Source organism: Helicoverpa zea, chromosome 19, assembly GCF_022581195.2.
Source record: "Helicoverpa zea isolate HzStark_Cry1AcR chromosome 19, ilHelZeax1.1, whole genome shotgun sequence".
NCBI classification, from domain to species: domain Eukaryota; kingdom Metazoa; phylum Arthropoda; class Insecta; order Lepidoptera; family Noctuidae; genus Helicoverpa; species Helicoverpa zea.
Window position 1 is genome coordinate 579,731 of NC_061470.1, and position 60,349 is coordinate 640,079.

Consider the following 60,349-nt stretch of genomic DNA (forward strand, 5'->3'; position numbering starts at 1 on the left):
AGAGAAAAGTCAGGCAAAGTCTGGGGTAGTGGATAGACTTTTTAAACGGGAGCATTCGGGCAAGAGAAAGTGTATGTTACGTAAAGGCTGCGGTGTCCTGCAAGTGAGCCTAGTTTGCAATGCGCTGGTGGAGCCTAGGCAGTAAATACTAGCCTACTGCTGTTATGTCACATAGTACTAGCATGTAGTTTCCATTAATTAATCAGCTCCATACTGTAACGGCTGTTCATTTCTAGATAATCATTAGATTGTCAACACCAGAAATACCCTCTAACTGTGTGACAAAGTATTCTCCAGTCTAATAAGTTTGAAATGTAGCTGTAAAGTGATCTTGCCTCTTCCTTACTAAGCCATCCCCTATCAACTCAAACTTGAATTCATGACTTCACATTTTTGTGATGCATGAGGGTGTGTGAGTAGAAGTGTACATTTAATACAAACTCTCTCAACAAAAACAGAAAACCAGAACAGGAGTCACTGAATAAACTCAATGAGAGTTTATTTTAAATTTACGTGTTGACGGTGACTTTATTCTCAACCAGGACAAGTTCCCCTAAACTGTCCTACTATTAGAACATAGCTGAACTTGTATAATCCTCTGTCGATAGTAAAAGTGCACAAACCGCGGAGCGATGACCGGTTGTGGTAATATTCGCGAGCCGTATAATATTGGCACACATTCACTCGGAGGTGCGGTCACACTGCACGCGAAAAGCGAGAGCGTTCAGCGAACTTGTGAAAATAAATATATCTTATGCCTCATATTAAATGACCGTAACATTTGGTATCACTACAAAGTATAAAACAAAGTTCCTTTTTCTGTTCCTATATCCCTATGTTCCTGTGTCCCTTTGTACGCTTAAATCTTAAAAACAACGCAATCGATTTTCATGAATGTTTTAAGAGGAAGGTTTATGTGTATGCATGCATAATATAGTAGAGAAACACTAATAATTTTAGAGGTTACGGAAGCGAAGCGAGCGCGGGTCATCGGTACTTATAATAAAATTATTGTTACTAAAAGTCCTACATAAAGGAGCATGAGCGATTCACCAGTCCGCTTTCACTGGCGCCTCTAGACGGTCTGTGTCGATGCTCGGCGTTACGTGATGCGCTGACACACTGCCCCCGACTACCCACTGCCCACTGCCCAGTGCCCAGTGCCCAGCTACCGAGTAGCGTGATATAATAGTTTGTGACACTAACTCTACTATTTGTTGATAAACATAACGTTACAGCTCATTGTTTTATTCAGTTAAGCGATATTTTGTGCTGAGTCATTCAAATTTTAAGCATGCTTTAATGAAACACAAGTATAATAATTGAGTAGCGCAGCTAAATAGGTATATATGTTGTTTTTAGTGAAAGGGAATGTGCTCGCTCCAGTTTCTTGTAGAATCGTCATATGATGAAGGCAGATGACATTCGAAAGGCAATGATAGGAAAGGCAAATTGTCCGAATTAAAACCAACCAAAACGTGGAGACTTTATACGGAGCTGCGGAGTTGAGATTATTTTAGTTACGTAATTACACCAATAGAGAGACTTCTTCAGGTTAATTTAATGACTAGCCTAAAACAATAATGAAGTAATTGTGAATGCTAAGTATTTATACATATTCTTATGATATAACAGTATGTATGCACACACTTCTATGTATTAAGCAATTCGGATGACCTGGTCAAAAAGTATGTAAATAATTTCGTATTTTTAATACGAATGTTTTGAGGGTTAATGCTTTTGGAAAACGAGAACAAAGTAAAGCAATTTCAGCAGGTTGACAGAAATCAGTATCGAAATAAGATCTGTATAGTTAGCACAAAACCTGGGATTGTTCTTGGCTATATTTCCATGTGTTACTAAAGTTGTCTCAAAAGGGCTTCAGCATGTTGACTTCGGCCTCACGTCGCCTTCCAAAACTCCGGAATTCAATAGTCCCGTAGTTCAATAGCTCAGTAGTCTGGTATAGACATATGTAGATGTATAGATTTGCCTGATAATATTCTCATAGCACTTGCTGGCGATTGCATGAAAGTTGCAGTCAGGCGTTTTTTTTTTATCTTCTTGATCTTCGGGGTTGGTGCTATAAAAGTTTTAATAATCAACTCTAGGTATTAATTACGTTATCTAGTAATGGTTTATATTCCCGGCAGAGTTGAAGAACGTGCCGTATAAGTACTGAGTATAATGTGACCGGTGGAATGTAAGCGATTCTGCGCCTACTTGACGTTACGAGCTATGAGTTTCATATGCAGTTGTTGTTTTTCTTTCTCAGTAGGAGTTAATACAACAGGAAACAACAAACTAGATAACTTCAGATATAAAGTTAATTGACAGGATTCCTTAATCTTATTTAAACAACCATTTCATGAAAACATAACAAGCCAACGAATATATCATCATTTCTACAAGTTGTCACCTAATATTCAGTAGTTATGAATGCACCCTTCTGACCAAACTCAAAATCATTCTATTCATTACACTTTTTGAACAAAAATTATTCAAAAGTCTTTCAGACCTCTGAAAACACGTTGGATTAAACCAGTTTTTTAGTCCGTAGACTGCGTATACTTGCAAGGAAATATACTATCTACTTAACTATATGTATAATATTTTATTTACTTATCGCGAGCTGTCATTTAGTAGATAAGAATTTAAGGAACAAGTAATGTAACCTTCGATTCATTACAATTTATTAACTTTACTGTTTCGGACACCATTTTGTATGTTAAAGGACAACACACGATATCTCATAAGTTTACATAAATTTTACATTAACAAATGATAACCAGTTTTTCGAAATACAAAAGTCTGAAACCGGTGAGGTGCCTTGAAAAATAAAACGGGTATAATGCATACTAAACGTAATGTGTAGCCCTGGGGTCAATGAACTCTAACTTACTCATCCCTAGTCGCGTAGTCGCTACGCCGTAGTTAGCGCGTAGCTAGTACTGATGAGTGAATCGCATTTGATCAAATAGTGTTCAATTAAGTGAAATTCGTAACTAAAACTTAAATCTCAAATCTAGCGAAGGATACGTCACCTTATTTGAAAGGTTATCTTAAAAAAAATATCCATAAATATTTAAGTACATAATAAAGTCTAATGTCAAGTTTATTAACGAATATGGATAGAATGATGTCCTCCTAGCCGATTATCGGCTACGGCGGCTGTTCTCATGTAAGGAGATTAGCCAACTGCGCAGGACATATTATAGTGCACAAGCATTTGCGCAGACACAGGTGCACTCCCTATTCCTTCACTCTCATAACCCGATGGGACGGTAATCCGACACCACCGGAGGGAGATCAGGCGCAGGACCGACATTTACGTGCTCTCCGATGCACGGGTGTATCAATCACCAGCTTCCAGGCTCCGGGCTGCTTTGTGAAAGTCTTCAAAACCCACAAAGCGATTTCGGCCCGACTCGGGAATCGAACTCGAGACCTCGTGCTCAGCAGCCGCACTTGCGACAGCTAGACCAACGAGGCAGTTATGGATAGAAACGATCTTGAAAAATGTTATTAACTCACTTTAATTTTTCTGTTTAAAATGTTCGACTGACAGTTTCAACTCTCAGTCCTACAAATAAAGTAGATACTAAGAACTGGTTAATTACATATGCACGTACAGATACCGGCACGGATATTGAGCTCTCGGCGGAAGAGTGGGGATCGCTTTGCGCACCCGTACGCATAAGGCAATAAGGCAGTAAATCGCTTCTGCGCAGGTGAAGGTCATGGCCCTATATCCGTGCCGATAACTGTATGTGCTGTGGAAATATAGAAGCTTAATATCATGATTGAAAATAAGTTGGGTGACTGCAAACTGATCTGCCGTAGGTAAGATAGAGCGAGTATAAACTGCTCTACTACTAATGACAACTCACACAAATCGGTAGGTAAGTCAAAGTCAAAGTCAAAATCATTTATTAATAATAATAAAATAATATAATAAAAACATTTATTTCAGATAACTTAGATCCTGTTTTTTTTTTATTATTTTCTTTTTTATTTTTTTTATTAAAGTAGGCTAATACGATTAGCACTTTTTAACGTCAACATTTTACAAGAATGACAGCACCCCCAAAACGCCCCCCTTTCACCACTTCCTAGTGTTATGGCTGGAAAGTGGTGAAAGGGGGGCGTTTTGGGGGTGCTGTCATTCTTGTAGTAAGCACTTCACACTCGGCTAATAAGGAAGAAATTATCTACCTACATAGTAGTTGACACCCTCACGTATGTGTGCGTTATGTATATAATCAGTATAATGTAAAGTTGCACACAATTAATATCTCTCATAATATTTTGTTCTTAATATACCTATATGAAAATAATACTCAATACTCAATTCTTTATTAGCATTCCATATGGTATAACAGGTGGTACAATTAGATTAGTGACAATATGGACCCTATAAGGCACAGCTTAAAGAAGTAGGAGAGTTTTAATAATTGTTGTATAAAATAGATTGTAGGTAAAAAAGTGAATCAGTCACTACATAGGTTCAGAAACCCATTACTGCTCAAGGCTCATATAACACAACAAGTGTGCCTAAAACACTACAATAGGCTACTGCAGCTCTGTAAGATTGAACATGTTAATACACAGTGATGCACCTTGATCTATATCTTCTTATCTTATATATATATGTATTTAAATGAAACCCGTTTTCCATTGTCACGACATAACATGAAAACGGCTTGACCGGTTTGGCTGAAAATTAGAGGGGAGGTAACTTAGACCCTGGAGAAGGTTTTAGGATAGTTTTTGTCACCATCCGGCTACGGGACGCGGGTGAAACCGTGGGCAAAAGCTAGTTATAAATATTTATTTAGATCATGACCAAATGGTGAACCTTCGGTATATACCTCGACCTCATACATAAAAGGCATTTACGACTTAATTTGTCTAACACCAATATAAAATCTATGAAGTGACTCATGTACCTAAACAATATCCTTTTATATCAATAATTTGGAGAACAGTCGTAATATGAAGATTAGCGTAGGTAAATCCCCGCATTGAGACAAGGTCAGGGTTAGCCAGCTGCGGGAGAAGCTGTCGCTACGGTCAGGGAGTAGAAAGTATGATCGAGGGTATATTGTGCAATATCTGTAAATTCTCGACAACTTGTTTATTTTTAGGTTCGAGGTTCGATATTATGAGTTTTGTTGTCATTGTAGTTATTTTTGACACTTGACAATGATAACGTCTTAGACGATTTTTCTACTTTTCAACACCAGTTAACTTGTTGCTACTTACATGTCTCATGTGATGAATTTGTAGTGTCTGCAAAATTCAGCTGCATTCTTCTTCCTCCAATGATGTTAATGCTGCTTCACAGTTTAAATTCTAGAACTTTGTTATTTTTATAGAACTACTGCTCGTACCTGGATAAAATATAGCCGAAGTTCAGCGCAGATAGTGTAGATAACAGTAAAATAATTTTACAAAGGGTAATTATAAAACGAACGATTAAAAAACCGCGTTGCGACTGATGATGACATACTGTACTAATAACTTGAGCGGTATGAATTTGAGTAAGCGAAAAATTAACTAAACTAACAACGAATATTGATTACTAATAAAATCCAGAACGAGCTTACAAAAAGTGAATTGTGATAAATCCATTTTCATATATTAAAATTTTATCCGAGCGACTACATTACTAAGTGAGCGACTGCAAATACAGAGAGGGCAACTTCCATATTAATATAGAATCGATTTTTCTAAGGTTATACATAACGTACTACTAAATAGTTCACTTTGAGCAAAGTTTTGTAAGCTGCTTTATTAATGATTATTGGTTCCTGATATTCTATTTTAAGATGGCAGAATTTTGAAAACGAATCGCTGCAAAACCAACTCCACGTAGTCTTGTCTGCCCTACCCCTAGAGCGCAATTCAAAACCGTGTAGGCGCAGAGGAGCGAGGCGGCCTGCGAGCCCAGGAGCAGGTAGTTTTAACTGTCGCCGCCGCGGATGAGGCTGGCCGGCCAAGCCGGCCAGCAAGCCGAAGCTGCGGTGGTGAGCGTGAAAACCATCTGCGACGATAAGCTCGCATGGGACCGCCAGAGCCCCGCAGCACCGGAGCCGTGACAGAAGCCATGCTTGCTGCATGTTGCATGTTTTCCATGCTGCATGCCTGCTTACATGCTTCGCTTCAATCTCCTTCCCTCGCTCCGCTATCCCCCGCTTACCTCTTGATATCTTTATTATACATTTCCGATTACTATTTACGAAATGTATAGATTTCCTAGGAAATGTGTCTAATGTAATTTATTTCACAACTTTTTGTATTCGAAACACTTCATTTAAGATAAAATGCCGCTCAGTAAAAAAAATACATTTGCCAAATATTGAAAAAAATGCAGGACGTAACGTTGACACTCAAACAAATATTAAGTCGCTCAAATATTATGAAGCTGCTCATTTTGTATTTTAAGTAACTCAAATTAATGTTTGTAAGATACTATTCTGTTGATTTTTCGTCACTTGCAGTCAGTCGCTCACTTAGTAATTATATAACCCAAATTAATTAATTTTCTCACTTAAAATTGTAATTTACAGTCACTCGTTTAATTGCTACCCTTTTACAAATAGGTTCAGTAGTTCCGGAACCAGTGCGATTCAAACAAACAAAGAATCAAATCTTTCCTCTTTATATATTAGTATAGAATAATATAATTATACAAACATGTATAATAGTTTCTACTCTCCCTGGCTGTCAAGGCGAAACCAGCAATACATCCTAGATCTTAGTGAACACACACTTCGAGTGCAACGCGAACCTTTGGCTAATTTCCTTATAACTGCTGTAATGTGTTTGTTATTGACAAACTTGCACAAGTATGACTGACGTGTGTCACCTTCCGTGTGTTAATTGCTTGTAAAATTATAATTTTCTTTATGGCTACGCTTTTCAAGCCACAGCTACACAATCAAGTAAAATATTTTTTCCGGATAATTTAAGCGATATATTTCATTGCAAACACAATCCCACATCTGTGGCATATTCAAGCCTTTTCATTTGCAGTTAGAATTTTGTACGGTAAGTATGCATTTGCATATATAACTTTCAACAAATCTAATCTACAATGGCATCGGGAATTCTAATAGAAACTCTTCAAAACCCAATTATATCCATTATAATTATATCCGTCCTCCGTGGTGCCGTGTAATCGACCCTGATAAAACCAACATTGCTTTTGATCATACGATTGATTTCTTCAACATCTTTTGAATTTTCAAAACCCTTTTACCTGTCACAAATTAACACATTACCATGTAGCTGCGAACACTTGCATTAAGTAAATAATGCTTGACCAGCCACAGTGACGTGCGTTACCCCAAACCCATGCGCGCGCGACACTGACATTGAACCGAGACGATCTGCGCACGCGCAACAATCCGCTACAAACACACAAGGAGTCGCACAAGAGAGTCGTGCATTGGGTCTAACTAAATTTATAATTACTGGAATTTGTCGAAATATTAGTATCGGAAAATCGCAGTGCAGTGACTTAATGCAAGTGCATTCTTTCGAAATATATCAGAATTTGATAAGAACTGCATAAAGCACTCATAGATAAGAGTTTAACTAGTGTTAGTGTGGTAAAGGCTGCCGAAGTCGGTGGGTAATCACGGAACATAATCGAACCTAGTTAAATAAGCAGGAGTGCGAAGTATCAGACCCTTTGCAGTGGAGGGTAGGGAGTTGACGCTGTTGGTCCCTCGCACACACATACACACGACATGAAGCTGTGGTGGTGCTTGCTGCTGCTGGCGGCGCAGGCGCAGGCCAGAGATGTCACCGGTATGTAAAACATATAAGTTTTATTGTGACTAATAGACAGTTGCTATTGTGATTCAAGTTTTTCAGGTTCAAATTCGAATTTTCTGCAGCTTATCTAATCTATGGGCAAAGAGACTTTTTAAAGTGTCAACTAGAAACTGAATGCTTACTTAATACATAGTCGTACAGTGAACTCATAAACTTGCAGCGTAGCTTTTGTTATAGACATATGTTTAACTCTTATAAGCAATTGTGGGATGAACACTAGTAAGAGGTGACAAGATAATATTGATGTACCTATAGACCTATACATATACAGAAGGTCTCTCTCTATCTTCTGTATATTCATGTATATGTGTGTATGTAAATCCCAGTCTACTTCTACAAATCAATGTTAATCTTTCACAGCTGATATAAACTTCTCCCTAATTAAAAAAAAATTAAAGCTCCATCGTCACATATTAACTACTTACGCTACAAAACCTGTAGCCGGCGACATTCAGCCACAATGAAATAACCCTACATATAAAGTGAATAATCGCGACATTGCCGAGATAATACGGCGGAACTTATTTATTCTTTTATATTGAATTACGTCAAGTAGCGTAATGTCCCTTATATAAATAACTTTTTTTGGAGTTCCGTAGTCTTGTTACGAAAGCTCCACATTCCCCTAAGACGACCCACTGACCTAAAGTAGGCAGTGATAGTTAGTGATTAGATCCGGTTAAACCGACTTCATCATAGTTGGGAAAAAAGGCTCGGAGGATGGATGGATGGAGTGATTAGCTGCAGTAGGTAAGGGTTTTCCAGCTAACAATGGTACCTACAGGGAGAACGAATGATGAGACAGAGTGAATGGTACCTAAAGATAGAAATAAAGCAACATATTTAAGTTCATCACCAACCTTGTCCGCTGATCCTAATTATATAGTCATCGGAGCAACATGCTTTTCTCTCTGACTGACAATCTCATAAGTAACATTATTTCTTGAACAATCACATATGTAAAGCTACGGAACTCCCTGGTCCCATGGAACTCGTATTCGCTCTACTAGGGCCAAGTGCATGTCCTTAACATTCTGGGTGAAGCGTGCATTTTCAATACTTTACTTAAATTACATAAACTGTATTACCTTTTGGGGAACAAGGTCGTGAACTTCTTAATGGTAATTCTGTCGGATTAGCTCGACCCTCAGGTATTTATAACTTGCCTTGTGTTTCTATTTTCAATTTATATCCTTGCCAGATTTTTACGTGTCAGCTTTTGGATAAAGAATTTTTAGTTTAGTCATCAAAGGCGACTACACGAAGCTGTACTGGATGGTCTAGATGAGGGAGAGTTAGTTGTTGGTTTGTTTTGTTCTTTGTAATTACTAGAGCGATTTGCATAATTATTTTACTGTTAGAGATATCCTATTTACCGACAAAGGTTAGATACTTTTTTATCTGGAAGGCGCAATGCTGTTACCGTAGCAAGGGTGAGACCGCTGTCGGAAATTAGTTCATCTAGATATCGCCAGTATTAGAGCGTAGACTACGTAAATAGAGTATTAGATGAGGTACCTAAAAAAGTCTCTGTCTCTAAAAAGTCTGTTCTCCGTGTGAGAGGAGGCCTGTGCCCAGCAGTGGGACGATAAAAAAAAAGGCTGTAACAGACCTAAAAAAGGAGTTCCTATCCAAAAACAATGAATTATCTTAGCCTTAACTTCCCATAAGGATCAATGCAATAAAGTTACATATTCTCCGTTGAAACGTTTCCAAAATGACAAATATGTTAATTTGGCGAGCAGGGTCAAGAGCGCACTCCAGTAAAGGCGATGTCCTTATAATTGATAAATAGCCTGACACCCACGCCATAATGTCTATTCTTCACGTCTTCAATTTAGGAAGCTCTGAAGAGTTGAAAGACAAGTAGGTATAGTAAATAGAAGTTTCCGTTAACAAGCGAGCAATCAATGTTGTTATTACTGCATATGCATCTAGTAATTGGTAATAAGCTCAGTAACGAGCTGTGCGGAGTTCCGACACCCTCTCTTATCACCTAAGCATTCCTCTAATTGTTTCATTTTCAGTATAGTTTTTGAACGTCATTTGAAACACTACACTCGAATGAACGGCGGAGCGAATTGGCTGGTATTATTGGGATTTTGAATCCGTGGCACCATGGGTTACATATTATAATATATAATATTTTTGATCTACGCATCAGCATTGACCTGGTTCAACTCTAACTGCTTGGGCAACCATCATGTGCAATAGTTACGATAAGATATATTAACTAACACTAAACTGTTAATTAATGAAAGATTTGTTTAACCAGCATTGACAAGGGTTCAAGAAATGATAGCGAAGCATAGTATATTTTTTACAAAGGATAATTTTTGACCAATCTACGACGTGCCCGATAATTGTCTTTAGTTAGACCATATACTTAAATTACCTACCAATTAGGTACTTATGTACTTAAAGGTATGTATTTTCGGTACTTTCAATATTGCATACCCGGAAAACCGCGGAAAAGTTCTAGGTAAAGCCTGAATGCCGGAGCTTTTTAAAGACTTTAAAACCACTGAAAAAATACCTGTAACTTCAGTCACATAATACCTATTAGCAGGTAACACCTAAAATGTTACTAAAAAAAAAACATTAATAGCCCGGGGACCCGCGACCGTGACATGCACTACATATATGTATCTGTTGCCCAGCTCACCAGTAAAAGTGCACGCCTTCTAGAGTGTTCCCGGCAACGAGTTCACAATACATACAAATATTTTCTGATACCTGAGATCATTAAAAAAAAAACATAATAGTTTCGGCATTGCAGAAGTTTATTGCAGGTAGGTACAGTTTTATAAAAGTCATTTTCATATTATGCTGTTACATTTTCGCGTACCTAAATGGTTTTGAAAAATATTCCATGTCGTTAATAATGTATGCGACTGAGTTTCATTATAACAACAGTTCAGGTCCTACATATCATACAAATGGATCATAAGTAAACAGCACGTGCAATTATTTTTTCAGTTCAATTGTGCATTACACACATACCCGCACACACACGCCCACCGTCATACTATTTATCTACCTACCTGTTATCTAGAACCTAAAAGGATATTTGGTTGCTTTTTTTTGGGTACCTTCGATCTACTATCTCCAAGATAACAAATTGATGAACTAACAAATAAACATCATGAGAATGAGTCACGCTTACTCGCGGAAGTGTTAATGCTGTGCATGTCAAAATATCAGCGTCATCAGAATAAGTACAATTTGACATTATTTACATTCTTCATTTCGAAGCAGCCCTTTATTTCATTAATCTCACCCAAGTGAGTTGCTCTTGTATGTCTATCAGAAGGGTGCCTATTACTACTATTAATGTATTTCTTGAAATCGTGTCGTTGCGTGACTTGTCGTAGATATTTCCATATATTTTGTGAAATGCTAACAAATGGAAGTAGACCCCAGCAAAGTTTAGAAAAGGCTCGGAAGATAATGATGATTTGTGAAATGCCTGACTTTTTTTCCCCGCAGACGAGGAGTACGCGCAGTTCCCGCGGCTGTTCCACCTGGACGAGTGGGAGTCATGCCTGGCGCGACCTGGTGGGATGTACTGCCTCGGCACCTTCAGCGTGGAGCCGCTCCGGCACCCCAGTCCGCTCTACAATATGCTCCAGGTACGGAAAGCTGGGGTTCACTGCAGTCGCCATCGGTAGTCGGCCTTGGAGTCTGTTAATCTATATGACGTGGGGTCTGGTCCTCAACGGCAGCTGGGAGTTGTTTCACAATTTTGGAGACTGGGGCATAGAATTTACCCTGCTAAAACGCCTAGTTTTAGTAGGAAACAACCAAATGCGGAAAAAAGCATTTTGGAAATAACAGAAAGGGTCTAGCGTATTATTATGCACGTGCAAGGTTAATTGAATTACTGAGTAATATTCTTGCGGTGACTTTAATTTCTAATTAAGTGGAGTAAAGCAGTGATTTCCGTGTCTTATCACAATTGAAATCAATTGACATTTTGTTTCATGTGGTTTCAACATGGTTTCAAGCATTATTATCTTTGACCTATAAATGTCGAGTGACTATTAAGGGCCGTGGAAAATCCTGAGTCTGAGGGAATGAAGTTGTTGGTTTATCTGAGTTACAATTGTAATTTTTGGGTTAATTAAAACACTAAGTTATAACAAGATCAGTACTTGAACACGCTGCTGTAAACATGACTTTCTATTTTAAATAGACGATCTTATAACATGACTGTTTGATAGCCTGTGGCGCTAGGGCCTGACATTCAGCTTAATATTTTTTCTGTTGCATTCAAACATGTACTGAACTTCTTTAACTTAGGTATTGGCTACTACCTGTTATTACATTAGGACATGGCTCTGATTCGATTTATTTTTCCTTTGACCTATGTTCTCCCAGGAGTACTCGCTGGACCCTCACCACTTTAACCGCACGGAGTTACACCGCGGCTACTGCGTGAGCTCGCGCTGCCCCGCGCTGGCCGGCGAGCGCAACGCTTCCCTGCGCTTCGAGCAGTGCGCGGCGCAGTGGGCGCGGCGCGTGTCACTGCGCACGCGGCTCGCGCGACTGCGCTACTGCCGCTCGCACGCGCAGCACGTGGCGCGCGCGCACTCGCACGAGCCGCCGCAGAGGGCGCAGAGAATGTTCCTGTTGGCAGTCACTGCTATACTTGTTTGCAATGTTCTGGGGACTGCGTATGATGTGTTCACAGGAGACAATGTGAAGAGTAAGTTCACTCAATATTTCGCGCATGAAATCAAGGTAATTTATTGAAACTTGGCTGCAAAACTGCACATTTCGAAAGTCAAAAAAACAAAAGACAGCCCCCAAAACACCCTTCACCACTTCTTATGTGTTTTTGCTGGGAAGAAGAAGTGGCGGAACAAAGTCCTCAGCAGCAGATTATTCCTATATTTTCATTACTATTCGTATATTTTCACAGAGAATCCCCTTCTAGCGTCGTGGTCGATCCGCAGCAACTGGCGGCGCTTGACCGCGTCCTACGAAGACGGAGACCCACGCCTCGCCGCTCTCTCGCCCGTGCAGGGGGTCAGGTATGTACTGTACCATATTCTGTACAATAATGATCTAATTACACTTGGGACATCAAAGATACAGTAACATTTACATACGTCTAATAATTATGAGAGGGGTTGAATTTCAAATCGATAACACAAAACTCAAGTTTTGCGCACATTGTGTAAAAATCATTGTTATGTATTCTAGGGTGTTTCTGATGCTGCTCATCATGGCGACGCACAGCGGCTGCATCCACGATATGCTGTACCTGTATAACCCACGGTGGATCGAACAGGTGAGCTACCCATAAACTACACAAAATACCTATTGCCGAAAGGAATATCAACATAAGGGGGACAATACAGTTGTCACAGATCCCCTCTTATTTTTAAAAGCTCGCAAGTTCAAAGGACTTTCTTGCATCCGCAACACAACAAAAAATTATATGTCAACATAACTACACATATTTAATGATTTCTTATGAGAAAGAAACAGTAACTACCTAATAATCAATAAACTAATTACCCTGCTGTTTTCCAGATCTCCCGTCACCCGGTGCTGATGATCTTCCTGAACGGCACGTCGGTGGTGCAGGTATTCGTGCTGCTGTCCAACTTCCTTCTCGCGTACAACCTGCTGCTGCACTCCAAGGAGCACAGCGTCTCCTTCAAGCTGCTGCCATACATCACTGTTAAGAGGATAGCCAGGTATGTGCCCGTTATAGAACAGTCTTTTTATTGACAGTGGTGCTGACAAAATAGTTGTACTATTTAGCACCGAATATGTATGTGGTGCGTTAGTCTAAACATATAGTGGAAAGTCTTTCAAGTCATTTCGTGTCGTGCCTATGTGAAGTACCTATTTCATCGAATTCTACTTTTCTATTTGAAATCCTAATGGAGTTTGCTTCAAAATTTTGAGAGATATCAAAAACACTTTTACGAGTATACCGGCCGTCAACAAACCCGTGCTTGACTTAAAACAGAAATTGTCGAGGTGATAAAAATGAATGAATGATATAATTCTTCCAGGATCTCCCCAGTGTACTTGCTGGTAGTGGGCTTCGCAGCCACCTGGTGGCCGAGCCTCGGCTCCGGGCCGCAGTGGACAGCAGCCGTGGCCGCCGAGAGTGACGCCTGCAAGCGCAAGTTCTGGACGCATGCTGTCTATCTCAACAACCTGATCGATCCTGAGGACCTCTGTCTGGTGCAGACCTGGTGAGGACATAATTGGCACAGGGTTCGCCGTTAGAACGTATGTTCTTTTCTGAAATTCCTTAAAATCGCTTCGATATTTAGGTACTCTCAACCTACCCTCATGCTCAAACTGAGGCAGTTGTCCATAACTGTCTCTAATCTGGAGTACTGTTGGATCAAAGACCACATACTAAAAGTCCTTACAACAAGTAAAGCAAATGACTGAGTTCTCTTGTGGTCTCCAGGTTCCTGGCAGTGGACATGCAGCTATACGTGCTGGCGTCGGTGCTTACAGTGCTGCTGGTGCGGCAGCGAGCGCGCGCGCTGCACGTGCTGGGCGCGCTGGCGTGCCTCTCCTGCGCGCTCAACGGCGTGCTCGCCTATGTCTTCAACTGGAAGTCTATCGTCTACTTCGCTTATCCGAGGTGCGTATTATTTGTGGTCAGGAAAGCCAGAAAACTTCCCAGTACTCTGGTTGATTTCAATGAAAGTTAATGTGGTATCTCTGCATCTCAGCATTAAGTCCGCCTTCGTAAGGTTTATTGCATACTGTTACAGCCTTTTTTTTGTCCCACTGCTGGGCACAAGCCTCCTCTCACATAGAGAAGGATTGAGCATTAATCACCACGCTTGCTTAATGCTCAATGCGGGTTGGTGATTTCAGACTATATAGTCCAGGTTTCCTCAAGATGATTTCCTTTACCTTTTTCTTTGACAGCCATTGGTGTCCAAGATATATTTAGAAAGTACATACAAACTTAGAAAAGTTGCATTGAAGGCAAGTAGCCTGACTTGGAATCGAACCCACACCCTCATACTCGAGAGGTTAGTCCTTTACCCACTAGGCCACCACGACTTATTGCATAAAATTGAATAAATAAATAAAGTTGGAAATAGTGCTCAACTTTATTGGGGTCGGCTTTATGTTATAGCCTGATGTTTAATGAATCCATATGTTTATCGTTTGCAGTAACCTGCGCACGATGTACGCGGGTATCTCGTCGTTCAGCTGGCTGTACCAGGCGCCGTGGGGCAGCCTGCCCGCCTGCCTCGTCGGGCTGTTCCTCGCCTTCCTGCACTTCGAGCTGCAAGAGGCGGGAGTCAAGCTTAGTGATTATAAAGTGAGTTGGTTCCTACCTTGCTGTGTGTTCTTTGTGTTTTATATAGATGACTTAATGATTGTTCAGGTACTACCTACGGCTTCACATATTCACAATCACATACATAGTCATTCTGAATTTTAATGACAAATTCTTAATTTGTTGTATGTAACGCAAGATACGATAAGTTAGCAAGGTTTCGTATTGTTCTTAATTGCCAAAAAGAAAATGAAAAAATCGATAAATTGTGAGATCCTAAAAGCTAGTATTCCGTTGATCCTGGAATTCTCAGAACTAAGTAAATCTACGAGCGTATTTAACTGTTCCAGTGGGTGCGCCTCCCCTACCACATGTCCCCTGCCCTGATCATGTGGTGGGTGCTATCAGGCGACACGGTGCGCACTCACTCCGCGCCCTGGTTCACTGCGACGTACACCGCGCTGGAGAGACCTGTCCTCAGCCTGCTGGCGGGAGGGATCGTCTTCGGGATGGTTAATGGACTTGAAGGTTTGACGTAGAAGACTTGGAGGTGGTGGGTTAAAGAAAAAGCTTTTGGCTCATGTGAAAATTACGCAACAATTATGCGTCTTTTTCGTATAATCATTTGTTTGAGTATAAAAGATAAGCTGCAGTGTGTATATACCTAAATCTACCACAATTTCCATGAAGAAACGGTAACTGTTTATAACGGTTTTTTCTTTAATCAAAAAGTATCTTTATCCTTTTCTTCCCTTCGCCCCTTGATTAAAACATCTGAAGAAATCCGCTCTTGACTCAATTCGCTAGAACCCTGTATAAGGTATTAATGAATTCCCTCAGGTTGGCTGAAGCAGGTATTCTCGTGGCGCGGCTGGTCGGCGCTGGGGCGGCTATCGCTGTCGGTGCTGCTGCTGCACTGGTGCATCAACCTCAGCATCGCGGCCTCCAGGCCGCAGCCCGTCTATAGCTCGCTACTCAGTGTGGTCAGTTACTCAGTAATAACGCTACCTTGTATCTCTACCAAATGAAGTATGTATTATATCCAAATGTTGATGGAATCCACACGACAAAAGACAGAACATTGACCACCTCTGAGAATTCTATCTGGTAATGTCATTACCAGTCCGGGTTTTCGAGAGTTTTCGTTAATAAAGATAGAGAATACACGTCTTATCAGTCTGGTGGACGTGAAAGCTCTCCAATTCCCCAATTCTCAAATCATGTAACTTATTAGTCAAACTAATAGAGGAGCATTTTTAATGAAATCCGTAATACCCAGCTTCATACCTTCAACTATCTGTCATCGCAGGTGGTGGACTGGCTGGCGACGAGCTGCCTCTCGTACGCGGCAGCAGTGCCTCTGACGCTGCTGCTGGAGATGCCGGCGCTCCGGACCCTCAACTCTCTGCTGCTGCTCAAGTACAAGCAAGCGTAGCTCACCAGCTGATCGGAAACAACAAAGGCGGGTCTACGCTAGACGAACCGAGCACGAGCGAAGCACAAGCGGAGCCGTTCTCGGCTTATCGTTCGCGGCGTCAAGTGTGGACGTACAACGAACCTACAACGATCACTAGCAAATCCCTTTATGTTCGTCTAAAACCGACAACAGGCGGATCGCAGCCGAGCACGAACGAAATGCTCGCAGCGCGCTCGTTAGAGGCTTGTAAGTTGGTCCACACTAGACGAATTGTGTTCGGATCGTGCTCCGCTCGTGCTCGGCTCTCCTAGCGTAGACGCAGCTCAACGTTTAATACATAATAAAGAATTGTACGAATGTATTGTAAACGTTGGAAAGTCAAGTCTCGAAGGTGTAATTGTTGAGTGTTCAAATGTATAGTAGTACCTAAGTACCTAATGTCATTGCGAATTTGAACAAGTTGTATATATTTGCAGAGCGCATTTGTAAAGACAGGCCTGACTGTAAAGGACTGGTTACCCGCTGTTACTCACTTTAGTAAAGAGTTTTGTAAATAATAAAATAGCAAGTGTTAGTAACATTCGACATTTAGTAGTGAAACATGTGTTTTTCAGATTTCTTTGGTAGCAAATCTGAAATAACAAAATTCACCCCAATCGTGCTGTGTTTATCTTCTAAGTGAGCAATGATCTAATAAACTGCTGAAGTAACCACTTTAAAGCTAAAAGAATAACGATCCTTTATGTACCTATAGTCCAAAATTTAATTTTAAATTATTGTAGCTTTACGTGTAAATTAAGCCAAACAATTATATTCAGGCCCAATGCTGTAACATTGACCTAAAGTTGTAATCAACACGGTCAGCAACAAAAGTCCGTTAAAAAAAACAAAATTGCAATATTCGTGGACGTTAAAATCTTGCATACATTACTGTCACTCCTAGTTAACAAAATAAATTACAATAAATATAATAAACAACCGGGAATAAAAACATCTTGCATTTGAGATATAAATATCCCGACGAACTGCAATTTTGATAAATAGTTAATATTGTTGTTAATGGACTTTTTTGCTGATTTTACATAATATTATTTATTTAAGTTTGTTATTGCATATAACTACATAAATGAAGTGATATTATGATAATTATAGTTGCCATTATTCGTTAAGCTTTGTACATAATAAGAAATAAAGTAAATGACTCAATGAAAACATATTTTATTGAATAAATACACGTAGTTATTACTAAAGTGGTTCAATTAACAAGGGTGTCGGGTTATGACTGCGTGAAGGTCACGCGCATGCGCGAGGAACTGATTTTAATATATTTCTTACGATTGCGGTTCCGTAGGACTGTCATTGTTGCTCTGATATGAAAATCAAACGCTTTATATTCGCAATAAATCATTAAAAACTTTGACTTGGTTTAAAAATAGGAAAATAATGATGGTACCGACAAACAAATGAATCTCCATCTATCTGTGGCCGACTATTATTCTATTAAACCAGCGTTACAATGAATTATAAAAATAATGTTTGCTGTTGATTAATGACGATCCAATCCACATATTATATTGTTCGGCTGCATCACCATCCGACGTGATCCTATCGTAAACATCTATGTAAATATCGATGCCTGAATACCTTCGTCGTCATCGAAGACCTCCAGGGAATCGGCTATATTATTTGTTGAGAGTACACACCTACCTAAAATCTAAGAAAAACAATATACCTAAAGCTCGATTATGTGCAAGGTTGTTACGGACCCAAGAAACCCGAATAACCAATTGTGAATAGGAAAATATACCATTTTGGAAAACCAATATATCCAATTCTGAAACACTCATTGGATTACTTTAAAAAAAAACCGTTCATCATCAGCCTATCGCAGTCCAATGCTGGACATAGGCCTCTCCAAGTGCACGCCACTGAGATCGATTTTCGGCTTCTCGCATCCAGCTCCTGCCAGCCGTCTGAACATAAAAAAAAACCATTGATACGGCAAAATAACATACATTTGCATCCGATCGTTCGCAAACTTTTTCAAGAAATACTTAAACAAGCTTGCGCCTGAATTGTCACTCGAAATTGTCATGTGTCAAAGTTACTGTCTCAGGCTTCAAAATGTTTATTGTACCTATTGATATTGATAAATAGAGTTTAAATTAAATTCAACATACAGTACGCGATTATTATGCATTAACAGTGACGGCGTAATTTTGTCCGAAATCGCCCCTATGGGCATATCAGGGTTAAGACCTTTCGATTATTTTTAGGCTCAAAGACCTCTAAAAAATATGAAAATAAGAGCAGATTTCTGTAGATAGCCTTACGATAAAAAAAACCCGTTAACAAAGGATACGGGTTTAATTATTCGTGGGTAATATTATTGCGATTTGTAACAAAGTGCTCTCGGCTACCCTGCGCGTACGCGCGTGAATTACTGCATTTTATTATTACAAGCGATAAAAGTTTTATTTTAACTAATTCAAAAAATGCTCATGCTCATTAAATCATAGTGATAGTGTGATACAATTTAAAAGGACTGATCTAGAAGGATCTAGAAGAATAGACGATGCTGGGAGAAGTGGTGGTGAGGTTCCTTGCTGTGGTGGTCGCCGGCTCCATGGCAGCAGCACTAGTTACCAGTGAGATACCAATAATATTATTAATAAAAATAAAACGGCAGTTTATTAACCTAACCTGTTGTACAATAAACAATTTGTTAATGTAGTTAAATATTACTTGAATTTTCAAATGAAATGTGAAACATTTACCGTCTTACCACAAAAACTTTTAAACGTCAGTTTATGCCTTGTCTAAAAAAATGTCAAATTATGACGTTGACATATGGTTCATTTTGGAGCCACATTTTTTTTAGACCAGTGTAAAACAGTGGTTAAAGTTTTTTTGTAGTAAGGCCATTAGTGTTTATTGTAAACTAGCTTCTGCCCGCGGTTTCACCCGCTTCCCTGATGGTGAAAAAAACTTCTCCTGGGTCTAAGCTACCACCCCTCTAATTTTCAGCTTAAAGGTTTCAGCCATTCTTGAGTTCTGTGTACCTAACTAACACGACTCTCTTTTGTATATAAATGTAGATTGTACCTATTCTATGAGAGATTGACATGTATGTTGGTGCACAGCCGAGGAGTACGCGCAGTTCCCGCGGCTGTTCCACCTGGACGAGTTTGAGTCGTGCCTGGCGCGGCGCGGGGGGCTGTACTGCCTCGGCACCTTCAGCGTCAAGCCGGTCTCCGAGCCTCACCCCACCTACCTGCTCATGACGGTAACATCTTCCCACACAGTCAAAAAATTTAATAGGAGTGCTCATGGTATTGCTATTGACGACCTCTATGGCGTAATGGTCACCAAGCCGGTGTGCCGAATCTGAGGTCCCGGGTTCGATTCCCGGTTCGGTCGACATTTGTGTGATGAGCATGCTTGTTGGTCGTGGTCTGGGTGTTACAATATGTATTTATAAATATGTATATGTGTAGCTATATGTAGTTTATCAGTTGTGTTAGCACCTATAACACAAGTTAATTAATAACTTACCATGGAGCTAACCGACCGTGTGTGAAAAGGTGTCCCGACATTATAGTCTTTATTTTAACTGATGATAATCCTACTTATATTATAAATGTGAAAGTTTGTGAGAATGTATGGATGTATGTTTGTTATTCAATCACGCAAAAACGGCTGGACCGATTTGATTTAAATTTGGTATGTAGATAGGTGATACCCTGGATTAACACATAGGCTACTTTTTATCAACACACCACGCGGGCGAAGCCGCTGGCGGAAGCTAGTATGTTATATGTTAACAAAGAATATCAATGAAAACTTTGCAATGTTCTCCAATAATCCCGCGGTATTCATCTTACTGAATAACGTTTACTTTGCCTTAGCCATTTTTTGTAACTCTGCGTTACGATTTTTTCCTCCGTAACGGTCACCTTGCCAAAAAAACCCTACCCAACCCGTATTGTTGGCAAAATCATAAAGCGTTACAATGAAGAGACCTTAAATATGACATTGTAGCAGCAATGCAGGTAATGTTGAAATGAAACAACGATGATGGTGTAAAGTAGAAGAGTATATAGTATCTTAAATGTATTTTTTTTTTTTTTTGGTATGGCATCTCGCAGTTCAGCCTAGGAGGCCGTGTACTGCTTAACCGGACTTTTCCCTGTGGATGCCTAGAATTTAAGGCCTCCAGCCAGGGGCGTAAACAACTTATCAACTAATCGACTGCGCTAAGGGTACCCCCTGTGGGGTCGGACCTCGGCTTAGGGCGTCGCTGGGGAGGCAGCAAAGGGACAGGCTGGATCATATGATCATTATTATTAAATGGGGAATTTAAAGCTACTGGCTTAGCTCGCGGGCTGGCTCGATGAGCAAGGGTCGGGAGGACAGAGAACAGGACGTCGCGGCGGACCTCGGCGGCGAGGTTTGTACGAACGCGGTTTGTGTTTGTGTAGGGTGCTAGTGAGTTTACTACTCTCTTGGAGGACAGTTATCTCATCGTCAGGTTCTAGAAGGGCATGCCTAGGGCGGCGAATCCTACTGATGCGGGAGGGAGTGTAATTACTGGCTGACACGATAAGTGAGTTATCGTGTTTCTCAGCGCGTTCGAAGTACCGTATGGCGGCACGCTTCATATACTGGCGGATGGTGGGGATTTTTAAGTCGAGATGAAGAATCTCATTTCGAACATAATAGGGAGCTCCTGTGATTTTCCGTAAAGCACGGTTTTGAAGGGCCTGCATTCTGTGAAGGCGGCGATGGCTTGCCTGTGCGAACACAGGGCAAGCATACATCATGACGGGGCGTATGCACGATACGTAGAGGCGTAACTTGCATTTAAGAGATAATTTGCTCTTTGAATTGAGCAAGAAGTGCAATCTGCCGTACACAAAGGCTGCTCTAGAGCGCACCTTACGTATGTGCTCGGCGAATGAGAGGCGCTGGTCTAAGATTACACCTAGATATTTGGCATGCTCCTTCCAAGGAATCAGTCTACCAAACATGGTGACTGACGGGGGCGCGGGAGGAAGCCTACGGCGAGGGCTCGAAAAGAGTATGGCCTGGCTTTTGTCGGGGTGGAGTTCGATTCTCCATAGCCTAGTCCAGACACCTAGGGTGTTGCCTGGGCTGCGGCCTGAGCAGTAGATTGCCGTGTCGTCGGCGAATAGGGCTAATTGAACATGCTTGTTCTTAGGAATATCGCTAGTGTATAGCGTGAAGAGGATGGGGGAGAGTACCGAGCCTTGTGGGACGCCAGCTTTTATAGGGTGGGCCGAAGAAAGAGTGCCGTCTATGCGATAGCGAAAGGTGCGATTCGACAAAAAGTCTCGTAAGATGACGACGAGACGGTCTGGGACACCGAGTTGGTAAAGCTTGTAAATCAAGCCTTTGTGCCAGACTTTGTCGAATGCCTTTGCTATATCGAAGAGAATCGTACCGGTGAGTTGGCCACGTTGGAATCCGTGACTCACACCTTCCACGATGCGGTGGACTTGTTGGACACAAGAGTGATGGGTTCGAAAACCAAACTGTTCTAATGGAATAAGACTCTTTGCTTCGACGTAATCTTTGAGACGCTTATAGATAAGTATCTCGTAGATCTTGCCGAACACATTGAGTAAACTGATAGGGCGATAGCTGGACGGGTCTGATTTTGGTTTACCGGGTTTGGGAACCGATACCGATTACGGTTGCCTCTTTCCATGCCTGTGGGAACAGGTTATGGGTCATGGCGCAATTGAAGATCGCGGTCATGAGCATTACGAGGGAAGCGGGTAGGATTTTGAAAACTTTATTGGTTATTCTATCTGGGCCCGGAGCTTTACGGGGTTTGAGACGTTTGATGATCTCTGCCACTTCGTCTGGAGTGACGGGAGGCAAGGGATCGTCGGGGTCTTCTTGCGGTGGTAGGGAGGATCTGCGCTCGACCTCGGCTTCGACCTTTAGTAGGTGAGCCGGGTCGACCGGTTGGGTACTAGGCGAGCATTGAGCCTCGAGGCTGTCGGCCAGACATTCCGCTTTTTCATCGTCCTCGAAGGCGAGGGAATTGTCGGGGCGTTTGATCGGCGGGATGGAAGCTACTTCATCGGATTTGAGTTTCCTTTGAAGCTGCCAGAAGGCTTGATGAGTCGGCTCGAGTTCGCTCAGCGTCTTGTCCCAGCGCGTTTGACGCATCTCAGCAAGGCGTTCCTTTACAGCACGCTGTAAGTTACGCATGTGAGACTTGTTAGCGTCGCAGGGAAAAGTACTGTAGGCACGGACAGCCGCGTTCTTCTCGGTCACCAGAGCACGCACGTCATCCGGGAGCTTGAAGCGATGAAAGCTCCTCGCTTCAACTCTACGTGAACACTTGTCCACGGTGGATTGTACGTGCTCGGTGAACGAGCCGATCGCGCCCGTCATGTCAGCGACTGAGTTGATTTCATCGGGAATTGATTCTAACTGGGCGGAGGAGGATTTCAAGCTTTCGCTTAGCATTCTCCAGTCCGTGACAATCTGGGTGGGAGGAGGGCGATCCGGGTCGAGTGGGCCTGAGCGCGAGGCTAGTTCCACAAGAACCGGTCTGTGGTCGGAGGTGAGCTCGTGTAGTACCTCGATCGAATGTAAACGTAAGTTTACGTTCTTGAGGAGCGCTACATCGAGAACGTCGGGAAGGTGGTCGACTATATTAGGAAAGTGAGTGGGATGCATCGGAGCGATGACATCGAAGTTGAGGGATTCACACTGATTGAATAGCAACCTGCCTCTTGGAGAAGTAGTTTTGCTATTCCAGGCGGGATGTTTGGCGTTTAGATCGCCTGCTATTATTACAGAGTCGCTCAGGCCTAGTAAGGCTCTGAGATCGTTCGTGAAAAGGATCGGGTCGTAGGACTGAAAGGATGAGGACGTGGGAGGGCAGTAGGCCGATACGAGAGTGATCGACTGGTGATGGGACATGGCTAGTCGACAGATCGAGGCTTCAATGCAGCTTAAGTCGGGGGGAGTGATCTCTACACAATGTAGCGATCTTTTATAATAGATAAGCGTGCCGCCTTTGTGGCGTGTGATCCTGTCATTTCTAATTAACTTATAGTTAGCTATATTAGGGCCGCGTACACGCGGCTTTAGGAAGGTCTCTTGTACGAGAAGAATGTCTATCTTATGGGATTGTAGGAAGGCGGAGATCTCGTCGCGTTGGCCGAGAATACCGTTGGCATTATAATAGCCAAGCCTAAGGGAATGGGGTTTAATTTTGGATGTATTATCCATTTCTATTTCCTAAAGTGAGGCAGGTTTTGAACTGCCTGGGCGACGTCTGAATACTCCTGCATAACGGAGTAGAGTTTGATAAGGTCGCCATTGCTGGCGACTATCTCCCTCGAAAGTTGTTGAGCTCTGTCGCTCGTGAATACACTGAACGTGCTCAGTATAACGTTCATAGAACTGAGCGCTGATACTGGGCTAGAAGAGGGCGCGATCACTTGCGCTTGCGCGGGCTTGGCGGCTATAGGAGCCGCGGAGGGCGCGGAGGGCGCGGAGGGAAGGACGGGAGGGACGCGAGGTAAGCTCGCGGGCGCCGCGGTGGAATTATTCACCGGGGCGGGAGTTGGCTGGGGCTGAGTTGGCCTCGGGGTTGGAAAGGCTCTCTGATGGTTGAGAGGGTTCCATGGGGAGGGCCGTTGTGGGCTGAGACGCTCGGGAAGTTGAGCGGTAGGTAGCCTCGCTGATGGGCTTTCCTTAGCTGGCGGGCGTTTGCACGCTTGGCTATCTTGGGAGACGTTTTTGGGGCCTTTGGGCAGCCGCGGTAGTTGGCGGGATGGCCTGAGGCGCCGCAGAGTACACAGCTCGGAGGCTCGGTGCACAGAGTGCGGTCCTTGGGTCGTGGGCAGTCGGAGGTGCCGTGTTGGCCTAGGCATTTCACGCACCTAGGCTGGGCGAAACAGTTGCGCTGTGAGTGACCCCACAGTTGGCAACGGTGGCATTGGGATACAATGCCAGATCTATTTGGCTTCTCGATTGAGATGCCGGTTAAATTACACACCGATTTGATGTTAAAAATCGGGTGGATTTTAGAAGGACACGGCTCGCATACTACGAGCACCATGTCGAAGGCGTGGCCGCTGCGGGCGCGGTGCATCCTATGGACTTGCGTCGCAGGGATGTTTTGTGACTTAAGGTCACTTAAAATGTCATCCGAAGGGATTTCCTTCGGAATACGGGTAATGACGACCCGGAGAGGTTTTTCCTCAGGGAGGGAGTATGTATGGAACGAAATGTTCCTCGCTCTTAGCGCTTTAGTTATCTCCCTATAGTCGTCTGACGTAGGGAGGACGATTTTTATACCGTTTCCGGTATTGGAGGCCGATCTGTAGTTGATCTTACGATCAACACACAGCTTGGACACTTCGGTCCATTTCGCCTTGTCCTGTAAGTATACAGGCGGCGGAGGTTTGCTTTTAGGTGCGCTTTTGGGCTTAGCGGCACCTTGGGAGGAAGCGACCTGTGAGGTCGAGGGTGACGGGGCGGGGGATGCTGTAGACACAGCGGGGGGGCTAGGGAGAGGGGATGCGGCAAGGGCGATGGTCTTGCGCGCCTTGTCATTATTTTTATTCTTTTTCCTCTTACCTCCCTGTACGACGGTGAAGTCGTCTTCGGAGGAAGAGGAGTCAGAGGGCTCGGAGGATCTTAAATGTAAATACAAAACGAGCTTAAGTGTAAAATCACAGGGGCCGAAGTAGTGCTAACGCTCAGGCGAGAACGTCGCGCGATTGTCCAAGAAGAACGCTCTGATAAGACTCTGTGAGTACCTAAAAGAAACGAGACAGATGCGCGCGCGAGCGAGATAGCACACGTAAATATAACGCGTTCGGCGCGAGCGGTCTTCATTCTCATGTTGTGGGTGGTGTAGCCAAGCGTACCTCACAACATTGTGAACGCTTTTATGAAACTGAAGATATCTATTACTGAAGATATATATTGATAAGTACGTAAATAAATAATTAATGGACACGCGTCGATGACGTTATCACGGTAGCACCAGCTATCGCTGAAAGCTGTCTCGTTTCGGGTCGCAGCATTATGCTGAGCGATTGTCGTATTGCGCGTTTTAAGACGCATACATTCCCCCTAAATTTTTTTTCTATTATGTCAATGCGTATTGTGTATATGCGTCTTTACACGTGAAAATTGACTTTCTTTCTTTCTTTGACATATCTATACTGTGTAACACAGGAGTACTCTATTGACCGGCACAACTTCAACCGCACATTACTGCACCGCGGCTACTGCGTGAGCTCTCGCTGCCCCAACATCACCAGCGGCAGTCCCTCGCGTCGCTTCCAGCGCTGCATGTCGGAACAACTGCAGCGCCTCTGCCTGAAAGCCGAGCTGATCGAGCTCAGCTACTGCCGGTCGCACACCAAGCATGAAGCGCTGAGAAGCACCGGCAGCGCTGTAGAGACGCCGCACCGAGTATTCTTGTATGCGGTGGCAGTTATTGTGCTCCTCAATGTAGTGGGGACTGTGTATGATGTGAACACGAAGAGCATTAAAAGTAAGTTGCTTCTTACAATAGCAATAAAGTAGTATATAATACTCTAAACGCCAAGTAAATTAATGACGTGTATATAGGTGGGTACGTCCATATGTAACGAGATGAGATCGAAGTGCAAACATGAGAACTATTGCAGAGCTTCGAGTGCTGACGGCGTGGTCGCTGGCGTCCAACTGGCAGCACCTGAAGACGCCGTACCCTGCCGGTGACCCCAGGCTGGACACGCTGCTCACTCTCGAGGCTTTCAGGTACATCACCCTTGGAAGATTATGCCTTCTGCATGCATTATTACCGTTCATTTACTATAGTCAGATTGGCGATTTCTAACTACCCAGTAGATAAGGTGGAAAAGTTTTCCTCTCATGTTTTTCATTTCCTTGTCGGCAGTTATTATGATACTCTTAGTATTGCTAACTTTGAAAGTCACATTGGTGATCAGCTGGTATATGAAAGGCAAATATTACAGAGTGGTAATGGTGGCGCTGGTGGTGTTCGTGCACGCGGGCTGTCTGCACCACATACTCTATATACAGAACCCGCAACATATTGAAGAGGTCAGTGCTATGTAGCTTGTCTATTTTCTCAACGACTCGAAATACTTTGCTGTGGTTAATAATTTGATGCTCCTTTGTGCAGTTGGCGCGATGGCCAGCGATGATGCTGCTGCAGAACGGCACAGCCAGCGTGCAGATACTGCTGATGCTGTCCAGCTTCTTCCTGGCAGACTCGCTGCTGCAGGCGCCGCAGCCACCCAGCTTTACGCTGCTGCCCAAACTGATGCTCAAGAGAATCTTCAGGTACAAAGTCAACAGGTTTTAGATTAAGGTTGACGATACTGACTTATCTTGTTCAATAGACACACGAAAACTGTAGGTAATAATAGTTTTGCTGACGCCAATAACAGAAAGTATTTAAATATCATTTTTTATAATACGAGGAAGTCATAAAAGTCATTCATATTTTTTATAAAAGTTTGTATTGAATTCCAGGATAGCGCCGTTATACATACTGGTGATGGGTTTCTCGGCGACGTGGTGGCCGCTGACGCGCGACGGCCCCATGTGGCCCATGCTGGTGGGCCGCGAGAGCAACATCTGTCGCCGCAAGTTCTGGCCCAACGTGCTCTTCCTGCAGAACTTCATCGAGCCTGAGCTCATGTGCCAGTGGCAGACCTGGTCAGTACTACGATCATCTTAGGTGTTCGACTGAGTGAGAATGTTAATGTATATTGTACGAATTGCGTTCACTTATTGTTGTATGTCAGTACTGAAGACCAGAAAAAAATGTAATTGAAAGATAAAGACAATTTATTTGTGATACCAAGTTTTGCAGTACTTAGGTATTTTATTGCTTTGTTCTGCTCCCCAGGTTCCTGGCAGTGGACATGCAGCTGCACCTGGTGGGGTGCGTGGTGATGCTGTGGCTGCCCCGCCGGCGTGGGCGCGCGCTGTGGCTGCTGGGTGCCGGCTTCCTGGGCGCTGTGCTGCTCAACGCCTACCGAGGCTACGTCAACGACTGGAAGTCCTTCATGTTCGTCTCCATGCCCAAGTACGTTCATAACAACTGGTTCATCTATGGGTACAATTGTTCTTTCAAAATATTGTGTACATTGTAGGTATCTATAATAATAATAATAATCTTTAGAAAACACCACACACAAACTTTACTACGACCGCGCTATTCTCACAGACAGGACAATACACTACAACAGACCAGACATAACACTTCAGGACAAAATCAACAAAATCACTTACCTCATAGACATAGCAGTACCCAACACACATAATTTGCAAAAAACAATAGGCGAGAAAATAAGTAAATATGCAGACCTTAAAGACGAAGTCACCAGAATCTGGCGACAAGACAAAGTGTATGTAATACCTATAGTCCTCTCCACCACGGGTGTCATACCGAATCACCTTCACCATAGCCTCAAATTACTTGATCTCAAAGACTCCACCTACATTCTTCTTCAAAAAGCTGCAATTCTTAACACCTGTCGTATCGTCAGAAAGTTCATGCAGTTGGATGAACAAAGCATAACATCTACTACACACACACAATAAAAACACACTACATGCTACATTTACTTGGCGCCCGCCCGTAAATGTAGTCAAAACTAGCCAAAAGGCTAAGAAACAGAAATGTTTACCCCCAATAATAATCTTCCACGCTGATTTCGGCAACGGCGACCACTTCGACCCTAATGGCGTGCGTGTGCTCTCATGTGGCTGGAGTATCCAATTTTGTGCGTGAAAGTCCGCGCACACTGCGGACATGTCAGGGTACCAGCCACAAAGTTGTAGTTGATAGCTACAGGTGGTCGAGCTTTCAACTCATCTCGTTTGGCATCCAACTCAGAAAGCCGGCGTGCTTCAAAGTCAAAAACTTTGGCTTAAACGCGGCTTCTCCAGTCTCTGCGGTTGGATGCCAGATTCTCCCACTGAGACTGTTCAATGGAACAGCTTTTCATGTGGCGCTTCAGCACATCCTTGTATCGCAGCAGCTGTCCGCCACGTTTCCGCTTGCCCACCTGCAACTCGGAGTAGAGGATGCGCTTGGCCACTCTAGTATCCGGCATGCGCAGTACATGCCCGCACCAACGAAGCTGTCTCCTCATGAGGTATGCTTCAATGCCACCTACATTGGCTTTCCTCAACACTTCTGTGTTACGCACACGATCAAACCAACGGATATTTAATATTTTGCGCAGACATTTGAGGTGGAAGCGGTCTAGTTGCTTGATGTGGCGTCGGTACGGTGTCCATGTTTCCGCTGAGTAGAGTATACAAGGCAACACAACTGCCATATACACAGAGACCTTTGTGGATATCTTTAGATCATGGGAGCTGAAGACCTTCTTGTCGAATTTGCCGAAAGCAGCGGCTGCAGCACCAATTCTGCTATTGATTTCGGCGTCAAGATGTTATAATGCTCCCCAAATATCGAAATTTATCGACCTGCTTCAGCACATCTTCACCAAGCATAATGGTCAGTTCTTGACGTCCGTGATTGTCTAAAGACATCACTTCTGTCTTTTTGATGCTGATTTTTAGACCAAATGTACAGCACTGCTTGTGAAGGTTCGTGACTAGCTGTTGCAGGACTTCAGGGGATTCAGCCACGAAACAGAGGTCATCTGCATACATAATGTCCTGTATATGTGCATAGGACACCTTTGTGGTCGCCTTGAGTCTATTCAGATTGAAAAGTTTGCCGTCAGTCCGATAACGAATACGAACTCCTTCAGGAGAAGAAGTCAATACTTCCCGGACTACAACTGCGAAATATAACGCAAACAATGTGGGAGTCAGGACACAACCTTGCTTCACTCCACAGGTGACGGAGAAGAAGCTCGATTGGTCATCTTCAACCGCTACACAACATTGCATGTCATCGTGCAGGAGTCGCAGGAGTCTTATGAACTTCTCTGTACACCCCAACTTTCTCAGTACCTTCCAGAGGGCCTCGCGAGGGACGCAGTCAAAGGCTTTTTCCAGATCAATAAAGCAGAGATACAAGTGCTGTCCCTGCTCTTTACTTTTTTCCAGGAGTTGACGGACTGCGAATATTGCCTCACAAGTTCCTCTGTCTGGTCTGAAACCAAATTGGGTTTCCGGCAGAATCTTTTCAGAGAGGTTCCTGAGGCGGTTCAGAAGTACTCTGGCGAAGACTTTTCCAGAGACAGAGAGCAGTGAAATACCGCGGTAAGAACCACATTCCGACCGGTCGCCTTTGTTCTTAAAGAGAGCCCTGACGCGTGATAACTTAAAAGTTTCAGGAACTTGTTCTTTCTCCCACATAAGCACAAACATTTCCCAGACGCGCGAATGCAGTTCCTCGCCGCCGTACTTCAGAAGTTCACCTGGTATAAGGTCTAGGCCAACCGCACGCTAATTTTGCTGTTGTTTGAAGGCACAAAGCACCTCATGTTTAGACAAGGCATCATCCAATTCTTCTGCTATTTGAAGTTGAGGCAAACTGTCTATGTAGTGTAGATCGGCTGTTCGATCTACATTAAGTAGCTTATTGAAGTGTTCTGCCCAACGATCTAACACTTCATTTTTGCTTTTCAGTAGACTTTTACCATCCAGCGACTTCAGTGGTACCTTTATGAAGTTGGTGGTACCCAGGAGATTGCGAATTTCGCTATAGAAATCACCGAACTGATTACTATCAGCAAGCCACTGGATGTATTGAGGCTTGTCTTGCCACCATTTATCTTTAGTGTGTCTCGTGAGTTTACGCATCTCACGGTCACTCTCTCTTATAAGTGCGCTGTTATTACTGCGCTTGAGAAGTTCTCGGTGTTTGGCAATAGCTTTAGAAAGAACTTCGTCGTTCTCATCAAACCAGTCTTGCTTGCGTTTATTTTTTAGACCTATGGTGTTAATGGCTACGTCAAGAATGGACGACGATAAAGCGTTCCAGTCTGCATCAATATCACCGGTATTTTGATGAGAGTGTATATCACATGCCAGCGTTTCAGCGTATTTGATTCGGGGTCCCGGATGTTTGAGTTTCTCAATGTTTATGTTCTGAGGCTTTTTCCTGCTAGCCCTGAATGGTCGCCGAAGGCAAAGACGCAGTTTGGTGACAATTAGTCTATGGTCCGTCCAGCAATGAGCACCGCGCATAACACGAGTGACTAGGACCTGAGAGATGTCTCGCTGCCTCGTGATGGCATAGTCAGTGAGGTGCCAGTGCTTAGATCGTGGATGCATCCACGTAGTTTTGTGCTTAGCAGCAAGGCGAAACATGGTGTTTGTGATTGCAAGTTGGAATTGAGCACATAAACTAAGCAGCAACTGGCCATTAGAGTTCATGTTGCCTACCCCATGTCTACCCAAAACTTTAGGCCGCGCTTCATAATCTCGACCAACTCTAGCATTGAAGTCCCCTAACAAGAGAATCTTTTCTCTGTTCGGTATTTTATGGAGATGTTTGGAGATGAATAAAAGATCTTCTTCGATAGTAATAAGGCGTGTAATCAGCGATTGGTTTACAATAAAACAAAATTTTGTTATATATCGTGTGCGCAAGTGTCGAGCGAATTTGCAAGTGCATGAGGCGCGGCGCGCGGAGGAATTTGGAACTAAAATCGTAACGCCATCTAGTGGGGCTCGCAGGAATCGCAGGTACATGTTCGATTGATGACGATGCGTAGACATGCCGCCCGCCTTGGAGTGACAGCCTCCAACGCAGAAGTAGAAGTTGGGAGAAGTTAAGGTTCTTCCTCCTGTAGTAGCGGACACAATCTGGGGTATGACCGTCGTATTACTCCGTTAGCTGTTTTGATGTCAGCTACACGTGCTAGTCCATCCTTCCCAGGGAAAGTGGTTATGACTCGTCCAAGACGCCATTTTAAGGGTGGCAAATTGTCATCTTTGATGAGCACTAATGTATTGGGTGCTATTGTGCCGGTGTTGTACTGCCATTTGGTCCTTGTCTGCAGTTCCGAAACGTACTCCTGCGACCAGCGTTTCCAAAAATTTTGCCTCATTTGTTCGATGCGCTCGTAGCGGACCAGGCGTGATGTATTCGAAGCTGTGAGGTCTTCGCAGGCAGGTGCAGTGAGCGGCCGGCCAATCAGAAAATGGGCTGGTGTAAGAGGGAGTAGGTCGTTTGGGTCTGAAGACATGGGATACATAGGTCTGGAGTTGAGGAGGGCTTCAATTTGTGCTAATAATGTTGAAAATTCCTCATACGTGAGGTTAACGTTTCCTACGCGACGGAGATGATATTTAAAAGATTTGACCCCTGCCTCCCACAAACCTCCAAAATGTGGGGAGTACGGAGGTATAAAGCTAAACTTAATATTTTCATTTGCTGCAAAATTTAAAATATCATTTTCACTATGATTTAAAAAATCTGAAAATTCCTTGAGTGCGCCTACGAATGTTTTTCCGTTATCGGAAAATATATAAGCGGGTTTTCCGCGACGACATAGGAACCTTTTTAAAGCAAGTAAATACGCCTCAGAAGTTAAACTTGTGACCAATTCTAGATGTATCGCTCGAGTGGTAAAGCATATGAATAGGCACACATAACATTTTTCAAGTTTTGAACCCCTTCCCTTCCGATTCAATATAAACATAGGTCCCGCATAATCCACACCGCAGCGCAAGAAAGGATACCCCGGTTCCAATCTCTCAAAGGGTAAGTTACCCATTTTTACTGATAGTGCCTTCCCTTTCTGGCGAGTACATATAATGCACTTATGTACCGTCTGCTTAGCTAAATCACGACCCCTGAGTGGCCACCAACTCTCTCTGATAGTAGCCAAGAGAAGCTGTGGACCAGCATGGAGTAGACGTTTGTGTTCAAATTGAAAAAGTAGTCGCGTGAAGGTATGTTTTGAACATAACAATATAGGGTGTTTTTTACTGTATGGGAAGGTGCGTGAATTTACTAATCTACCTCCCACTCTTATAATGCGATCAGAATCCAAGAACACATCAAGACTAGATATGTTTCTCATCGACTTTACAGGTAAGTTATTTATCAATTGATTCAAAATGTCTGCAAATGATGCATGTTGTGCTAAGCGTACTAAAACTAACGTTGATTTATTTAATTCATCAGCCGTTAACGGACCAATGCTACGTTCCGTTTTACTTTTAATTCGTGCATTATTAATGAATCGTAACACGTAAGCGGCTGCACGTCTCATGCGATTAAAATTTGAAAAACGTTCGAAAATAAAAATACTAGTATAAGTCGACTGTGTAAATAAAACCTTTGATTTCATTTCTGGTAAATCGTTTAAATTTATAATTTCATTCTGGTTGTCATATTTAAAATTCATGTGCATATCCTTTAAAAATGCTGGCCCGTGCCACCAAATATCTGTACTTTGAAGCGCGTCGAGCGTGAGCCCGCGAGATAAGAGGTCAGCCGGGTTGTCTTTACCAGCAACATGTAACCACGGCAACTCACCAGTCAGTTCGTTGATTTGCACGACTCTGTTCTGCACGAACGTTTTTAACAAATTAGGTGACATTTTAATCCAATTTATGACAATCATTGAGTCAGACCAAAAATATATGTGGTTAAATTTCAATCTCCATGACTGAACAATTTTTTGATACAGCTTGGCACCAACTAACGCTCCGCACAGCTCAAGACGCGGTATTGTGACTGGCTTAATTGGTGCGACTTTGGTCTTGGCACAAAGTATCCTAACTGTAGCTGGTGAGTTGTCATTGTATGTACTTATAAAGGCACATGCACCATATGCATCCTGTGATGCATCCGAAAAAATGTGTAAATCTGTATAATTTGTATTTATTTCCCTGACATGACGAGGAATTTTTATGTCTTGTAAGTGTTGAAGAGTGGCAATAAAGTTTTTCCACGTAGACAGAATATCATTTGGTACTGGATCGTCCCAACTTAATTTACAAAGCCATAGTTTCTGTAAAAGTATTTTCACAATTATAATTGCGGGTGATAACAAGCCTAATGGGTCATACACCTGTGAAACAACGGACAAGATAACGCGCTTAGTCACATGAGTAAAGTTTTGATCAATTTTTGTCGTAAAATATAATAAATCTAAATAATTTAACCAACCAATACCCAGAGTTTTAGTTAAACAATTTTCTCCTAAAGATAAATCTTTTTGTTGATCTGTTGTAGATGATTCCGAATTAAACAACCATTTACGTAAATGGAAGCAACCAGATTTTAAAGTATCATTTACTTTGGTACAAATATCTAATAAACATTGTTTATCATCATTACCTGTAATTAGGTCATCGACAAACAGATCTTCGTTGATAACCTGTTTTATGACGTCATCCTTACATTCCGACGCCAGCTGTTTGATGCAACGAATGCTTAGATAAGGAGCGGACGCGGTACCGTATGTCACCGTATTAAGCTGAAATACACCGAGTTCATCGGATTTATTTTCTCGCCAAATAATTAATTGAAGATTTCTTTGATCCGGTTGTAGATTAATTTGCCGGAACATCTTCTCGACGTCGGCGCATGCAACGAATCTAAATTGACGAAATCGTAACAAGATTGAGAAAACATCATTATGTAAACTAGGGCCAATATGCTGAATATCGTTAAGCGATTTACCCGAAGTTGACTTCGCACTACCATCAAAAACAACCCTAAGTTTCGTAGTGCTACTATGAATTCTTAAAACACCGTGATGCGGTAGAAAATAATTTGGTGATGGATAAGAATTGACTCGACTCATGTGACCTAAACTCAAATATTCATTCATGAAATCACAATATAACCTTTTATATTCAGGCGTAGATTTATCTAATTTTCGTTCAAGTGCGTGAAAGCGATTAAGTGCGAGCGCATACGTATCTCCCAGTGTATCGCTGGGCTCGGCTAATGGAATGCGCACAAAAAACCGACCCGTGTTATCGCGGTACGTAGTTTGTAAAAACAAGTTTTCACACAAAGACTCGTCATTAGTTAATTTATTTTGCGGAGGTAGTTCTTCTAGCTCCCAGAATTTCCTAAGTTGAGCGTCTAATGATTGTGAGTAATTGCATTGAACTCGATTGTTGCGTGAAGTTTTTTTATTCAGCAATGGGCCAGATATTACCCATCCTAACTGAGTATTCTGAAGATATGGACCACTACTTAGGCGAATCAGTCCATCAGTTAAAAGTTCCCAGAATTTATCTGCCCCAATTAATAATTCGATTTCTGATGGCGAATAAAATTCCGAATCAGCTAACTGTACATGATCAGGGATATTTATGTTTGAAGTTGTACCTAAACATGGTAATTGAGCTGTTATTTGATTCAAAACTAAACACTTCATGCGTGTGTTATATTGTGTAGTTTTAGATCTCAAATTAATTTCACAAGATTGTGTAGAATTAGTCACCGAGTTACCTACTCCGGAGACTTGCACAGTGGACTGTATTAAATTGAGTTTAAGTCGTTTACATAATGATTCCGCTATAAAGGAATGCTGACTACCATTATCTAGTAAAGCGCGAGTAGTGTGATAGTTATTGCTTTTATCTGCAACCTCAACTAAAGCTGTAGACAGCAGGACAGTCTCTAATAATGAATGAGTAGTGCTCTGATGTGTCGTATGAGATGCAGAATGTAATGTGGCAGTATGTAAAGACTTACCACTAGTTGTATTCTGTGACGATGCCTGAGAATTATGCGCAACGACTGGCGAGGTGGATACACTCGCGCTATCGTCACATTTATCATGAAGTAGATTGTTGTGTTTTTTGTTGCATTGCTTACACGGACCAAACCAACACTCATCTGCCGAGTGATTAGCGCGTAAACAATTGCAACATAACTTCTTTTCATTAACGAATTTTATTCTATCATTAATATTTAATTTTAAGAATGACTCGCAAGAATAAAGCGGATGATTAGCTTGACACATAGCGCAAATACGAGGACGTTTGGAATTTTTATTATTAGGTTGTTTATTTTGTGTTGATGTGTAACTATGTGATTTGTTTGATTGTTGTGACTGTGACGGTTTTTTTATGTTATTATCTGTGTATGATTTACTATGTGCAAAATTAATAGTTTCCAGTACGTCAGCCCGATTTTTAAGAAACGTTATTAAATCATCAACCCTTGTACGTGAAATTGACTGATTTTGACTATTTATAATTGAACTTTTGTGAGTCTCCCATTCTCGTTCAGTAACAGAATCTAGTTTAGATGTAATTAAATAAATAATCAACGTGTCCCACGACTCAGTTGGTTCGCCGAGGTTTTTGAGGGAACGTAGATTTTTGAGAACGGTATCAATGAGTTTACGAATTTGATTAGGTGATTCCTTATTAAGCGACGTCATAGAGAATAAAGCTTTAACATGGGTTTGCACAAGTAAACGGTTGTTATTGAATCTGTTTTCTAATAACTCCCATGCTACATTGTAATTCTCTGAGGAGAATTCTAAGGATTTAATAACCAATAATGCACTGCCAGAAAGAGAAGATCGTAGGTAATGGAATTTTTGCACATTATCTATTTCTTTAGAGTTATGTACTAGAGAAAGGTAAGTATCGCGGTACTCCAACCAATGATCATAAGATCCGTCAAAGGATGGAAGTGAAATTGTAGGCAATTTAACTTTACTAAAAATTTTTGAACTGTTTTGAACATCATCTGCGTTAATAATACACTTAGCTTTGGTCACATAAGCGTAGTAATTGGTTTCAAAAGATTCCCTCTCAGATAGTTCTTTTTCTACTTGACTATCAGGTATTTTTAAGTCTATTTCATCCTGAATTTCTGTAAATTGCTCTAGTAGTAAGTCTACTTTTTGTAAACGAGTTTGTAATTCTGATTTTATGGTTTCAGTCGTAGTCATTACTTCTACCGAGTCCACATATTTCATGAATAGTCTAAATTTACCGCGAACAACACCTCTTCTTTTGTTTAAATCTTTAATTAACTCTTCACTACTGCTACGACTTTCCTTTGATGGAGTTCTAGTCATTTTGTAGTTTGTGGAAGGCAGTGGAAACCGTTATTTTGTACTTAAGATTAACAAAGGATATTTTTATATTTTTAAGTTGAGGGTAGCGACGAGACGAAAGAAACTTACGCGTTTTTAATTATTTAAGTATCAACACAACACAACACAATACAACACTATCAACACAAATGAAGCACACAATAAAGAAAAGGGCTAAGGATTGATAAGGATGATTGGCCTGACCTTTTTATGCTGGTACCATGGGTCCGTAGATGTTCTTGCTGGTGACGTCGTTCGTGCGTCCGATTTATGCTGGTCGCAACGATTTCTTCCGCTGCACCCGGCGCTGAAGGTCCAACTTATGTTTGGAGATGAATAAAAGATCTTCTTCGATAGTAATAAGGCGTGTAATCAGCGATTGGTTTACAATAAAACAAAATTTTGTTATATATCGTGTGCGCAAGTGTCGAGCGAATTTGCAAGTGCATGAGGCGCGGCGCGCGGAGGAATTTGGAACTAAAATCGTAACGCCATCTAGTGGGGCTCGCAGGAATCGCAGGTACATGTTCGATTGATGACGATGCGTAGACAGGAGATATTGTGTAAGTTCTTCATAAAATTTATCCTTGATGTCGTCAGAACTACCTAGCGTCGGTGCATAGACACTGATAACATTAAGGAAATTGTCACCGTCTAAGTGAAGGCGCAATGTGGTTATACGGTCCGAGATGTGGATTGGACATTCTTGAAGTGTCTTCACAAGATTATTCTTGATCACAAAACCAACTCCCGACCTTCTTGGTTCTGTTGCAGCAGTGCCCTTCCAGTAGAAAGTGTAGCCACCGCCATGCTCGACTAGCTCGCCCTCATCGGCAAGGTGGGTTTCGCTTACAGCAGCTATATCAATGTTGTAGCGGCGGAGTTCTCGAGCAACTATGGCCGTTTTTCGTTCTGGTCAGGCGTTTGTCTCGCGGTCGAGAAGGGTGCGAACATTCCATGCACCAAAAGTCAGTAAAGGTGTTTTAAGTTTATTACTATTGCGTCGACCACGAATAAAAAGATGCGGAAGCAGCCGTGGTTACTGCTATCCAAAAAGTGTTTGGGGTGAGCATTTTTTTAGGGCACCTTTTCTAGCCCCCTCCCAGGCTGAGCAAGGAAAGCAGTGCTCCCCTAAAAAGGGCTGCTTTGTCGCTCTGGGTGCTGCCGGATTCCCTCTGTCCCCCCAGCTCAAAGAGAAAACGACCACGGCATGTACTCACACCCCCAGAGCCGCTAGTGTGCAGGTCTCAGACAAAGCTCAGGTTGCATCAGCCCGAACCTCTCTACCTCAACCTATCGCCACTAGTCTTCGCCAAATCGGGGTCCATTATACGGAAGCAGTCAGATGCGCAGGATATATTATAGTGCTCAAAAATACGCGCAAACGCAAGAGCACTCTCTCGTCTAACATCCCTTTATCCGATGGAACGGTGAACCGCTACGATCGCAGAGATGTTAGATGCAGCAGTTTGACATACGATAACACGATCCCTATCGCTGCCTCTAGCCCTTCCTGCAATGCCTCGGTGTCTTGCCACCAGTGGTGGTCTGCTATTTAGCCAAGACACAATTTCGGGGGATTTCCGATCAGGCTTGGGAGATGTTGTTACCAAGCGCCGGCGCCGACGGTAGCCGCCGCGCTACTGACGGCGCTCGCCGCCGTGCTCGACACTGTGCACGACACTGTGGCGCCCTCCAGCGGACACGCCAGGTACTGTGGAGAGCCTGCTCTCGCACACGTCCGGCGCCGGCGGTGACCGCCGCGCTACTAATATTATTAAGCTGAAGAGTTTGTTTTTTTTGTTTGTTTGTTTGAACGCGCTAATCTCGGTCCGATTTGAAAAATTCTTTCAGTGTTAGATAGCCCATTTATCGAGGAAGGCTATACACTACTTTTTATCCGGGTTCGTGCCGAGGTTCCCACGGGATGCGGGTGAAACCGCTGGCACGAGCTAGTATAGTATATAGTGTTGATTCCTCGCTCGAATGGTTTAGTAACAGAGTTTTCTGCTGTCGCCAAGTTGTTCAAATTTTCTAATCGAGGAGTCCTTAAAGTGAGAACGGAATATTACAAGAATCTTCATAACTGTATACCTTTATTCGACAGCAATGCAACTCAACATCATTTCTTAAAATCTGCAACAACAAAACCTACGTATAATAATTCTTTTATCCCCAGTAACATCCACAACAAGTTCGAGACGACTCCGTCGTTCAGCCAGTACTACACGCACCCGTGCGGGAGCCTGCCCGCCGCGCTGCTGGGGCTGTTCATGGCACATCTGCTGCACCATCTCAGGGACATAGGCTTTAAGCCACAAGACCATAAGGTACGCAATTCTTTTGTAACTGATTACTGTTGGTAACTATGTAGATATCAAATAAATGCATCATCTGAGTCTACCTATCATGATAGTTGATACTGATACTGGGCGAAGGTAAGGAGGGAAGGTTTAAGTCCAGTTCATATTTACACGATCAAATAACAGATATGGCATTGAGTAAATCGCTACTTAATACTTATTTATTACAAAGTTGGTAGAAGGATGCTGGCACACGTAGGATCCATCATGAATCTCCAATATCAAGAGACGTAGAACTTTTTTAGAGTTTAAGAGACAGTCATTGTGGTTAGTCGAGTAATGCAGTCTCTTCTTCTTTTTCTTCTTGCCCTGTTCCCAATTTTATTTGGGGTGAGCGCAATATGTATTCGGCTTCCAATCTTCCTTGTTACTATTCTCAAGGAATATCCTAATCTGTCCTGGCAGCGGCTGATAATGGCGTGCCAGCTGGTGCTGGCGCTGATGCCGTGCTGGACGGCGGGCGGGTGGCTGGTGCGCGGCGGCGGCTCGCGGCTCTGGCACGCGCTGCTGCTCGCGCTGGAGCGCCCGGGACTGCTGCTGCTGGCGGCGCTGTTGCTCTTCGGCATCTGCAACGGCAGCACCGCGCCGCCACTGCGACACGCTGATGGTACGTCATATAGTTTGCTGCGGGATCGTTCGAAGGACCGCGGCCCTGGTACATAAAAAGTCTTCGAAGGAACATGATGGGTTTAAGTCAGTAAGAGTCTGACACTCCCTCACCGGTCACTCACCCGAGTTGCCTCTAGAAAAAAAGGGCCACCAGGTATTGTCGAGCACTTGAGATGCGCACGAGATGCATTTGGTCTTATGTAATATGACTGTGATGTGGTATATGTATGTTCTATCAACGTCTTCAACTACGACTTATTATTTCTGCTAGAATAGGTACTTAGGAACTGGATAAACGTTGATGTTGCTAGTTGTTTCATTGATGTTTTTTTGTTTTCCAGAAAAATCTGCAGCTATTACCAAAAATAAAGGTGAGTCTGAATTTACCAAAAAAAATACTATTTTGCAATATTAATCCGTTGTAAACTATAGGCTAACATGTACATATAACTTATTCATTGAATGATAAAGGCATTAAGATATCGCTAGCGAACAGATCAATTCAAATGGAAAGTTCTTATTCTAAAAAACAAAGATAATAAGAAGCAACTAAAGGAATGCCCATTAATAAATCAAAGTCCATGAATGTGCCTCTCAGGCTACCTGCGGCACGTGTTCAGTTGGAGCGGCTGGTTCGCGCTGGGGCGGCTGTCGCTGCCGGTGCTGCTGCTGCACTGGTGCATCAACTGCATGCTCACAGGATCCTCACTCACGCCAATCACCACCTCCACGCTACATACGGTATGACTCATCTCTAGGACAGAAGCAATCATTTTATAGCTACTCGTTATGGCATGTTCAGGTTTTATGTCAAATCTTAAAGTGGTGAAGTGTGCAGTTCGATTACTACATGAACGATTATCTCATTAGTCAAACAGTTAAATTCATTTATGTTTATATGCAAGAACTATAGTTCGGCCATTCAGAGAATGCGTTCCTGACACGTCGCGATTGAACTGACGACGTAACTTTGCAATGGCGTTGCAGTTACGATAAAAATATTTTTGCTGGTTGTTTACCGTTTTAACAATTGAGGAGCATTAAAACAACATTATTATATCAATAATCAATGAATGTTATTACGTCGTCAGTTCAATCGCGACGTGTCAGGAACGCATTCTCTGAATGGCCGAACTATAAGCAATAACAACTTAACTATAGAGTTCTGGATGATAGTCACACTGAGGTACATTTTACCCAACATAATAACAGGAAGATTTTCTTTATTTTTGGTTTTTATTTTGGTCAAAAATTAAGCATTGCCATACAAATGCCAGCCTCTTGGGTACACTCCCGATGGGCAGCGATAAGGAGATTTTTGATGCTATTCTGTAATTATTATTTTTATGTATTTCATATCAATAGATGGTAGGTGTAATATAGTTTGTATAATAACAATAATTTCAGTTATGAAAATATTTATGTTTATGCTTAAGAAAATAAAGTTTCCAATGCTGGTATTGCAGGTGGCAGACACCACAGCGACGATGTTCCTGTCGTACCTGCTGGCGGTGCCGCTCACGCTGACGGTGGAGCTACCCTTCCAGAAGCTATACTCCGTCCTCATCACATGAGGGTTGTTCACTCTAGTTCTAAGTGATAAATTGATGTGCAATAAACTTCGTTTAAGGAAAGCTGTGTTTTTTAATATCCCATGATGATAGTAGCACAGAAAATGATGTCTTAAGTTTAAGAAGTTATGTAATTCCTCATATTACCACGCTTGTATCCAATACGAGCAGATATAGACCTTGACACTAGACACAATACATGCACCAACAGAAGCTATGACAATAATTACCATAAGTAATTAATGCTATAAATGGTCACAAAATGAATATACCTAGTCGTGGCAATCATCATCATCATCATCATCATCATCATCATCTCAGCCATAGGACGTCCACTGCTGAACATAGGCCTCCCCCTTTGATCTCCACAGATACCTGTTGGAAGCGACCTGCATCCAGCGTCTTCCGGCGACCTTTATAAGGTCGTCTGTCCACCTCGTTGGTGGACGTCCTACGCTGCGCTTGCTAGTCCGTGGTCTCCACTCCAGCACTTTTCGGCCCCATCTGCCATCTGCTCTGCGAGCAATATGGCCTGCCCCTGTCGTGGCAATATTTGCACAATATTGCAGTAAACACACAGAGCGGTATATAGAGGGCAGTGACTGCTTAGCAAGTTAGTAGCACTAGCGACATCATGAGGACTCTCGCACTGATCATCCTTGTAAGTGACAACATATAGTATATTTATTTATTTATATACATATATATATTACATATGTATTTAGGTTAATGTTACTAATTATTTTTAGTTATAGCTTCTTTCTTTTTTACACACTATCTGCATCTCTTCTTATTCTAACTCTCCCATAACGGGCCTGCTGGAAGAAATTTCTCTTGAAATAAGCTGTGCCCACGGAGGCTGTGCCTATGTACTATGTGTTCTATCTTTCTTCTTTTCTGTATTCTGTGTGTGTATCTGTGTACATGAACTATTAAATAAATAAATAAATAAATAAACATTTATGGCCTTACTACAAAAACTTTAACCACTGTTTTACACTTGTCTAAAAAAAATGTGGCTCCAAAATGAACCATATGTCAACGTCATAATTTGACATTTTTTTAGACAAGTCTTAAACTGACGTTAAAAAGTTTTTGTGGTAAAACGGATTATGTTCAAGGTCTAGTATTAATTACTGTTTTGCAATTGTCATGCCAGTTATGTCCGACATTTACCGGCTAAACTGTGTGATGACGAGAACTATTGCTCCACTAGTTGGATCGATAGACTACAGTTTAAATTAGATTTCACTCGCGGCTTAGTCCTCTACCCGCGAGAATTACGTTTCGCTACCGGATTAGACGTACCAAGACCTGTCATCGTCTTCATGGACCATGGAGAGAGGAGAGGTGGTGTACCCTGAATCAGTGTACACCTCTCCTCACCACAAGGTCTCTTAATCCAACAGTTTTTAGAGAAAACCAATATAAATTAATATTGTATGCATGTCATTGACCATTCCAGCTACTGGCGTGTTTGTCGCAGTCGGCGGAGGTGCAGCAACTGCGAATCTTGGAGAAGTGCAGCCTCAGCCGAGAGAAATACAAACAACTGGACGATTATCTATCTGACATCACAGCACCACTACTAGGAAGAGTTTTTCTTGGACCATACTACACTCACTTTATAGTGGAAAATTGAAAGCTTGTTTATAGTAATAACAGTAAACATAAACCTGTGACAATAATAAAGTCTATGTATATTAATGCACCTGATCTTTTGAAAAACTAATAAACAATTTTATTTATAAAGTAGCATATTTATTGCAATAAAATTGAAAACAAAAAACAATACAAACAGATGTTAGGTTGGGTACAATAAAATATCTGTAGCAAAGTGAATGCATTGTGCTAATATTTGCACAGCTCCACAATATTGCAGTAAACAGTCTGGCTGGTATACAAGCTGTTGATTTGCATCCGTGCCATATTCAAGGAGGTAATTATGCTAATGATTCTCGACCCAAATCAATAAAAAAATTGGTACGTAATTTTTTTTCTTTAATTTTTTTTCGGAATTCCGTAAATGTCATCTAGCCTTATTTAAACTTGGCGCGTATGTTACTGGCGTTAAAACCGTGCTGCACCCTCACACAAACGCAAACACAAAGCATACGCAACGATCACTCATAAATTTCATTCATAAAATTGGATTACTTCGGAAATACCATGACATTACAATGACAAAAAAAGCAGTGCATATTAGTTATTTCCCATCTACTGTAATTCCAATCGATTATTTACGTATTGTATGTCCTCCTCCTGAACTATGGCACGAATGCAAATCAACACCTTGTATAGACTGCAGTAACTGCTCAGCAACTCAGTAACACCAGCGACATCATGAGAACTCTTTGCCTTATCATCCTTGTAAGTGACAACGTATTATGATCACGATAGTTCTCACAAACAAACCAGTAGACATTATTGTTTGTCAATGTTGCCTATTCGGTCCGACATTTGAACCATGTTCGTGATGAGATAAACTAGCGCTCGTCTATTAAGATGGTCTTGGAGATGGTTTTTTAGGTGGTACTTTTGGTGATCGTACTAAGGTTGTCAATTTATGCGGGCTTTGTGGGCTTTCATGTACCCAGTGGAAATAAGGCACTCGTTGACAGAGGCTTATGTCTCAAGTGTACTTATGAGAATAAGAAGAATAAGAACCTTTATTTGCAGAGACACGGTACCTATATGTGAAAAGGGCTGACGATACTTTAATGTTAATGTTGTTCCAGGTAGTGGCGTGTGTATGGCAGTGTGCGCGCGCGCAGGGCAGCATAGACAAGTGCGGCCTCACACAGGAGATGTACAAGAATCTCAAGAGCTATGTATTAAGGAACTTTCCACTTTTAATTGCTACAGACATATTGGATAAAATATTTGCTATTTAAATCAAAGGTTGAATGCAATCTTGTTCGCACTATGTATTTCCATAATAATTACCTATCTGTGCTGTAATAAATGTATGAACTGTAATAAAGTATTCATTTGAGACAAAAATGTTTTTTTTTACTTAACTACATAAATGTTACTTCTTATGATGTGTGTGTACATAAAATGAAAATAAATATAAATCTACATGTATCCCATATTTTTGACTGGTCACCTAACTAATGAGAGTAAAAGCAAGGTTAAGGAAACTTTGTACAAGAGAAAGTCGGGAGCGAAATAAACAAAGCTGCATCCACTAGACACCCTAAATATAGTAAGTTTAATAAAGAGTCACAAATTGAAGAGATGAAATGGCAAACTCTCATCGACACCATATGTAAAAAGTTGAACCAATATATGAATTATTCAAATTAGCTAGAGTAGTGGATCCATCTGTGGTACTAACAGCATACCGTGCGTTGGGGCATCTATTCTTACAAAAATGGTGTCGTATTTTATGCCACAAATGCAAATTATATATTTAAAACACAAAAAAAAAATGTGTTCGTGCTATATATAGCAAATATACCAGACTCATATAAGCATTATTTAAAGAATTAAAAAATGATGACATTTCCTTATTTATGAGGTAGCCATTTTTGTCATTTTATCATGTCCACTGGAATATACAAAAATCACCTGTAAACATTATGAAAACGATTTTCAGAAAAAAAGTGCGAGAATTTTTGATAGATAGCTAAGGCTTGTTATTCAATGCCAGAATATTTACACGAAAGTTTTAGTTAGAATTATTGTGTAATTATTATTTATTACAGGTTTAGTCAGACTTATTACTTCGAGTTATTAATGTGACTTTGCATATAGCTAATGATCGATGCTTCTACATCGATTTCGCCTACTTATTGCATAATGTAATTTATGTACGCTTTACGAGCTGGGAATCTAACAGCTTTGTACCATAAAATAAAAAGCTTTGACTTTGACACCTACTTCTTAACGGATGCACCCAAAAGGAATTGCTTCAGATAAACACCTAAGTGAAAAGTTTTTACTGTATGCATGCCTACAGTAAAAACTTTCAAAAGTTGTTTTCGATTTCTCTGGGTTTCTTCTACCTTTCTGAAAATTCAGTTATAAAGCAACGGCGGCTGTTCTCATATAAGGAGATCAGTCAGCTGCGCAGGACATAATATTAGGCATAGTGCAAAAGTGCACTCTCTATTCCATCACTCTCATAGCGCGATAGGCCGGCAATCAAACACGACCGGAGAACGATCAGGCTGAGAACCGACATTCACGTGCTCTCCGATGCACGATAATGTTCAATTTAGCCCTCCCGTAAACTGCATGCTAAACAGTTGAGTCGAGGGTTGGCAATTCTTTAAAGGAAATCTTGATTTCAATCAAAGTTTTCAGTCGGTTTAATTCCTGATAAATGCCTGGTCTTTGTTAAGTGCGTACTACCATTCATCTTCATACTGATTTGAGCCCAAACCAACTATCAGCCGATATAAAATTAGCTGAGTACTCTTAAAGTTTGGAATCAGAGGCCGAAGAAAACTTGTCTGCTAACTATCCGAGATAGAAGAACTAACTATTCAATTACCCACTCTACTCACTGGGATTGGATCCTTCAGAAGAATTCTATAGGTAGGTATTCTATTATTAAAACTATGTAAGTTTCTAAATAGTTCAGGAACATTCTTTGTAGAAAAATTGTTATAATATTCTAAGCGTAATTCACGTCGTCTTTACTTCCGAACGAGCGCTGTAATTCTTGAGGGAACAATTTGCTACGGTTTTAGATTGGCTCCGTACAAATAAATAAATAGGTACACAATAGAAAATATGTCCGTATAGTGTATTTAATTATATGACAATGTCATCCATATGGATTAAATAAAAACTTTTGTTTTACAATAACAAGTATTTTTGTATTGATCTACATTTCTTTGTATCTAATGAAAAACACGTGGAGTATTGTATGGCAATATTGTTCATTTAAACAATTAAAAAGTGCAGTAAACAAGTATGTGCTAGTATATAAGGTGCACTTGTGTGGTGCATCACTGCATGCTCAGCAGTTCAGTAGCTTGCAGCACAGCATGAGGACTCTGTGTCTCATACTACTGGTGAGTAACAGCACCTACTGGTAGCTAAACTGGTGAAACTATAAAGCCATGCTAAAGTGCTCAGTGTATGAGCTATCATGACAATGCCAAAAGTATTGTTGCCTCTTCTTTTTAACCCCCGACGTAAAAACGACGGGGTGTTATAAGTTTGACGTGTCTGTGTGTGTGTGTGTGTGTGTGTGTATGTGGCATCGTAGCTCCCAAACGGATAATCCGATTGTAATGCGGTTTTTTTTGTTTGAAAGGAATGTCATTCGGGAGTGTTCTTAGCTACCTATGTTTGGTGGAAATCGATTCAGGTCTTCAAGGTCATCAGCTCGTTTGTTAGGTGTGATAGGAATGTTACACGCTCAGTTTACTTGCAAGCATATGTGGGATCTAAAATTTGAAATACTAATGTCTTCTAGAACCACTGAGCTGGTCTGCTGTTAGGACACGAAGATAGGAGACGTAACCCTGAACTGCCTCTTAGTAAACCCATCGAGTTTGGGCTCGTTGAATTTGTATTGACGAGTTCTCTTCATGTTTTTGATTGACGAGAACCTGATGCTGGAAATGGGATGTGGCGGATGAAACCCTGGAATGCCGGAATGAAACGGATAAACCGATTTATATTTTTGCTTAAAATCTAGAATGACCAAAGGTTAATCTTCGTTGTTTCTCAATCTGTGCAATTCTCCCAGAGCCAGTTTGTCATGAGGATTGTTAAACAGCATCTTTTGGTCGAGATCGCATATAGCGACCCCATCTTAAAATAAAAGAAATTAAATGAAAGAAGGAAAAATTAAGGAGCTCCTTCAAAAAGCATGAAATAAAATTAAATTATAAATTAAAAAAAAAACCCCGACCCAAAAAAAGCACGCAATTATTACGCACGCAATAAACTAAATTTTGACGTGTCGGGGGACCGCTTTTTACCTTTAAAAATACTTACATAAATCAAATGATACCTACCTAATTACAACATTCGTATAAAAAAAAACACGTATCTAAACAAAATTATATAAAAAGTTATAAGAAGTATATGTAATGTAGTAGTATATAATTACTTCTAATGTTAGGCTAATAAATTAGAGCGGTCCCCCGACACGACAAAATTTAGTTTAGTCTGACATGCTTTAGTTGGTACTTACGTAGTGTTAAAAGTTATTTTTTGTTTTTTATAGGGTTTAGCGTTTTTAACCTTTTGTCATAATAATTGCGTGCTTTTTTTGGGTCGGGGTTTTTTTTTACACTAAAAACTGTCAAAGTTTTTGTTATTCGTCACAAGCTGGATAAAGAATCGAGGAGCCCAATGAACATATTGAACTAGGGGGCATAATGTCACCAGGTAACTGGGTGATGAGGTAGCGATGTCGCTGCATGTGATTCAATTATTTCCTCAGAAAGCTGCCATCATTACTTGTGAAAAGGCTTCACAATCAGTATCAGTGTTTAAATAGTATTGTTAGCTACGATATAGATGGCTTTGAAGACTTTCTATGTATTCATCACCGATTGCAAAAAAATTGGTTGTAATTTTTAAAACATTGATGTATTTTTGACGTGTGCACCATATTGTTGCAGGTGGTATGTGTGATGATGTCGGAAGCCGCGGACCCTGTGCCCTGCACCGTCAACCTGCTGCTTTCTTTGTTCCAACCAGTGCTGGAAAAAGTAGACCAAAAATATAAGGACGACTTCATTCAGTTCCTACAAAAACTTCTGTCAGGCTCCATTTGATCTGATAATGGATTCATTTATTTTTATTCAGTGAAATAAAATAATAAAAATAATTCGTGTTTGTATGTTCGTTGTCTGTACTTTCCGCAACCTGAACCTAAACTTAGTACCTACTTTGACATTTTAGTAAGATGTCCTACTATCATGGTGTTAATGTATTATGGCACTATAATAAAATGGCACTGCAGTAGATATATCTTCGACTCAGATAGACCTTCTAAAGAAGTATCATAAATGTGGATAATTAATAATGTTTCCTTGAATGCGATGTCGTCGTTTGCTCGATGCGCACGAAACCCCTGTATACCTACTAACTAACTCTGACTAGTGGGAGTGAACGTGGTATGAAATCGAAATACGGGGAACCATACTAAGACTTCGTCGAAACACAACAGCTAGATATTATAATTAGATATAGTCCTCCTTTCTGTGTTTATATAGGTACACAAAGAAGATATCCCACCCAAAACAAAAATGTGAAAGGCTGCCAAGTTCGATAATATGGGAATGCTTCGCCTATAAAAGAAGTGAGATCTGAATAAGTACCAAGTTCCATACACATGCCTCAGTTAAAAATAGTTAATTTTTAATGATGGTACTTGGCAAGTTTTCACACACCTTGTTATAAACCTACTAAACGCAATGAATCAAGTATATAATTTTTTATTAAAATTTTTTTTATTATACTCTTACTATTCTTAATTTTATTACTGAAATAGGTACATTGATTTTGCCGCATGACAAACTTTTTTAAACAATGTAGAATAATTCCTAACAAATCTAATAAAATTTTCATCAAAATTATAATTTTTCATTTCATACAACTCATACAGCTTAGCTCTACTCTTGTAAATGCCGGGGGTAGTCCACTCATTGAAGTTAGCCGTTTCTTTTAGTACGAGCGTTTTGGTTTTAAAACTAGAATTAAATTCGTATTTTATTATATCAAATAGTGCTCCCTACATTAAATGGGGATTGTTTTTATTTAATATTTCAAATATATTATATATATTGTATATTGTTTTTCATTGTCTAGTTTCGCGTTAATATTATTTTTAAAACTATTAAAACGACTGGTTGTTAAGGGCCGACATGTTATTTCCCGCTGGATTTTATTCTTTTTATCAGGAAACCGCGCCAGTTGACCACAATGATCGGAAGTTAGGCCATTGGTAATCAGAGTCTCTGTGGCGCTACAATTAGTAAATATATTATCTAAACAGGTTGACGAGGTTGCCGTAATTCGAGTTGGTTCTAGAAATAAATTTACTAAGTTAAATGATTTAAATAAGTTTAGCAACCTTGTAGTTAAAGAAGATGATTCTAAAATATTAACATTGAAGTCACCGCAAACTAAAAGTGATTTACTAGTGGAATTAAGTTTAGAGAGAGAATTTTCCATTACTGATTCAAAAGTGTTAAAATCACCTGAAGGAGGCCTGTATACACAAATTATAACAAACTGCTCCAGTTCAACACATGATAAAGTGAGTGAGTCAGTCAGTGAGTGTATAGTAAAAATTGCGATTTTCTGACGTCAATATCTCAAGACTTACAATAGGTATATTAATGAAATTTTGTGTTTTAGATAAGTGAGGGAGTCTCAACAGATACTAGAAATTGGATATGCGTAAATAAAATAGATTTTGAGTTATAGGGGGGTCGAATTTGGCCTGAAATGGTTCGTTTAATATAACCTACGGCCGGTGTGTCGCTTTTTTTGCTCGAACTTGGCGGACACACTGCTGTGTGTCTAGATAACACCTCACGATACCACTCATTTTGCTACTATTGGTAAATACGTCACAATCAGACTAGTTTAAGTAGGAAAATCTGCATTACAATACATAGGGCACTGTCAGTGCCCCGTATAACATGCTTTACAAATATCAGAATCAGGTCACAAGTGAGCGCAGGTCTTCTATTTTATTGATTTCCATAAGAAAAGCCAATAACAATAAGCTTTGAACAACTCAAACCACATGGGTAAGCAACGCATGACGATGCTACTGTGCGTGCACCTACTTCAATACGCGTCGCCGAGTAAGTTTGAAATGAATATTTGAACAGGCGCGCTAAAAAAACACCAATATAAACCAATAGAAACTGAACACAAAAAAAAAACATCTACTGCGTCCAAATCGGTTCATTCGTTAATGAGCTTAGATGTCACAGTCAGACTCTATCTCACATGGCAATCCAACTAATAACACAAGGGGTGTGTGATTTACTACTGTTTATCTAGAAGGAACTAGTAGAAGTTCCCAGAAGCAAGGTTAAGGGCCTTTAAACTTGTCTAAGTTCCTGAAATGTTGGCCAAGATATAACCTTGCTGTAGAGATCTTCTAACTTAGATATGAACCAAAATCTTTATCATCATCATCAGCCTATCGCAGTCCACTGCTGGACATAGGCCTCTCCGAGTGCACGCCACTGAGATCGATCCTTATAAAGCACCCCAATTAATGCACCATCATATTATCTGATATGTAAAAATCTACACTTCTTGTTATTCTCTTAAAGAAACCTGGTTTGGACGATATTAGAACACGTCCGGGATTAGTTAGATCACAATATAAAAATCGAATGTTTACAGGTACATGCAAACCAGCGTTATTAAAGAAAGGCTTGTGTTTAAACACCACCCAAAAAAGTACCTATTTTACTACCAAAAAAATTCTAAACGGTTACCAAAATGGATAAATGGTCACCAAATAACGTTTCCAAAAATATTATTAGGTAAAACCATTTTTTCGTATTATTGACTACTAAAAAAATATATGGACGCCTTTAAAATACACTTTAGACCAAATATTATATATTGTCACTACATAGATGTTACCAATTATGTAATACCATGACTCATAATTTGGTCATTTTTGTTAGACTAAAAAAGCTAACGATCGCTAGAATATTTCCCAAATACCAATTAATATACTGGGGTTCCCAAACGTACGTCGCTTATTTATTGTTATATGAATTTGTGTGTAACTCAGTAGTAAAATGTAAGCACGAAACATGCAGCAAGCATGGCTTCTGTCACGGCTCCGGCACTGCGGGGCTCCGGCGGTCCCATGCGAGCTTATCGTCGCAGATGGTTTTCACGCTCACCACCGCTCTGCGCCTACTCGGATTTGAATTGCACTCTAGGGGTAGGGCAGACAAGACTACGTGGAGTCGGTTTTGCAGCGATTCGTTTTCGTCACTAACTTTGATTTTGGTAGTAATATTAATCTTTTAGTTGGATAGAATTTGGTGACCATTAATCCATTTTGGGAACCAAAAATAATATTTGTGCGAGATTTGCGATTTTTCTGATGTTATTTTATTTTTTTTGGATCATAATATTATATACTTTAGTGCCCTTTTAATAAAGTCAATTTATTTTTTTTGGAGTTGTTTATTTTATTTGGTGCCTCAGCTTAGAGTCTTAAAAATATTTTTGGTGATCGCCTAAATTATACCCTTAAAGAAAAGCTTTCTGACAATGGGCCCTGTCATCTATACATATAATAAATCTGTAGAAAAGTAATTTTTGTACATTGAAGAAATTGACAAAAAAAATAGCCAGCATGTTAAAGGATAACTAACAGAACCCATTTCCATCATTTTTGTCATTTTTGTCTGTTTGTCTGTTTGTCTGTTTGTCTGTTTGTCTGTTTATCTGTTTATCTGTTTGTTCGTTCGGGATTCACGTAAAATCTACGAATTCAATGCAGACAATGCTTATATACAAAAATTCTACGTAACTTGGGGTATTACTTAGTTTTTGTTTCATCGAAATCGATTCACTCTATCAAAAGATATGATTAATTTTGTGAATTCAAGATGTAAAATATTACGACACGCAATCTGTTTGTCAAAACTGTACATTTGAATGTTGTACTTATATTAGTTGATCGGCCTATTAATCTTTACACAGAAAATCACACCTTCATAAGTAACTTTGGAAGAAAAAAAAATTAAAATTTTGTTTAGCCAAGGTTAAAGTAGCTCCATCTGTGGTAATCTGTGTTAAATAAAATACATAAAATTTGACAAAGGAGCGAGGTGGTAAATGACAATAAATTACCATACATTCTTTATAGAGGATTATTATTTCAACAGATGGAGTTGTTTATTTTCCGTAATTCACCATATTTTAACACGTAGTGTAATTTTTCGATAGACATTTCAATAGTGTTTGTCAGTTTGCCGTGCCACATCAAAATCCAATTACAATTATTACCTTGATGAAAGGAAAATTAATAGTTCTCAGCCAAATTTAAAACGGTGCCATCTAAATAATTTTTTGAACATTATGTCAAAAATGATGACTTTAGTATAACAATTAATTATCATTTGAAGTTACAGATGGAGTTCATATCAGGATTTTTTCATAAACATAGTTTAGCTTATCTTCCACTAATGTGGTGGCCTTAAAACAAATTACTTTGAGTGAGTAGTATTAAGTAGACCTTAAGTATTTTTTCTGATGCAAAATATGTAAACTTAATCCTAGAAGAAATTAGGATCTGTCTCTCGCAAGCCCTGCTAAGCGTGAGGTAGGTAGGTAATGTAGGATTCTGTAGCTTTAAGAACAAGCCCAGATACAAAGTGCAGATAAGAAATGGGAGCTTTCTCGATTTAATACCATACTCACGTAAAATGCTTTATGCGTCTGAAAACGTACAAATTACGCATCGCATACCAGAGACATGCTTACTTTCAACTTCTGATCGCAAATACACTGGTCACGATTACGAACAGTCTCAGTAGGACCCGAGCCAAGTCTAAAAAAACACCTTTTATATAAAACTACGTTTGATGTCATTCAATCACAAAGACAGAATTGTTTTCTGTTGCAAATCCAGCATGCATTACAGGTGTGCATTGCACAAAAACTAATGGTATCCTATTCGAGAAGTCAAAAGAGTCGACCTGCCAACGTCAGCTTCTGCGCTAAGCAAGTGTTCTTAATAGTACCATCAGAATTACATTCATCGTTGAATGAGGTGAATAAATTTTCAGAAACCGCAATAACAGTAGGAGCCAAAGCATATGAGCGCTTCATAGAGCTCTGATTGGCCCCAGGTGACCAAGTCAGGTCTGATTTGTTCGTTCATCAGATCTTTGAAAGTGTTTCGGTGGATACTGTCGTCCTGTGTGACACAAAATATGGTATATAAACGTCATCCGCAAGAGCGAAATTTTCCCGGTGTGTGCGGTAGTGACGCACAGTATACAACACTTAGGCCTCTGCCTCGAATTTTGCGGGCAGCGGGGCGGCAGCGGCGGCGGCGCGGGAGCGGGGCGGGCAACGCATACCTGTTCTCGAAACTAGCGGGCAGATCGCGCGGCACTATAGCAGTGTAGTGTTGTGTTCTATTGTGTTTGCTGTTCCATATGGGTGTCCTATCAAAGATGGCCGAAATAATTAGCTCTTGCACGTCCTAAGACATTTTGATAAGTCACAAAAAAAATGTATAACACTATGCCTACAATGCAGACGCCCGACGCGGCGGTCGCCGCTTGAATGGAGCGCACCGCTCATTGCCCGCCGCCGCGCCGCTCCCGCGCCGCTGTATTCGAGGGCCGGTCCATTTGATTATACGCGTAAGATCCTGCCGCTCCCGCGCCGCCGCCGCCGCCGCCCCGCTGCCCGCAAAATTCGAGGCAGAGGCCGTATGTTTCTTTCGATTTGCTGGCTCCACCAAGAAATGACAAATTGCAAGTGTACATTTTGAAAACCTTGGCAAAACTGCAGGTTTCAAGTACGAACTCGGGCGTGTGAGTAGCGCGGGCGCCGCGCGTGCGTCGCGTTTTGCTGCCCTGCGGCATTTACCTACAGCGCGCTCGCGTCGCGCACGCGCCGCTCTCCTTGACGTTTAACTGCTAAGGCGTTTAGCGGGCGGCGGGGATAGCGGGCGAAGGGGTAAGAACGCAACTCGAGCGCCGCGTGCTCGCGTGCACATGCCGCAGGGCAGCAAAACGCGACGTTCACGCAGCGCGCTCGCGACGCCCGCGCTACTCACACGCCCGAGGATCGCGCACGCCTAATGTGGGGTCAGCCTTACCATAGTGAGTAAGTGCACAGAAAATCCCCGTCATACAAGTGTTTCTTCCCAGTAGTGAAACTATCCTACCCTATGCGCCTGCTGATGATGATGACTCATTTTATCATCCATCCAGCTATTCCCCAACTATGTTGGTGTTGGGCTTCCAGTCACCGAATCTGTTTGAGTACCAATATTTTGCTTGGAGCGACTACCTATCTAGCTACCTTCAATCCAGTCAACTACACAAGACGATATCCATGGTAAGACTGACAAACTTTCTGGCTTCTGATTAGTCGCAGCAGCTGCAGAAAATGTACAAATGACAGCTTTGTCACACTCAAAGCATATAGACATAGATTATAACTGTTTCCTGTGAAAATTACTTACGCACCATACGTTATAATTTTCCAAATTGGCTGACTGGATCCAGAGATATTCACAACGTCACAAACTTTACTTCTTTTGTTTAGATAAATGGTCACATCCACAACACAACCTTGATCAATGAATCTATGCGACTGCTAAGTGCTTATCCTAATTATACTGTCACGTGAAAGAATGCACCTACGGGATAAGTAGTATTTTGACTATTCTATATTGCCCACGCAGACGAAGTTGCGGGCAACAGCTAGTCTATAATAAAATACCCCAAGCCTACAAAGAACTGACTTTAGGTCTATTCAAAAAGAGGCTATCGTCACTACTTATAGATAAATGCTATTACTCAATTCAAGATTTTCTGAATTACGGTAGTCTATAATAATGTTATATATATTGTTTTCTATTATAATTTAAGTAATTGTTGCCTTTTAATAAATTTTTATTTGTTTGTATAGTATCTAATAAAACTTGTTCTTTTTCTTTTGCATGCCGTAAGGTAGAATGTGTTGGAACTATGTATAAATCTAACATCTTATTTTGTACCCATATTCTTTGCAAAATAAACGATTTTGATTTTTGATTTGTTTTCCTTTAACTCTACTAAAAAGGAGACCAATGCGGAAGTTTCGGAAAATATTGTTTATAGAAAATTTTAAACTGTTAATTTTTTGACCGTGACTTATTTCTGTTATGAAGCCAACATGATGGATAAGCCCGTGGCGTGGATGTTTTTTTTTTATTATTCTTTATTGCACACTTAACAATAAATATATAGAAAGAATACAGACAGTTTATGTACAATGGCGAGCTAAACCTAGAATTGGGTTCTCTTACAGCCAATCTTAAAGCCATAGAGAGATTCGATAATAAAGCTGAATTTTCTTTAAATATCTACAGCTATTTTTGTTTTGAGAGAGACATCTCGTCAACCTACTGACTAGCAAAGAATGGAGGCCCACCTTCTACGCACACCACAATGTATCCTTGCAAATATCCGTAACGAAAGTCAGCAGATTCAAGCCAGTTGTTACCGGTGCATCAAGTGACTCACATTCCAGGCTGATGACTACATCTGTCACTTCAGGCATTACAACAAACATCTGTTTCCACAGAAACCTGCTGATGAATAACTCAAACATAATACATTTTAATCAAATAATTAGCTACCCACGTAAGCACTGAATACATGTATTTATACACTTCTGTCATATTTATTTACCTCTTTATTTGTTCATATAAATATATTTTGTAAGGCAATCAGCTAGTAAACACAAACATTTGCACCTATATAAGGAATAAGGCAGCTGTTCCATAAGTATTATATTATTTAAATAATCTTGGAAAGCAGCCGCTATGAAGACCGTGTCCACGACTATCCTGGTTAGAACTGTTTTATATCACTAGTCATATTTGTTAAACCTTTAACTTGAACTTTAAATTTTGTTTTGTACCAACAGGTACTAGCCAGTGTTGGCTACTCGCAGGCATTCTTAGGAACCCTGGTTGTTCTGTTACCAGGAATTACGTCAATCAACGCATCGCCAGCCCCAAACTTTAACAAAGTAGTACAAGTTATAAATGAATTTATTAATGCAATAAATTCAATAACGGAAGAGCCGACCACTGAAACAGAAGAATTGACATTATCGACAGAATTACCAAGTTCATTGACGGGAGTCCTGGCGTCTTTGACAGAAAACCCAAATTCAATATTGGGATCACTGACATCATCATCGGAAAACCCAACATCAACAACGGGAACGGGAGAACAGACTTCATCAACAGAAAGCCCGACTTCAACAGCGGGACTAGAGTCTTCATCGACAGAAAGCCCAACTTCGGCAGCGGGACAAGAGTCTACATCAACAGACAATCCGAACACATCGACGGAAAACCCCACATCATCGACGGAAGGACCGACTTCAGCTACGGCCGAACCAACTTCAACAACAGCCGAACCAGCTTCAGCGACGACAGATCCGACTGCAGCTAAGAAAGACGCATCTTCATCACCCCCAGCTTCGAGCACGGCTTCACCTTCGCTGTCCAGTCAATTAGCTGATGCAGTCGATGACGAGCCACTGCCTGCAGTGGCTGCAAAAGTATTAAACGAATTGGGCGTCCCCATCGACAATACTGATGATGTTGATAGTCCCGATTCCTTAGTAAGATTACTCGGTCTTTTCGGAATTTAGCTTTTATATTTGGTCAGTCTATGTGATCTATTAACAGAATATTTTTTTCACAAGAATAGGTTCAGTAGCGCAGATTTGAAGAAGCAGTTGATACGTCGATAAAAACTTATTGTATTTTGTGTAATTACAATTAAATATAATATTTTATTCTTATCCGTTGGGTTCATTTTTACGAAGTATGCTTCGGTATGCTTTTTGCTTTATGCTTGGATATTTATCCAATCCACACTGCAATGTTTACATAGGTACTACGTTATATACATCCTGATGAGGATTCCTTAGTTCATTCAGGATATCAATTGGAAATCACAAATTTATAATGATGCTTGAAACCGTCGGTAAAACATTCAATAAATTAAGTAATAAGTAAATACTTACACTGCTATATTTCTTATAGCATGAGCGTTCTCTGAGGAGTGGCTACAGATACAAATAATCACCCAAATCTGAAAGAGATACCTATTTATAAGTATATGTATAACTTTACTCATCTCCAATCATGAATATATGTTTTTAAATTATTATAATTAACAATGTTATTTCTTTTATCATTTCTGCTGCAGCTACGATCAGCTGTGTAAAGTGCTTTTGTTACTCCATCATTGTTTATTAACATAATGAGTTTAACTACAATAGATGCGTATATACCTAACGAGCCGTTTTCCCGCGGTTTCACCCGCGTCCCGTGGTAACTACTGCCCGCACCGGGATAAAATATAGCCTATGTTACTCGTGGATAATGTAGCTTTCGAATGGTGAAAGAATTTTTAAAAACTGACCAGTAGTTTTTGACCCTATTCATTACAACCAAACAAACAGACAAACAAAGTTTTCCTCTTTATAATATTAGTATAGATATACACCAGAATTTAGTATTTATCTTATAACTTGCACGTTTTTGGGCTCACCGTTATATGAACTCTAGAATATTCAAATAACCTATTTGTTAATGGACTAATATATAATGTATAATTTAAATTAGCAAGCAGACCTGACCAAAATAGACGTCGACACTCAGAACATAGTTTTATGCTCTTCGTAATTAAATAAAAATAAACTCCTAAAAGCACTGGTAACTCTTAAGTCTGTGTCTAGATGTTATAGCTCTGTTTACTAGGTACTGTATGTGTCGACTTATAGAACTTAGATTCATTTATTTAAAACTTAGAGCGTTTGTGTTTTTAGAGGATTTCGGTTGTCGTCAATTTGACTAATGTGAGCCCAAACACGATGTAAGTTGTTTTGTCGTGTCATCAGAGACTTAAATAACACGTTTTTACAAAAGCACACAAACTTGAAAACCTTCTTTTCGGGGAGTCGGTTAAAAAGTCCAACACAAAAAATACCGCCTGAGTTATGATATTGTCCGCTATCTCAATCGCTCTCTCGTTAAGGCGCACTCAATGGCCAACCTTGTGAGACAAGACAGATGATGCTGTGTTCAGTCGGAAGGTGCTGCGGATGATACAAGTGTATGGCAAGGAAGGAAGTACGACACCATTTTATTTTTGCTGGCGGCCTTAATTGAAAATGAAAAATGATCTTACGCTCATTTGTAGCTGATGAAGTTATCGCAGAATCACAGGATATAAGACAATTTACATCGCGAGGAAACTAGTTCAAATCATACATTATGGGCTTAAGAAGATTTGTAAGGATAGTTGTTTGTTGTAGCTGCTGCCAAGAGCATTTAACACGAATTAAGGTGCTCTGTGATCTGCCGGGGCTGCGGGTTGTTCGAAAGAGATACCGCTGCCCTGGTACATAAAAGGCCTACGACGGAACACGACGGTTTTTAATCAGTAAGAGTCTGACACTCCCTCACCGCTGCTAACCCACAGCGGGAGGGGTCATTTGATGATTTTTGACGTCGTTAAAAAAAATGCCAATATAGGCACGGCCTTGCGATGCAACGTAACAAATACCTATGTCAGATCCAGTTATTGACATGCTCCGAGTGGATACACGATACCTACTCGTAATCTGGTCTTAGTTAACTAGTTAACCTTTCGCTAAATCTTCTACATATTAATATTATCTGTCTAGCATAAATATAGAAATCTGGGGCCTGTAAACCCGAGCTACATTTCATTGAATTTTATTAACAAGATATTTTTAAAACAATTTTAATAATATATTTTTCATTCATTTATCTTTGAAATACGAAACGACTTTTTGCGAAACTTTGTGCCATCGCATGTATTATTTGTATGCTTACATATTTCAAAGATGATGAATATTATAGAGTATCAACGTTTTTGTTCAAAAAACGAGTTTTTGTTCGAGTACAACAAGATGTACAAAAAAATTACAATTTGTCGTTATGTTTCATCAGGGGCACGAAGATATTAGGCAGATGTAAGCAGTCACGTTCACACCAGAAAACTGTTCGGGGATGACGTTAATCATAATATCGTTCTAAGAAGTCCACATACAAACGTACACTGTTGACGTAAAGGGGAAATTTGTGTGAACTCCAAATAAAATGTGACAGTGTAGATATTTTAGATATGTTTAAACATATCTAACGGTTTCATCCGCACAGTTATATCCTGAGCGAGGTTTAATAAATTTATTTCTTTGTTGTAGGTAATCACTTTTGAAATACATATATTATGTGGGTATAAGACTTGTCCCTGTCCCACTGGTTTAGATAGTTTTCTAGAACAAAATACTTGAGATGTTCTAAATAAATACAGAGTTTTAAGGGAGTCGTAAGCTACAGTTTTCTGAACTGTTCCTACCTGTATGATTAGGTTGTGCATGTAAGTATACACTATTCACTATTACTTTAAGTTTAGAAAAGTCAGGCTTAGAGAACACATTAACAGTGTATGTGCTAAAAATATGCATAAAAATATGCAAAATCATTGTTGACTGGGAAAAATGACATGATGAGACGCTTTGATAAAATCTATGTTTTCATTTGTTTAAAAATGAAAATATTATGACACTTATATAACATTTTATAATTATATACCTACTTAGCTACTGGACTATATAATATACATATTATTTTTAAAAAAAACTAAAGCTAAACTAAATTATTATTCAAGGAGTGAAAATGAATCTATACCTACTAATATTATAAAGCTGAAGAGTTTGTTTGTTTGTTTGAACGCGCTAATCTCAGGAACTACTGGTCCGATTTGATAATTTCTTTCAGTGTTAGATAGCCCGTTTGTCGAGGAAGGCTATAGGCTACTTTTTACGTACGAGAAGTAGTTCCCACGGGATGCGGGTGAAACCGCTGGCAGAAGCTAGTAGATAATAAAATAATCCTTTGCATCACTGACCTGCGGCGACGTTGCATGTCAATGCTTATTCTTCGACCAAAGAACACGCCAGCCTCTCTGGTCACGCTAAGAGTGGACCAGTATTTTTTCAAATTCCTGAATTGAAGCTTCAATAGCATATAGTCTGTCGTGTTGCACCGTAGTCTATTTGTGTGTTAACTATAGGAAAAAGTATATTCTGTAATCCTAGGAATTGAAAATAGGTAACTAGGTACTAATGCATCTGCTTGCCCCGATAAGTCGTTATCGATAGCTCACGATTACTGAGAAACGCAATTCTTTTTAAGCTTTTTACGAATTCCAACGTCAATAAAGTCTCCTATACAATGCAATCAAAGTGGTGGCAAGTTGTCTCACCGGAATTATATCAAGTTAGAGGACAGTTTATTTGGTTTTACCATCATAAAGTTAGGCAAGTACTACTACTTACGTACTGCTACTTACGTTACTGCTTAATGCATGAAGGAGCATGGTTAAATAAAGTTAAATCGTAGTTTATTTTCAAACGGTCGTAGATATAATGAGCTAAACTACGTATCTAGTTAGTTGGTACAGTAAGATATAACAAGT

At 40.8% G+C, this 60,349-nt stretch overlaps 4 protein-coding genes and 1 long non-coding RNA gene across 5 annotated transcripts; 4 read left to right on the forward strand and 1 right to left on the reverse strand.

The window, feature by feature from the left end:
* Positions 1–7,440: 7,440 nt before the first annotated feature.
* LOC124639567 (nose resistant to fluoxetine protein 6-like) lies at positions 7,441–16,825 on the forward strand. The gene is made up of 12 exons (XM_047176997.1): positions 7,441–7,818; positions 11,335–11,477; positions 12,226–12,553; positions 12,770–12,881; positions 13,054–13,141; positions 13,387–13,553; positions 13,878–14,063; positions 14,288–14,467; positions 15,013–15,163; positions 15,472–15,649; positions 15,962–16,104; positions 16,431–16,825. The coding sequence occupies exons 1-12, from the start codon at positions 7,758–7,760 to the stop codon at positions 16,554–16,556; spliced, it is 1,863 nt and encodes a 620-aa protein (XP_047032953.1). The 5' UTR covers positions 7,441–7,757; the 3' UTR covers positions 16,557–16,825.
* Positions 16,826–18,947: 2,122 nt separating this feature from the next.
* LOC124639615 (nose resistant to fluoxetine protein 6-like) lies at positions 18,948–41,123 on the forward strand. Its single transcript, XM_047177058.1, has 13 exons — positions 18,948–19,186; positions 19,682–19,824; positions 25,776–26,097; positions 26,234–26,345; positions 26,564–26,651; positions 26,734–26,894; positions 27,087–27,272; positions 27,466–27,645; positions 38,757–38,907; positions 39,346–39,547; positions 39,891–39,920; positions 40,148–40,290; positions 41,016–41,123. Exons 1-13 carry the CDS (start codon positions 19,114–19,116, stop codon positions 41,121–41,123), a joined length of 1,899 nt encoding a protein of 632 aa, XP_047033014.1. The 5' UTR covers positions 18,948–19,113.
* On the reverse strand, positions 31,065–37,138 carry LOC124639614. Its single transcript, XM_047177057.1, has one exon. The coding sequence runs from the start codon at positions 36,557–36,559 to the stop codon at positions 31,322–31,324; it is 5,238 nt and encodes a 1,745-aa protein (XP_047033013.1). The 5' UTR covers positions 36,560–37,138; the 3' UTR covers positions 31,065–31,321.
* A 2,293-nt stretch (positions 41,124–43,416) lies between the features above and the next one.
* Positions 43,417–44,123, forward strand: LOC124639616. The gene is made up of 2 exons (XR_006985473.1): positions 43,417–43,490; positions 43,859–44,123. It is a non-coding gene; the product is annotated as an uncharacterized LOC124639616 (long non-coding RNA).
* An 11,518-nt stretch (positions 44,124–55,641) lies between these two features.
* LOC124639259 (cell wall protein IFF6-like) lies at positions 55,642–56,483 on the forward strand. Its single transcript, XM_047176520.1, has 2 exons — positions 55,642–55,668; positions 55,746–56,483. Exons 1-2 carry the CDS (start codon positions 55,642–55,644, stop codon positions 56,481–56,483), a joined length of 765 nt encoding a protein of 254 aa, XP_047032476.1.
* The last annotated feature ends 3,866 nt before the right edge of the window (positions 56,484–60,349 follow it).

Excerpts from the sequence above, each read along its gene's own strand:
- LOC124639567 (XM_047176997.1), top strand. The coding sequence starts at position 7,758 with ATGAAGCTGTGGTGGTGCTTGCTGCTGCTGGCGGCGCAGGCGCAGGCC. Across the intron at positions 12,554-12,769 it reads CACAGGAGACAATGTGAAGA|AGAATCCCCTTCTAGCGTCG; the intron begins GTAAGTTCACTC and ends ATATTTTCACAG. Across the intron at positions 12,882-13,053 it reads TCGCCCGTGCAGGGGGTCAG|GGTGTTTCTGATGCTGCTCA; the intron begins GTATGTACTGTA and ends TATGTATTCTAG.
- LOC124639615 (XM_047177058.1), top strand. The coding sequence starts at position 19,114 with ATGCTGGGAGAAGTGGTGGTGAGGTTCCTTGCTGTGGTGGTCGCCGGC. Across the intron at positions 26,652-26,733 it reads ACCCGCAACATATTGAAGAG|TTGGCGCGATGGCCAGCGAT; the intron begins GTCAGTGCTATG and ends TCCTTTGTGCAG. Across the intron at positions 39,921-40,147 it reads AGCTATTACCAAAAATAAAG|GCTACCTGCGGCACGTGTTC; the intron begins GTGAGTCTGAAT and ends TGTGCCTCTCAG.
- LOC124639614 (XM_047177057.1), bottom strand. The coding sequence starts at position 36,559 with ATGACTAGAACTCCATCAAAGGAAAGTCGTAGCAGTAGTGAAGAGTTA.
- LOC124639259 (XM_047176520.1), top strand. The coding sequence starts at position 55,642 with ATGAAGACCGTGTCCACGACTATCCTG. Across the intron at positions 55,669-55,745 it reads CCGTGTCCACGACTATCCTG|GTACTAGCCAGTGTTGGCTA; the intron begins GTTAGAACTGTT and ends TTGTACCAACAG.